The following is a 72,089-nucleotide window of genomic DNA, read 5'->3' as shown; positions in this document are numbered from 1 at the left end:
AAAGGAAATCCACAAGAAATGAAAAGCAGAAATAAACAACTTAAATTACATAAATTCAATATAAAGGAAATATCAGGGTAAATTTGCATATGAAAATAATACATGGGAAAATCAAGTATTTAACAAAATATGATTGCGAAAATTCAACTGTAATTAAAATGGTACGTAATTTAACCAGCCAAGTAAAATCTGTTGAGCATAAATAACAATTGCAGAATGAGAGTAAGAAATAAGAAATAAAAAATCTGTGATTCTACTTCAGAAATAAAAATGCAATAGCACACCATTGTTAGCACGCTCATAGTGTTTACTTCAGTCCTGTGGAGTGATAAGATATGATAGACATAAGCTTCAAATAATTGATAACAGAGTCAATACGATATTTTAGAGATAGTCAATACTATATTTTAGAGATGGCTCTTGGACATTGTTCTATATATTTTGAGTTTCCGCAACAGCATACTATTGTTTTACAATATGAATTTGGTAAGCATAGCAGAAACCCCTTTCATCATTGTACTATCTCTTTCTTACATAGTATGGCTTGGCTCAATTGACATAAAAAAAAAAAAAGGAAACACGGCCCTCAGATCTCATAGCTAAAATGAAATAAAAATACAGTATCTGACCATTGTCGTTAATAGCAATTAGCACCGTCATAGAGTGCATTTCGGTCATTATATTGGGCAAAGGGAATGATAGACTTAATCTCCAAGTAGTTGATAAAAGGGCCAATACCTGACCTATGACAGTAAGAAAAACTTGGCGTATTATTGACACCAAACATTAGGGTGTGCATTTCCTGTGCATTATTATCTCCAAGTATCAAATATTACAAGAAAATCCTACATTGCCTTTAATGTGTGAAGCTTTTAGAGGGTGCTTTTCTTGAAACAGTGCAGGCAAATGCTAACAGCTGCTGTGCTCATAGCTAAGGGCATGCATATTCATTGATGATATCCCAAAAAACGGTCTAAGAAAATAGAAAAAGAAAAAAAGTAAAACACAAAACTGAACTGTTTGGTATATGACTATAAACAGCTGTTATTCATACACAAGATAGCAACTGTGCCCTCAGATATTTAGTAGGTTAGTACTTTTTCAACATCCATAAAAGCCTCTCGCCATCCATCAGGCTGTGCACAAGAGAAAGAATCGCACAACCTCTACCGTCTCTACCCAATGTCAGTGGTAGTAATAACAACAATGAAAATGAAAAGACGAAGAAGAAAAGAAAGTAGAATATATGCAACAACAACAACAACAGAAGCAGTAGCAGCAGCAGCAGCATAGTTAGGAGTGAAGACAGTGGGAAGAAAGGCAGTGTGGATGGAAAAGCTGTGAATGATACTCAGAGTAACATGTTTGGCAGGGAATAATCATCATCGGGCAAACAGGCAAGAAATTTTATGCAAATTTATTCCAAGGAAATCGAACAAGTAAAATACATTGCCTTCAATTGTAAAGCAAATCTATGTGAAAATTGAGAATGTATTCAAAAGTTTGATTAAAATAAATAATGGCCAAATTCGATAATGACAATAAACTAATGAAAATCCAAGTAATTTTCAAAACACAACTGCCAAAATACAATCATTAGATATATGACATTTAAATTTAATTTGTCAAGAAAAATACATTAAGTGAAAATGAGAAGTGTAGATTGGCAACCAAAAATAATAGATTAAATTTGTCACCCTACCATATGCAAATTTATCCCAAAGAAATTGAACAAGTAATATTATTTATCTTTGATGGTAAAGAAATTGAACAAGTATATATGAAACGGGACTGACGACCAAAACTTAGAATTAAATTGGCCACCCTACTATGGATAACTAGATGGAGCGGAAGATGAATGAGAAACACTAAATTCAAAGAGAAAATGTATCACATCACATCCAAGTTTAACTGAAATCAACTGTTAAACATAACATCAACTCCCTAAACAATAAATATGTCAACATTGAAAGTTTGTTGGCAGATCAAGATAGGAAAGCTGAGAGTACTTTTACATTTGTTCTGCACCTTAACTAAAACTCCTTTAGCAGTGGAAATAGGTGAATGAGAGCCAATTATGGCATGTCAGCCTGCAAAAACATAGGACAGAGTAAACTAGAGAAATTAATAAGACAGGAAAGCGCACCAAAACTCTTCACCTCTCCTCAACTGAGGCATAGTCAGGCATGCAGCTAGAGTGTTGAAGATGACATAAAATAAATGAAGAAAGGAACCAACTGACAAGATTATTCGAACAAAAGATAGCAACTCAGCCCTCAGACATTGTTAGATTTGTACTTTTTCAACATCCATAAAGCCTCTCAACATCCATCAAGGGAGTGCCCACAAGGCACAACCTCCACCATCTCAACCCACTGTGACTAGGAATAATAATAATAATAATAATAACAATGATGACGATGATGGCAATGACAGAGTAGAAGAAGAAGAAGAAGAAGAAGAAGAAATAGAAGTCAATAGTGACGGCAGTGTGAAAAGGGCGGAAGGGACGGAAAGGCTTCGTATTATATTCAAAGTACACCATATCTTTATAAGCACTCGTCATCATTGGGCACATCCATAAGACACTAGGTAATTTCTCCAGAGGGAATAGAGTCAGCATAATAGGCAGTCATCAATTGAGTTTCTATGACAGCAAACTATTGTACCAAGTGTGTATTTCTTAAGTAAAGCAAAAAACCTTTTTGCAACAATAACTATCAGTTGAATAGACAGAAAATAGGAAACACAGCACCCTCAGACAAAAATGATGTAGAGCATATACAATGGATTCATTCACAACCTTCTTGCAACATAGATAGATAGATATAGTCTATAGATATCCAGACGAGAGAGACAGAGAGAGAAAGAAATATCACATTACATACACACACACATTGAGAGAAAGAGAGACAGAAAGAAAGAATGTTGCAAGGTGAGTTGTGAACAAAAACCGTGTAGCAGCTGAATAGTCTATTTTTACATCATTGGGCAGCATAGCATAGAATAAAACTTGCTACATTTCAGGATATAATTGAAACAGAATAAAATGAAGGGAATACCAAAAAGAGACCCCTAGCAATAGGTAACAGGAAAACAAATTAATTAATGGAATTGATACAACACTACCCAGATTTTCATACAAATATAATAACACTAGATGTTGAAATGAATAAATCCAGGGTTTTAATATAAGATCCACGGCCGCGAAAACGGCCACGACAAAACAGTTTTTGCAGTTGTCAATACCGATACCGCTATCATCGTTTTCTATTCTATATTAAAGAACAAATTATAGTTAATTCACATCGCGACAACTGTAATTAGTGTCGCAACACCTGTGTCGACCGAAATTGCAAAAGCTTTTAACCGACCCCGACCATTTTTTTAAACCCTGAATAAATCAAGTAACCAAAAGAAAGAAAAATGGTGACAGAGAACTAACTTCATATCTAGAAGCCTATTGTTCTGAGTTGATACATCATCAACTATGTTTAACAATGCAAAAAGATTATGCAATTTGTGTGTATGAAATAGTAGTGAAAACCCTAAATCATGGAATCGTGTAAAGCTTTTAGGGTTTGCATTTCTATAAATATTGTAAGAAAAGAGTGAAACCTGTTGAGCTAAAAGGAAAGGCCATGCATGTTCATCGATGGTATCCCCAAAATGAAACACAGCCGAAATAAATAAAAAAATAGATAAAGCGCAGAAATGAGCGAAAATGTAAGGAGAATACAAAATGTAGGAGAAGAAAACGCAACACAGGGGTCTGGCTTTGACAGAGGAATAAATAGAAAAATACACCTATTGGAGAATATAAATGGACACCCCATCAGCTGCACCGCACATCCCCTTAATTAAAAAGTGACGGTGAGGCTAAAAGTGATGTACTCCCTCCGTTTTTTATTATAAGTCAGTTTTAGACTTTTCACACAGATTAAGAAAAATAATAATTGTTGTATGAAAATGAGAAATTATAGATTTTTACAAAATTATCCTTCATTAATGACATGTGGAAGATAAATTTATATAATTAAAATGAGAGAGAATAATAAATATTTAAGGATATAATAGGAAAAGTAGCATTAACTATTCATTGGAATTGTAAAGCGACTTATATTTAAATACAATTTTTTTTTTCAAAACGACTTATAATAAAAAACGGAGGGAGTAGCTAGTAAGCATTATGTTCTTTTATGTCATTACTTAATCAATTTCTAATAAGGATTAAGTGAAAAATAATTTGCTAGTGGTGATCACTTCAGGAGGATACATTTTCTTCTTTACTATTAAAAAGTTTTAGGTTGCATTTGGCAAGACATATTTTGGACTTATAGCTTATAGCTTATAAGTTCGTATGATAATAAAAGATCTGTTTGATAACAGTTTTTTCATCACGAGCTTATAGCTTATTTTACTAGCTTATAGTTTATTTTACCGATGTTATTTCAAATAGTGTTTTATCTTATTGCTTATAACTTATTATTTTTTTCTTCCATTAATACCCTTATAAAGTTTAATTATTTTAAATGTGTGTTTGATTATTAATTAATAAATATCTTTTTATATCATTTTACATTTATCAATTAGCTAAACCGCTAATTTTATCAAACACTTTAATTAGTTTATCAGCTATCAATCATCAGATATCAATCATCAGTTATCCGCTATAAACTATCAGCCATCAACCATCACCTATAAGCTAGCTTATCACCCAACCGCTAATTTTACCAAACTGAACCTTAATATTGTTTCGTCGGGGAATCACAAATATGAGATGAAGTTTTCGTGCGGTGGAATAGGATTTTAGTGCGGCGAAGAGGAGACTGATCTTCAAGGTCAGCACTTCAACACTTAAGTCAGTCACAGAGTAAAAAGTAAAATAACAGTATGTTATGGTTAGAACATACCTCGATTCTTGTGTGGAATCCCGTATACATGAGAAGTCGTTGGAGACCCTCTTGCTTTTCGGAGTGGTATGCGGAGATTCGTTGAATGGCATCCAACGATAAAGTATAATTCATGGTATGGATCAAATACAGGCCATCAGATCGTGTGTGCATTGTGCCTCCTACGTCTTATGACTTTGAATTTACGACTGGGCCTTTTTTGTTATTGAGCCTTTGAGCGGCCTGGAATAGTTGCCCCTAAGTCTTACCATACATGGTAATGTAAAGTCTTTCAGAATATTGGGTAGGCATCGTCTTAGGTTGGATTCTTCAAGGCGGACCCCCTTTACTTACAAAAGTAGACAAGATTCAAATAATCGAGTTTAGTGACCTTGAGAATATGCACATTAAATGATCGTCTTATCATTGTGGCACTTCACATGATTGCCTCCACACATGTCACTAGGTTCCTAAAATAGAGTATGGTTATCCCTTCAAGGGTGCTCAAGTGTACTCGAGTACTGTGTTAGTTTTGAGGCAAATTGGAACGTTGTTTTTCATATGCTTATTTTCCTACTTTTGAGGTCGTTGATCTGCTTATCTCACTACACTAAAGGTTATTTCACTTTTTAAATAATGTTTCCACTCTTCTCGTAAATTACGATTTATCTCTCCTCTTGTCAAACTTCTGATTCTTCTTCCTATAGTCTCATTGAATCTTGTTTTACTTGTTCCTACCTTTTCTTTGGATTTTGCATTCTTTTGGTTCATCACGCTTTTAGAGAAACCTTTCGCCGAGCTTATCCCTTCAAACTTCTGGTTTTCCAAGAACCACTTCTATCTTTCTCATTTACAATTACTATTTTATCTTCTTTATTTTAACCATGACTAATGTAGGGGATGAACCAGAATGTCATCGAAATATCCTATGGTGATAATATAGGTGATGTTTCATCTCACTATATTAATATACCCCATTTATGGTGAATGTTGTTCTTTTTCCATTTACCCACCCCATTCCAAACCTTTTTCCTTGGTGATATTTTTGAGAATAACGGGGTTCCAACAAAGATGGCGGTGAATCCTTAAGTCCTTCCTATGGTGAAAACACGAATTCTTCTATAAAAGGAGCCAGAGGGATGAGTCAAGATCATCCATATGCCGGCGAGAATGGTACTGGTCGCTCCTCTTTTGTGTTGCCAACGGTGGGTCTTGAGTCTATCGAGATGTATCAAAATGATCTAAGGGTTCACGCTTTCATTAAATATTTTAGGTCTATAAACGACTAAGAACCAAGTGGAAATGAGATTAGGGAGCATTTTTACTTCTAGGATCATTCTCAAATTCATGACAACCACTATCATTTGTTGTTGGTAGGGAGGTAGACAAGGTTCAAAAGGACCGACAAGGTCTTAATCTGCCTGTTCATGTTGCTCAATGTTTTTGGGTGGAGACCAAATTGGTAAGGATGATTTCCAAAAGCTTGGAAGATGCTTATTCATATGTAGGATCATCTTGTGATTTGTCTGTTTCCTTCGTCGACCCCGATAATAGGGTGTGTAGTTCATTTGACGGGGGTTTAGTGCCTTTTTATGAATTTCCATATTGAAATTTAGACGACCTTTTAACGGTTTTGAGGTGGAAGTTTAAATCATTTCAGGATTGCATCGTCCCATCTGCACCCGATGGCTTGAGACTTCGTTAGGGTATCCATTACTAGTGTGAGTACTAAGAGAGATGTATCAGTCCTGAGATTATTTTTCAACCTATTCAACCAAAGATATTAGCATGTAATTTGATATCTTTGATGGGTTCTTTTTCTATAAGATGAGAACCAAGAACAAGCAATTTGCTTATTTCACTATTCGGGCATTAGAGTGAAATTTTGTTAACACCTTGATAAAATCGCCTTCGATTACCTCCAAAAAAAATCTTATATAAATTCAAAAAATGACTATGTTTGAACATTAACTTTTTTGAACTTTCGCGGTCCCAAATTACATTGCTGCTTATAAGAAATATCATATCAAATTTTCTTTTTACAAATTTTGTTATCTCATAAGCTTCTTTCGTCGCTCTTCTATTAACTTCTAAAATTAGAATTTCATAGTCCTTCCTTCTCTTTTTCTCTCGTTAATGCAATCATTGAAGAATATGTTTGCATCTCCTTCTTACAACCACATTATTCCTGATCTTTGACTTTGAATTAAGGCTCGATAATCAATGAAAATCTACTCCTTTTGCAACTTTGATCTTACCATCCAATTTATGAGATGTGCTGCTTTTTTAATTTACCCTTAATAATTTTTTTTCCTTCATCATATACATTCCCCATTCAAATTGAGCCATTGAAGTAAATTAACACGTACCCAAAAAGCACAGCAATCAACAACTATCCCGCATTATCTTACTTGACAGGATAGTGCAAAATAAATTACAATATTTTACAAGTGAAGCAAAACTTGAAGGATACGAAGAGAATAACATTATAAATCAAAAATATATTTAGTGCATTAACAAGAACTAAGAATATCCAATCTGTAAGAATATAAGTTTCTATCAGTACTGAATCAAATATAAACTAACACAAACATTTATCACTAAAACTCTATCATAGCACCTCCCAAAGTCAGTACATAGATATTCATCAATTAATGGTCAACTTGTTTACAAAAGACATTCCTCAAGTCATAAACTTAAACAGCTGAACAGCTCCAACACTATTATATTCAACAACACTCTGTTCATTACTCCATTTTCCAGCAGAATAACACTTAATTTCATTCACAAGCTCCAGCACTTTACTCTGTCCTTTCAACCAAAAGGAAAGAATCCAAAGTGTGCAGATTACTCATGTTACCTGAAAGGAAAGAATCCGAAGTGTGCTGATTAATCACATTACCTCTAAAATAGAGTATAGTAAGATGGAGTTTTCTCAAATTCGTTTTAAGAATGACAAGGATTAAAAATAACCAATCTGCTCGAACATAAGTTTCTATCACAACTGAATCAAACAATTATCCCTAACCATCTATAATATCAATTAATGGTCAACAACATGTATAAAATAGATTGCAAGTCAAAATAACTCTTTAACTGAAATAAAGTAAAACTATGTGCCATCCAAGTTTAATTGTAATCAACTGTTCAAAATAAATAATTAGTACTTGCACATTAGTTCAGGACATAACTATGGTTTCTTTCAACCTCCAAAAACCGAAGACAAAGTAAATTAATGAACAAAAGAACCGAATGAGAAGTTTATCCAAACACGAGATATCAACTCACCCCTCAGATATAGTTAGATTTATACTTTTTTAACATTCTCTCAACGTCCATCAAGCCAGAGCATACAGTGTACAACCTCCGCCAATCAATAGTCTATTTCACCATTTAATTCAGCGAGTGGAAGTTTGTTTTCATCTCCATGTAATCCCCATAAACTTCTTTAATTCACGTGTAACAAACTAAACAAAATATGGTCACTGAGAAGATCACATCTACAATCCTTACAATTCTTTTGTTCTCAGTTGAAATTATCATCTGGATTACTAACAAACATAGGACAAGCGTCTTGATTACTCATTAGTTAAGCATAAGGTGTAAAAATAACAAATATCAAATACCATACATTATGAAGTCAGAAAGACTCTAAATCCATAGTGAATGCAGAAAGACTCTAAATTCATTGTGAAGACAAAAAAAAATGCAGAGCAGTCAGATCTCATAGCTAAACATACACACAAATACACATAAGCTCAACACCTCCTTTCTCTCTAACTTGCACAGCAAACAAAGACAGACAGATACTTGACAGATAGAACACAAGAAGGATGTTTAGTCGCAATTCATGAAATTAACATGTCAAATAAAAAATTAAAACTGAAACCATCAAAAAACGTATTCAAACACAAGATAGCAACTATGCCCTCAGATATTTAGTAGGTTAGTACTTTTTCAACATCCATAAAAGCCTCTCGCCATCCATCAGGCGGTGCACAAGAAAAAGAATCAAACAACCTCCACCTTCTCTACCCACTGTCAGTAGTAGTGACAACAACAATGAAAATGAGAAGATGAAGAAGAAAAGAAAATACAACACATCAACAACAACACCATAGTTAGAAGTGATGACAGTGGGGAGAAAGGCAGAATGGATGGAAAAGCTGTGAATGATATTCAGAGTAACATGTCTAGCAGAGAAAAATCATCATCGGGCATACAGGGAAGAAATTATATGCAATTTTCTCCCAAAGAAATTGAACAAGTAAAATAAGTTATGTTTGATGGTAAGGCAAATCTACATAAGTCAAAATTGGTAAGTATTCAAAAGTTTAATCTTTAAAAAAGTAACAACCGAATTTGATTTGAAAATCCAAGTAATTTTCAATTTTCAAAACATAATTGCCAAAATACAACCATTAGTATATGATATCTTAACTTAATCTGTCAAGAAAAATACATTAAGTATACATGAAAAGTGTAGATTGTTAACAACAAAAAAATAGATATAAATTTGCCACCCTAGCATGAAAATTCACCCAAGAAAATTGAACACGTAATTAGTTCTCTTTTATGGTAAAGCAAACCTACACTTAGTGAAAATTAAGAACTGCTCAATTGTTTAAGATATAAAGGAAAAATGGCTGAATTTATTGATGACAATAAAAGAGGGAAAAACAAAGTAATTATTAAAAAACAAGAGCCAATATACAATCATAATTAATGTCTAAATTTAACATGTCAAGAAAAATCAATTAAGCATATATGAAAACGGTATAATGACAGCCATAAGAAAACAAATTTGCCACCCTACAATAGTTAACTAGAGGGAGCTGCAAATGAATAAGAAACACTAAATTCAAATCAAAACTAAGAAATATAAATTTTCCACCATACCATTGAAAGATTTTGAGCTGTTTAAGAAGATATGAATGGAGCAGTACTTGCACTTTTGTTTTGGACATTAACTAAAGTTCCTTTATAAATGAAAAAAAAATAGGTGAACAGTAGCCAACTAGAAAATGTCAACCTGCAAAAACATTGGACAGAATAAACTAGAGAAATTATTTGGCAGGAAAGAGCATCTAAACTTCTCTTCACCTGTCCTCCACCGGGGCATAGTCAGGCAGACAGCTAGATTCCTGAAGATAACAAAATAAATGAAGAAAGGAACCGACTGACAAGATTATCCAAATAAATGATAGCAACTTAGCCCTCAGATATTATGAGATTTGTACTTTTTCAACATCCATAAAAGCCTCTCAACATCCCCATCAAGGGAGTGCCTTGTGGGCACAACCTCGGCCACCTCAACCCACTGTCACTATGAATAATAATAATAATAGTAATAATAATAATGGCGGCGACAGTGTAAAAGAAGAAGAAGAAGAAGTGGAAGAAGTAGAAGAAGAAGAACAAGCCAATAGTGATGGCAGTGAGAAAAGGGCAGAAGGGACGGAAAGGCTTTGTATTATATTCAAAGTACCATATCATTATAAGCATTCATCATTGGGCATATCAATAAGACACTATGGAATTTCAATTTCTCTAGAGGGAATAGAGTCAGCATAATAGGTAGTCATCAATTGAAAAGAAAATCCACAAGAAATGAAGTAAAAAAAAAGCAGAAATAAACATGAAGTTATGAACAAAACTATGAAACAACTCATTAGTCTATTATTTCATCACTGGGGGCAGCATAGATGAAAAGCCGCTACACTTTCACTATTTTATTCGAAAAGCAAAAAATTGTTCAATAGAAGCAAATCTACACAGTGAAAATTGAGAAGTAGCAATAAACTAAAAGAACTGTTCAATAGTTTAAGAAAAAGGAAAGAGGGTTGACCATTGATGATGACAGTGAAACATTGAAAATACAACCACAAGTAATATGATACTCAAGTTAACCAGTCAAGAAAAATCTATGAAGCATAAATGAGAATTGTAGATTAACAACCACCGCCTTATATAACTAGAGAGAGCGGCATATGAATATGAAGCATTGAAATGAAACCATATCACATCCAAGTTTAACTGAAATCAAGTGATAAACATATCATTGACTACCTAAATGATAAATATGTCAAAATTGAAAGTTTTAGAGCAGTTCAAGAAGATATGAAATCGATAATACTTGCACATTGGTTCACAACATTAACTATATAGCACCTTTACAAGTGGAAATAGGCGCACGGCCAATTATGACGTTACAAAGTGCAAAGAAAAGAGGACAAGGTAAATTAGAGAAATTGGTAGAGACAGGAAAAAGCACCTAAACTTTTCATAACTTCTCCTCAACTAGGGCATAGTCAGGTAGCTAGAGTCCTGAAGATAACATTTAAAATAAATGAACAAAAGACCAGACTGATAAGATTATCCAAACAAAAGGTAGCAGCTCAGCCCCCAGATTTTGTTAGGTTTGTACTTATTTCAACATCCATAAAAGCCTCTCAACATCCATAAGGCAGTGCACACACGGCACAACCTCCACCATCTTGACCCACAGTCACTATGATTAATTAAATAATATTCATAATAATGTTGATGATGAAGAAGAAGAAAAAAAAAAAGAAGATGGTGACGACAATGTAGAAGAACGAGAACAAGAACAATAGAACATTAGTGTGAAGAAAGGTGAAGGGATGGAAAGGCTTTGAATATTATTCATCATATCTTAAGAAGCATTCGTCATTGGACATATAGAGACGTTACAATAGGGAATAGAGTAAGCATATTGGAAGTCATTGATTGAAAAACAAATCCACAAGAAATAAAAAGAGAAAAGTAGCAGTAAGCATCTTAAAGAAGAAAGAAGTGCTTGAAACTCCAAGGCAAATGAAATATAAGGGTTAATTTGCTGATGAAAATAATACATTGGAAAATCACATAATTAATAAAATATGACTGCCAAAATTTAATCATAAATAAAATGAGACCTAGCTTAGCCTGCCAATTTCGTATATATAAAAGAAATAAAAAGTTGTGATTCTACCACAGAAATAAAAATACAATATCCAACCATTAATGTTAATAGCAAATAGCACCGTCAAAGAGTTCATTTCAGTCATTATATTGGGTGAAGGGAATGATAGAGTTAATCTCCAAGTAGTTGATATTATTGTTAACAGAGGGCCAATACCTGACCTAAGTAAGAAAAACTTGGCATATTATTGACACCAAATATTAGGGTGTGCATTTCCAATGCATTATTATCTCCAGTATCAAATATTACAGAAAATCCTACATTACCTTAACATGTGAAGCTTTTGGGGTGTGCATTTCTTGAAACAGTGCAGGCAAACACTAACAGCTGCTGTGCTCATAGCTAAGGGTACGCATATTCATCGATGATATCCCAAAATAGGTCCAAGAAAAAAGCCAAAATAAAAAATAAAACACAGAACTGAACTGTTCGGTCTGTGTCTATAAAAAGCTTTTATTCAAACACAAGATAGCACCAGTGCCCTCAGATGCTTAGTAGGTTATCCTTTTTCAACATCCATAAAAGCCTCTCGCCATCCATCAGGCGGTGCACTAGAGAAAAAATCACACAACCACTACCGTCTCTACCCACTGTCAGTAGTAGTAATGACAACAACGATGAAAATGAAAAGACGAAGAAGAAAAGAAAGTAGAACAAAAACAACAACAACAGCAGAAGCAACAGCAGCAACATAGTTAGAAGTGAAGACAGTGGGAAGAAAGGCAGTATGGATGGAAAAGCTGTGAATGATATTCAGAGTAACATGTCTAGCAGGGAAATATCATCATCGGGCAAACAGGGAAGAAATTATATGCAAATTTATCCAAAGGTAATCAAAAAAATAAAATAAGTTATGTTTAACGGTACAACAACTCTACACCTAGTGAAAATTGAGAATGTATTCAATAGTTTAAGTTTAAAAAAATGGATGATTTTGAAAATGACAATAAACAAATAAAAATCGAAGAAATTTTCAAAATACAATTCCAAAAATACAACTATTAGTAATTGTCAAATAAAATCTATTAAGCACAAATGAGAAGTGTAGATTGACAACAAAAAATAAGAGATAAAAAATTGCCACCCTACCGCATGCAAATTTATCCCAAAAAGTAATATTAGTTTTCGTTTAGGGTTTAAGATAAAGGAAAAATGGTTAAATTTATTGATGACAATAAAACAGGGAAAACCCAAGTAATTATTACAACCCACGAGCCAAAATAAACCTATAAGCATATATGAGAACAGTGGGACTGACAGCCAAAACTAAAATAAATTTTCCACCCAACCATAGATAACTAGATGGAGCCACATATGAACAAGAAACACAAAATTCAAATAAGATGGAGCCACAGATGACTAAATGTTCAAGTCCGAGTTTAACTGAAATCAACTGTTAAACATACCATCAACTCCCTAGACAATAAATATGTCAATCTTGAAAGTTGGTTAACAGTTCAAGAAGATATGAAAGCAAGAGTACTTGTACATTTGTTCTGGACATTAACTAAAGCTCCGTTGGCAGTGGAAATAGGTGAATGAGAGCCAATTATGGCATGTCAGCCTGCAAAAACATACGACAGAGTAAACTAGAGAAATTAGTAAGACATGAAAGAAAGAACACATAAACTCTTCACCTCTCCTCAACTGGGGTATAGTCAGGCTGGCAGGCAGCTAGAGTGTTGTAGATGACATAAAATAAATGAAAAAAGGAACCAACCGACGAGATTATCCAAACAATAGATAGCAACTCAGCCCTCAGATATTGTGAGAATTGTACTTTTTCAACATCCATAAAAGCCTCTCGACATCCATCAACAAAGTGCCCACAAGGCACAACGTCCACCATCTCAACCCACTGTGACTAGGAATAATAATAATAATAATAATTGATAATAATAACGATGATGATGTCAATGACAGAGTAGAAGAAGAAGAAAAAGAAGTCAATAGTGATGGCAGTGTGAAAAGGGCAGAATGGACGGAAAGGCTTTGAATATAATTCAGAGTACCATATCTTTATAAGCAATCATCATCATTGGGCACATCCATAAGACACTAGGTAATTTCTCCAAGGGAATAGAGTTAGCACATTAGGCAGTCATCAATTGAGTTTCTACAACAGCAAACTATTGTAATAAGTATGTATTTCTAAAGCATAGCAAAAACCCTTTTATCAACAATAACTACCAGTTCAATAGACAGAAAATAGAAAACACGGCGCCCTCAGACAAAAATGATGAACGGAATTTACAATGGATTCATTCACAACCTTGTTGCAACATAGATAGATAGATATAGATATAGATATCCAGAGCGAGAGAGAAAGAGATAGAAAGAAATAACACAATACATACACACATACATTGAGAGAGACCGAGAAAGTATGTTGCAAGGTAAGTTATGAAGAAAAGCATGTAGCAGCTGAATAGTCTATTTTTACATCATAGGGCAGCATAGCATAGAATATAACTTGCTACGTTTTGAGTATATATTTGAAAGAGTAAACTTGTATAATATAAAATGAAGGGAAAACAAAAAAGAGTACCCTAGCAATAGATAAATCGAAAAACAAAGTAATTAATGGGTCACAGAGAAAAATGGTCACAGAGAACTCTTCATATCTAGAAGGCTATTGTTCTCAGTTGGTACACCATCGTCATTCGTCAATGTTTAACAATGTGAAAAGCTCACGCAGTGTGTGTATGAAATAGTAGTGAAAACCCTAAGTCATGGTATTGTGCAAAACTTTTAGGGTTTGCATTTCTATAAACATTGCAAGAAAAGGGTAAAACCTGATTAGTTAAAAGCCATCATTATCGAAGGTATCCCCAAAATGGGTCCAAAAATCAAACAGCCAAAATGAAATAAAAATAAATAAAACGCATAACTGAGTGTTTGTGTAAAGAAAATGCAAAAGAATGTAGGAGAAGAAAACGCAGGAATAAATAGAAGAGTGCAGCTTTTTAGAGAATTTAAACGGGCAGTGGGCACGAAACGCCCCATCAGCTGCACGCACCCCACATCCTCCTATAATTTTTTTTAAAAAAATAATCGACGAAATTAACTTCAATTTTTTCTAACTATTATAATTTATTTTTTAAAAGATATTAAAATTTTCTGCTTTTTATTTTTACTATAGTTTATTTCATGTTATCATGAAGCTATCAATTAATAAGTTTAAATAAAAATATCAGAAAAATGATTTTGAAATAATTGAACATTGAATGAAAATACAAAATAAGTAAAAAAACTTTAAGAGAAACAAAATTATTTAGTGTCATTTAAACCATAGAATCATAAAATATATTTTTCTTTATGAAATTAATTATCTTTTTAATACCATTCATTATTTATAATTTAATCACATTCATTTCATTTTCTTCGATAAATAATTAATAGTAATATTTATAAAATAATAATTGTTATAATATAGTATTTTTAATTTGTTGTACATTCCATTTATAGACACTATTACAATTTATGACATTATAGTAATAATTGTCATAAGTAAACAAATTATAAATAATGAATGGTATTATAATTTTCCTTATGACTTTAAGTATTATAAATAATGACTTAAGTATTATGATCATTATTACTATTATTTAGTGTCATTTAAACCATAGATTGTTACAAAAATTATTATTTTTACTTATGACATTATTTTTTTTTAGGATCATGCTAACATGTGTCCTTAAGGCACATGTTAAGGATACTATAAATAGAAAAAGTTAAATGTTATTAAATGCAATAAAGTCATATTTAAAATTTCGATACATTGAATACACGCGTTTTAAGAAAATATTTCTATAACTATGTCATTACACGCGTTTTCCCATTTTTTAATACCATTCATTATTTATAATTTGTTTACTTATGCCCATTATTACTTTAATATATTTTTCTATAATGTCAATAATTATAATACTTAATAGTATAATATATCACTATCATAATGACATTATGACCATAGATTGTTACAACAATTATTATTTTTACTTATGACATTATTATTTTTTTAATACCATCATTATTTATTATTTGTTTACTTATGATCATTATTACAAAATTAATTTGTTTACTTATGACCATTATTATAATTTATTTTTAATAAAAAGAGAAATTTTATTATAATAATTGTTACAAATATATGTTTTTAATTTGAATGTCATCTTGATTGATTCTCTTTTTATTAAACGAGTTAGTTTTTTTTTTACAACTTATATAAATTATTAATAAATTAGAAATGTCTAAATTATTTTATAATTTACAAATAAAACTTAGTTAAATTAACTTTTATATGTATACTGTTAATAACAATGACATTATATATATATATATATATATATATATATATATATATATATATATATATATATATATATATATATATATATATATATATATATATATATATAGCATATCAAGTGAGAGCGTTTTTTTTATGAGAGATGAGAGGAACAAATATCAACTATTTGATTCATCAAGAGAGAGAAATTAATAGCCACATTAATGCATTAACATTCTCTCCTGATGAATCCAATGGATGATACTTGTTTCTCTCATCTCTCAATCTCATGTTTTAATTTTTAAATTTTGATTCAATTTTTTATCTCTTAATATTTTTCTATAATAAAAAACTCTTTGATTAAAATCTCTATTCCCTCAATATCAAATGGACTCTCATGGTGCGATTGATTTTAGAATAAAAGTGAAATAAGAGAAATAAGTGGGAGAGAATATTGAGGGAGAGCTTTGTCGCCTATTCTGGTCCTCCCTAACTCGAATTTTTTTAGGGAGAGTTTTGCCGTCTATTGTGGTTCTCCCTAACTTGAGGGATTAGTCTCTGCAGTTGCTTGCAAAGGATATCCGATTTATATAAAAAAAGTTATTAATCTAATTTTTCGTAAAATTTATTAGAACTTGGAATCACAAGGCTGGTAAAAATAGAGTAATTGAGTGTGGAGATGGAGGGAGAATTAAAAGGAGTATAATTGAGGGTGAGAATTTTTATTAACATTGATTATGATACCCCTTGAGTATATATGCAAAATACAAGTTCATTGGGATACAATTAACAAAGTCAAAATAACATAAAAGCTAAAATTAATTGTCTATAACCGGTTATGCAAAATTTGTAATCGATTACAGATGTTTGAACAATTAAATCACATAACAATAATAACCGGTTACATCGAATGTGTAATCGGTTACACCTTCGACAAAATCACTTATTTCAGCATATTTTGACTTTTCTACATAGCTGTAACTACTTACAACACTTTTATTTTTTTCCACTTAACACACCACCTTAATTTTCAAGTGCTACAAGTCTTCCATGTCCATGTTCATCTTCAATCTCTTGAACACTTCGATTATGACTCCCTTTGTCAGCAAATCGTCTACTTCTACAATATCTCATTCTCAACCTTCCTTCACTAACAAGTTCTCTCAAGTAGTAAAACTTTGTCTCAATATGTTTGCACATCCCATGTGCAATTAGGTTCTTATCAAGGTTTATAGCGAAAAACATTATCAACTATGAGGGTTACAACATCATCGTCATCGTTACTCAGCTCCTTCAATAGATTCATTAACCACATGACGCGGCATGCACACAACAAAGCAACAATGTACTCGGCCTCATAAAAAGAAAGTGCTACTACTTGTTCCTTTTTACGAACACCGTGAGACTGGTGTTTCACTAAACATAAAGATGTATCCAACTGTAGACTTTTGATCATCTTTATCTCTATACCAATTAGAACTGGTAAAACCAAGCAAATTGCATTTTTGGCATGTGTCCGCTGTAGGAAAGAGAATTCCACAGTTAATAGATCCTTTTAAGTATCTTAAAATCCTCTTACCTACTGCCAAGTGAAACATCTTCGGTCTCTCTATGAATCTACTCACAATATCAACGCTAAACGGAAAATTCGGTGTGTATTACACAAGTAACGCAAGGATCCAATTAGTCTCCAATATTGAGTTGGATTAACATCTTGATCATCTTCATTCTTCGATAACTGTAGTCTCGGTTCAACCAAAGTAACATCAACATTACAGTGCTCCATTTCAAACTTCTTTAAAATCTCAAGTGCATACCTTATTACCTTTTTTAAGTGCTTGAGCAGTTCCTTATTGGACTTATGGAACTCAATGCCAAGGAAGTATGTCATGAAGCCAAGTTCAGTCATCTCAAACTCTTTTGTAAGCTCACTTTTGAATTTCGAAATTCACTTTTCGTCGTTTCTGTAATCAATAAATTGTCCACATATATAAAAGGATTATCACCCCTTCACTTGTATCCTTCTTCACATACACACCATGTTCATATACAATCTTCTTGAAGTCAATCTCCTTTAAAAAACAATTTATCCTTTTTTTTCTAAGCTCTTGGAGCTTGTTTCAAACCGCACAACGTTTTCCTTAACTTGTAAAACTTTGGCTCTTGGTTTTTCATAGCAAAACCAGGGGTTGTTCTACATAGATTTCCTCTTCAAGCAGTCCATTCAAAAATAAATATTCAATATCCATTTGGTAAATGGATCAATTTTTGTTATTTGCAATTCCAACAACTAGTCTAATTGTTTCAATTATAGCCACCGATGCAAATACCTCTTCAAAGTGTATGTCTTTTCTTTGCAAAAATCTCTTTGCAACTAATCGAGCCTTATGCTCTATTATTTCACCCATAGGATTTGCCTTCACCTTGTACACCCATGTTACACCAATTGACTTCTTTCCTTCCGGTAGATCAACTAACTCCCAAGTCTTGTTCTTCTCAATAGATTACAGCTTCTCCTACATGACACAAATTCATTTAGGATCACTCAAGGCCTTTTCCATTTTAAAGGGTTCATATTCTACCATAGGTGAAAAATGGACGAAATCACCATAACCATTGACTTCGTTATCTCTGAACAGCTCATAGTCTTGGAGTATTGGAGGAAAACCTTTTTGCCTTGTTGATCTTCTCACATACTCTTTGATTTCGGCTTTGACGGGGATTGATTATACACTTTCCAGCTCTGTAGAAACTGATTTTCACTGGTGTAATTGGTTACAACTTTCTGGTAACCGATTATAAGTTGTTGCAGCTCATTGATTTCGTCAACAATGATGTCTCGATGATCACACTCCTTCTATTTGCTTTCATCATACAACTTGTAACCACAGACAAAGTGATATCCTACAAGTATCATTAATTCTCTCTTATCATCCAACTTCTTTATAAGTTGCCCCCGTACATGTCGATACACTACATAACCCAAAACTCTCAAGTGATCAAATTTGGTTTGAACTTCTTAAACACTTAGAATATCTCATCTTTTCTTTTGATTATGTAATGTTAATAGCTTTCGACTATGATCATCGATGAATGTGATAAAATATTTATCGCCACCAATTGAATCAACTTGTATCGGTCAATTCATCTTGGAATACACCATCTCAAGGCAATGCTTGGTCTACATCATGCATCCTTGTTGAATTTATTCTTATGTTGCTTCGCTTGCGTACATTCTTCACGAATTTCAACTGATATGTTGATCAATTGCAATCCCATTATCACTCTGTTCTTTTGTAATGCATTGAGATCTTGAAAACTGAGATGCCTAAGACGATAGTGCAATATAAAAATGGAGAGATTTTTCTTGGACTTTTCTTCTTATTTGAGTAGAGAAATGAAAAACATTAGAATTCACCTATTTTGGATCTCTTTTTTACATATTTCTCTTATAACCAAGTAAAAGAAGTGACTCATTTTTCTTCTTTTTCTCTCTTACATAACTCTCTCTCACTTATGTCTCACTTGCTTCTTTCTCTCTTATGTAACTCTCCCTCGCTTGCTTCATAGCCATTCCATTAATTTAAATTTTTAATAAAGATAAAGTGAAAAATAATTTACTAGCGGTGACTGTTGAATTTTGAGTATGAGATTTGTGCCACTATTTTAATTTACTCTTAATTATTTTTAATTTTTCCTTCATCATATACATTCCCCATCCTTCCCATTCAAATTGAGCCATTGAAGTATATTAACACGTATCCAAAAAGCACAACAATCAACAAATTATCCCACATTTTCTATTCCTCAAAATAGTCGAAGTTATCAACAAGTTGGTGGAAATGGCTATGGAGATGGGGAGATTTCATGGATATTCATTTGATGGAAGGGAGGACCAGTTCTCTTATTTACAATATGTGGATGACACCATAATCATTGGCAAAAATTGTTGGGGATTATTCAGACAAATAAGAGTAACCTCGTGTTATTCAAAATTATGATGGACCTCAAAGTCAACTACTACAAGAGTGGCTGGTTGGGATAAACACTACACAATAATGGCTACAAGAGGCGACAAAAGTTCTAAAATTCAAATTAGTAACACTACCGTTTAACTATCTTGGTTTGTCGATTGGTGTTGACCCAAGAAGAAAAGCGACGTGGCAGCTGATTTTAGACACGGTGAAAGCAAGATTGTCGAGACGGAAGAACAAATAATTATCGATCAGAGGTCATGCGGTCATGATAAAATCATTCTTGTTAGCTCTTCGAAATTATTTTCTCTCCTTTTACAAGGCACCACTAGGTATCATCTTTAAATTCGAATCTATATTTAAAAAATTCTTATGGGGTGGGATGGGGATAATAGGAAAATGAATTGGATGGATTGGAATGGAGTGTAGACCAACAAATGAGGGGGTTTAGAAATTAAAAATTTGAGAGCTTTAATCTTGCTTTGTTGGGGAAATGGAAGTGGAAATTAAAGAAGGAAAGAACAGGGTTATGGTTCAAAGCTTTTTAAATAGATATGGCGAGGGGGAATATAAGGGAAATAGGGAGTGGATTTTCTGTTTGATGGCAAGATATTTTCTATTTAGACAAACAAGAAGAAGAGTTTCAAAATTATTGGCTAACATCAAGATTAAAGAAAATGGTAAGAGATGGGAGTAAGACTACCTTTTGGCACGATTGGTGGATTGATAGAGAGGCATTCAATAGCAGATTTAGGAAACTATTTTTGTTATCTAAAGATAAATCAAAGAGGATACGAGAGACGGGGAGTTTAGATTATAGGGTAACTAAATAGAGTCTACATTGGAATAGGGATTTAAGCGGGGAAGAAAGAGAAGACAAAATGGATTTGGTAACCTTGATATATGGTGTTAAGTTGAGCGAATGGGTGAAAGATGATTGGATGTGGGTGGAAGGGAATTCAAATAACTACACGGTTCGAGAAGCTTACAAAGCTATAATGTCCAAAGTCCCTAGCGCTCATAATAGTGTCTTAGCTAAAGCGTAGCATAGCCCAATTCCTTCAAAAGTGTCCTTATTTACATGAATAGTGTTTTAGGGCAAGATAGATCTAAAGTGAACTTAACTAGGAGAGGTGTTCTTAGAAAAAAACACACAACTTGTGTGGTGGGTTCGGAGAGAGAGAATCAATGTCTCATATCTTTGTTTGAATGTTCAGTTTTTGGAAGTATTTGGAGCAAAGTGTGCAGATAGTTTGGAGTTTCAACGACATGACACAATGACAATTTGTCTCATTTCAATCAATTTCGGGATCTAATGGGCAGGTGCAAAGTGTTGTCATATAGAGTTGTTGTGGTCTGGTTTGCGTGTGTACAAAATATTTGGAAGACAAGAAAAGGAAAATTATTCCGTAGTAAGGAAATTTGTGTAGAGTAAATGTTAGAAGAAGTAAAGGTGACCACATGGAATTGGTTGAGCATCAAAAGCAACAACTTAAGTTACAACCTAAATTAATGGTGTATGAACCCAAAGGCCTGCTTGAGTATTTGTGGTGACTAGACGGGAGTGCAATACTTTCACTGCATTTATCAGTGTAAGTGCACTATTTTTTGGGCATAGAAAAAGGGTAAATTAAGTTCATCTAGTACCTACTGTTTAATTTGATCTTCGAGCTGTTGGGAGGGGATTCCGGCGTGTGCTGCAAATGTCTATGGAACAAAGTTCCAGTATTTGTGAGAGATTATGTGATTGTGTTTTGGCCGGGAGGCTCAATTTTGTGCGTCACCGGGTGTAGCAACACCGACAGTCGACATTGATCAGTATACAAAACCGACAAATAAACATTAGTCCAATACTATATGAAAGGGATGAAAAGAGGACGGACTTCGAGACAAAGACACACAACCCATCAGTTCATAATTATTGCACGCTTGAATGAATTATGAGACAACAAAGACGCATCAAATTTAGTAAAACAATTGTCCCGTCTGTTAGAGCAAAGCTGATATCATCATAAATTTCTGTTTCTTTAGTGTGTTGCTGCAATCTTATTTCTCAGTTTGTTAGATCGTCTCAAACAATTCAGTGGTGTTAACCTGGTTGCAGCCCCGATTTAGGTACCTGTTAGACCACTTTTGTTTGGCGAATTTTTCTTGTTGATGACACTGTGAATCCTTCCAATCAATGTTTTAAAAACTAGACCGGTCATCAAACCGGTGAGGGTACTAGGTCACTGGTTCATCGGTCGAACCACTGAGTCACTGGTCGAACCGGATTAAACCTGTCATTATAATAAAACTATATAGGTATAAAACCGGATTAAACTTGTCATTACTTTGGTTGTTTTCTCCGGAGTTAAGTGGTGCATCTCCCTCAACATCAACCTCGTCCAAATTTAATTAATCTATAAAAACATCAATTTAAAGAGTTCAGAAATTGACATATTTTAAGAAATTAAAATAACATAATTGTAATCATAAAAATCAATACCATACCAATATCATTTGAAATAGGTTGGATTGTCATACTAGCAAGATCTTTGCGTAGCGCTTCCACCTCCTAAATCATCGAGAATGGTGGGGATTCCTCCAACACCCAATTAGAATGATCACCAAGTGTTTCAAAATTAATAGGATCATAATTCTGTTTCTTCTTGGTTCTACAAGTCATTAACGACAATGTCAAACATAGAACCAAATAAATTTAACAAATCTAACAATAATATACATTCTTAACAAACTAAGAAATATCACATATTCTTAAATATAGAACCATAAAATATTCTTAATAAACCAAACAAAATCATATATTCTTAACTATAGAACCAATATTCTCATGTCATCAAGAGAAGAACAAAATAGTCTTGTTTATAAACCAAACAAACCAAACAATAGCATATTTCTTAACTATAAAACGGTATCATATATTCTTAACTATAGAACCAATATTCTTATGTCATCAAGAGAAGAACAAAATAGTCTTGTTTATAAACCAAACAACCCAAACAATAGCATATTTCTTAACTATAAAACGGTATCATATATTCTTAACCATAGAACCAATATTCATGTCATCAAGTATCGAAACAATAACATATAAAGCATAATAAGTGCAATACCTATTTTGTAGCCGTAAATTGTAACGAACATAAACGAGATCGTTAAGATTTTGATGCTCCAACCTATTTCTATTTTTTTGAATGAATGTGTTCAAACACACTCCAATTTCGTTTACAACCAAATGCACTACAAGTTTGACTCAAAATCTGAATATCCAGCTTTTGCAAATTCGGGGCTTCGGTTCCATAAGTGTCCCACCATTGATCTAGAATAATGCATGTGAAATAAATTAGAAAACATTTTAAAATGCATATTGACATTGTACAAAAATGCTTAAAGTTTATCATATAATTTTACCTGGCAAAATTTCATCTCGATTTTCTACTGTTGTTGTCCTTCCAAAACTACCTTCACAATTTTTAAATGAAGTCATCTCAACAGTTAATTTAGATCGCAAGTCCTTACTATCATAAACATACTTTTCAACGACATCCAAAAGGCCTTGGGTGGTGGACTTGTTTTTTTCATATTCCGGACCAAATCTACAAGATGGATTTAACCAATAACCAGCAGCATGGAGATTTTTCCGAAGTTGTGCATCCCAACGGTTATCCAAGATGTTCAAATAAGGCTCTAGTTTCAAGCTTGTGACACTGTCTCACTTACTTTCTCTAATTTCCCCATGTCTTGCAACATCAAATTAATACAGTGTGCTGTATAAGGAGATCAAAACAACTTAGGAAACTCCCTTTCCAATAACTTTTCAGCAGCAACATAATTCACAACATTATTTGTAATGACTTGAACAACATTTTCCTGGCCAACATACAACACTACTTCTTTGAAAAGCTTAAACAATATTTCTGCAGTTTTAGAAGCACCAGAGGCATCCACAGACTTTATGAAAACAATTTCTTATACAACGATCAGTCCACCCATCTGCCATAAGAGTACAACCTGTATCCTTCAAAATAGAACGATATTGCTCTATCTATCTTCACGTCATCAACCCACTTATTTAAAAAATTACCACGAAGGGCATGCATAGTAGGAACCATATATCCAGCACCCATACAACAAAGAGCATCAACTGCAGGTTGAAAATAAGGCGAATTTGCAGCATTAAAAGGAATAGATGCATCAATAAACCACTTTGCAATAGCAAGATCAAATTTCTATACCACTTCTTTACTTTGCATCACACTTTTCAAAGTAGGTTGAGCTCCCGGAGTTGTTCTAGGTAAAAAATAAGTACCAATACGAGCATCATTCTTTTTAGATGCACTAACGTGTGGGTTTGTTTGTACTTGCAATTCATCCCCCTCGGTAGTAAATGACTCGCTTTCAGCCACATCTGAAGTTTTTCTTTTCTTACTCCGCTCATTGAAATGTTGTTTCATCTGAAAACGAATTTCTGCAGGCACTGGCTTATAAATTTCAACATTTCCTACTATTCCAGCCAAGTGTTGCTTTACCCTATGAATTCCACCTCCACCAAAAGCTTTGTGACAGTATATACAAATAAGAGATTTTCCATCAGGACTTTTAGTACAATGTGTCCAAGCTATATAAGTCTTTCCTCTAACATTAGTTTGAACTAAACTTTGAGCTGAAGAAACTTCTTGTGATGGTGGTTGTGATGATGTTGTTTCAGAAGATGCCATTTTCCTGTAAAATTATTCAAAAGTATTAACTCATAAATACACATATTTTGTATCACACTCAAATGTATTATAATATAAAGAATACTAAAGCTTTTTCGGTATACTAAAGCTTTTTAAGATGTAAAAAATAAATTGCAGTACAAGATTTCAAATTTTCTACAATTAATTGATCTAAATAGGAATTTATAATAAAACTAATACGTAAACTTTATTATTTTTTTTGGTTTCATCTTACAATTAAATTTTAATTTAATTCTATATTACTCGTGTGACATTCATTCCATAGCAGTGAGCTAATTTCTCTTGCTATCATAATACATAGGTGGTTCAATGTGTGAAAGTTTCTCACACCATACACAAATCACATGAAATAAATATATATACAGAGTTGAAAAAAAGTTGAAAGTGGCTTTATATACACTTATACATAGTTCCATCTAATTAAAATTTTTCTAAAACAAATTTGATCTAATAAATATTTATTATCTATATTAAACTCTCAAAATAAATATAGTGATTTAGTAAATTGCAACAATTCAAAATTGGCCATAATTTGATATTGTTGGAACATTATATATATATATATATATATATATATATATATATATATATATATATATATATATATATATATATATATATATATATATATATTCCAATATAGGGAGATGAATTGAAAAAATTCATTAAGTCAAGTCCCACATTGTATGTTATTTGGAAAAATTCCTTAGTCCCACATCGCTTAGATTATAAATCTAGGTTAGTTTACTTCATTATATAAGGAAGTCACTTGTTTCATTCCAAAACACACCAAAAAACTTATTTTGAGTTTTTCCTTCCTCACTCTCATAACTCTGCGTCTTTCGAATTGTCGAAGCGCCAACTTCTCTCCCTTTCTTTCTACTCGTTGAATTTTCTGAGTATTTTCTTGAATTCTCCTACGATAATAATGTTAATTTCTCCTCATTTGAGTTGAGAAATTTTCAAGTATAAAATTTTTTCTTGGATTCTCTTTAGAGAATTATTTGAATTTCTCTTTGTTTGAGAAATTATTGTGATTGGTCAAATGACCATTATTAAATTCTCTTTGGAGAAATATTGAAATTTCTCTTGGTTTGAGAAATTACTACGACTGGTTAAACCAGATACTAAGATGGTATTTGTACCATATTTGAGTGGTCTTAGTACCATCTGAAGGTGTATTTCTAGACCGATTATCTACCGTGCAAGTAGTAATTGTATAGTATAGAACTGGGCTGTTTTATCCTGGAGACGTCGTGGTTATTAAGAGCTGCGTTGCATAATTTTGGCAGTACCGCGAAACGTCTTAAAGAAAGCGTACTGATCCGCGACTCGACCCGATAATTTCTTTGGTGGCAAAATTGTTAAAATCAAGATCCAACAATTTTAAGACGTTTCGAATTGCCATGGCTACTAAAGAAATTATTGGTACTTCTGCGGATACTTTCTTTGACAAACTGTTCATGTTTGAGAGATGTCACTTCAAATGTTAGCAAAACAAATGATGATTTTCTTCTTAATTTTGAAAAAGATAGCTATCATCTTGATCAAGGACATTTTGTTGCTCCTTTTATAACACATAATAGTATTGAAGTTGAATCTGAGAATTCAAAAGGAACACATAATAGTGTTGAAGTTGAACCTGCTACACAGATTAAAAGGAACAATTTACAACTTAGAAAAGAAATCACCTTATAGAAAGAATGATTCTAACATTCTGAATGGAATCACAAATGATTTGTATGACTATTACAGTAACTGTGATACTTCAAAATATGATTAAGAGGCTCTGAAAAACAAGTATGACATTGAAGAAGCTGGAGAACAGAAGAAAATTTTTTAGCAGCTACGTGAAGTATCAGATGGTAGATGAAAGATCCGTAGAAATCTAAAGTTCCGAACATCAAAAGATTGCTCATAAGATCATCACTTAAGGTATGTATTTGTAAGCAATTCAAATTTCTTTTATTATTGACAAACTGCCCCTAGTTTGAAAGTTTTTATGAATTATGCCTTGTTAGAAAATAAAATGATTTTTATTTAGAGACTGATTATTCTCATTAAAGAAGAATATCAGAGACATGACTAAATAGAAAAGTCTTGGTTGTTTTAAACAACAAAAATAAATTCGGTGTGGTTCTGAAGTCATATGGCAAATCATTAAAGAATTAGAACCACAATATTGTGAACCGAATTAAGAATGAGAACCATTTTATGGCCTCAATTGCTCCAACTAGACAACAACCACCACCTCAAAGAAATGACAATGTTTTCCTTTTGTTTCAATTGTGGAAAACTAAGTCATATGGCTAAGAAATGTATCTTGTAATGCTTGAACTTGGTGTAGCCCGTAATGCACGAGTTAACCTGGCTAATGATCGTGTTTAAACACAGGCGTCTCTCGTCGTGTTTGTTATGATCGTGTTATGCTTAAAACATACACGAATACTAGAGATAAGAAAGTGTTAGGAGATGCCCACACCACTAATGTTGTCGATATTGGAGAAGTGGAACATGGTCCACCTATGAAAAGACCTTGATCTTGAAGAATGTCATGTATACTTCTGATATCATAAAGAATGATATTTTGTGAATGAAATTGATAAGTTTAAAAACTTTGTAAAGAATTTGAAAATGATTTAGTAAGAATTTGTAATGATAGGTAATATGTATGATTCTAGTTTGTTTAATAATTTTTATAAACAACATGGAATTGTAGATGAAACGACTGCTCCATATTCCCCTGAAATGAATGGTAAAGCAGAAACAAAGAATAGAACTTTGACTGAACTTTTTGTTGCAATTATGATGAATTCTGGTGCTTCACCTCACTAGTGGGGAAAATTTTATTGACTGTTTGTTATGTCCTGAATAGAGTTCCCAAGTCAAAGAGTAATATATCTCTCTATGATATATCAAAGAAAAGACAACCAATCTTGTCTTATTTGAGAACTTGGGGATGTCTGGCTTATGTCAGAAATTCGGATTCGAAACGAGTTAAACTCGCTAGTAAAGCATATGAATATGTATTCATTAGATATGCAGCAAACAGTAAGGCATATAAGTTTTATGACCTAAATGCAAAAGCGATCCTAGAATCAAATGATGTTGATTTCTATGAATACGAAATTCCCTTCAAATTGAGAAATAGTGGGGGCACTCAATTGAGTCACATTCTTGTGATAAGAAGCACAGAAAGCAACGAAAATGTAGAAATAGAACTTCGACGAAGTAAAAGAGTAAGAGTCTCTAAAGACTATGGGCCTAACTATACGGCTTATAATGTAGAAGAAGATCCAATAAATCTTCAAGAAGCTTTGTCATCTCTGGATACAGACTTATGGCAAGAAGCTATTAATGATGAGATAGATTCTTTGGAATCTATCAAGACCTGGTACCTAGTAGACTTGCCTCATGGATGCAAACCAATCGGTTGTAAATGGGTTTTGAAAAAGAAACTAAAACTTGATTGAACTATTGATAAATACAAGACTCGTCTTGTAGCCAATGGTTTTAGACAAAGAGAAAATGTAGATTTCTTCGACACCTACTCTTCAGTCACTAGAATTACATCCATTAGGGTACTTATCTCAATTGCTGCTATTTATAATTTGATAGTACACCAAATGGATGTAAAAACAGCTTTTCTAAACGGTGACTTAGAAGAAGAAATCTATATGGAACAACCTGAAGGTTTTGTGATCCATGGACAAGAAAACAAGGTCTGTAAGTTAGATAAGTCTCTCTATGGACTAAAACAAGCTCCTAAGTAATGGCATGAAAAGTTTGATAACTTAATGATATCGAATGGATATAAAGTGAATGAAAGTGACAAATGCGTTTATTAAAAATCTGAGAATCGCATTTGCACTATCATATGTCTATACGTAGACGATCTACTCATATTTTGATCAAATATTCACGCCGTTAATGCTATGAAGTCATTATTGTGCTACAACTTTGATATGAAAGATCTCAGAGAAGCGAGTGTGATTCTTGGAATCAAGATCACAAGATCCGAACAAGGAATTTCTTTGGATCAATCACACTATGTGGAGAAGATCTTAAAGAAATATAAATACTTTGATTGTAAACCTGTGTGCACACCTTATGATCCAAGTGTAAAACTGTTTAAGAACACTGGTGAAAGTGTGAGACAAACTGAATATGCGAGCATCATTGGCAGCCTTAGATATGCCACTGATTGTTTTAGACCCGACATTGTATATGTCGTAAGATTGTTATGCATATTTACGAGTAGACCGAGTAACAAGCACTGACAAGCTATTGAGCGAGTCATGAGGTACCTTAAAAGGGCCGTAGATCTCGGCCTACATTATCAGAAATTTCCTGTTGTACTTGAAGGATACAGTGATGCAGATTGGAATACCTTGTCAGGTGATTCCGAAGCTACTAGTGGCTATGTATTAAACATAGTTGGAGGAGCTGTATCTTGGAAATCAAAGAAGCAGACTATCCTGGCTCAGTCCACAATGGAGTCTGAAATGATCGCATTAGCAAATGCTAATGAAGAAGCAAGTTGGTTAAGATGCTTGCTAGTTGAGATTCCCTTATGGGAAAAACCTATGTCAGTTGTATTGATCCACTGCGATAGTACCGCGGCTATTGCAAAAATTGAGAACCGTTATTAAAATGGTAAAAGACGTCAAATAAGAAGAAAGCACAACGCCTTTAGAGATACAATCTCTAAAGGAGCTGTAAGAGTGGATCATGTACGCACTGATGAAAACTTAGCAGATCCTTTGACGAAAGGATTAGCTAGAGAGAAAGTCCATAATACATCCAAAAAGATGGGACTAATGCCTATAGGAATGTGAGTCGCTCATGATGGTAACCCGACCTAAATGACTGGAGATCCCAAGAAATAGGTTCAATGGGTAATAACAAGTTGTGAGTGATATGAGACGATCATGCTAAACTAAATAAAAGAAGCATGAATCATGAAGTGATAAGAGGATGAGATAATAAAAACTCTTAATGAGATCTATACTCTATATGAGGGGGTACCTAGGCTACAGGAGTACTCTTGATAGACTAACCTATGTGATTGTGGAACTGAGGCTGGTTCCTATGGAATTTCGAGGCAGAATTCCTAGAGCCTTCACTAAACCGGGATACACCTGCAGGGCCATTAAAAGCACGGGCTATTAAGAATACACCTTAAGAAAAGGTTGTGTGCAAGTTTTATGTCTGAGATAGAGTTCAAGACAATAGTGTCACTCTTGTTGAATCGGAATCCTACTTGCTACGCAAAGGTTCAAGTCGTAGACACCTCTGTTTATGCACAATCTTAGAAACGTCTAACATTATTTCTGAAACACTTTTTTAAATTCAAGTGGGGGATTGTTGGAACATTATGTATATATTCCAATATAGGGAGATGAATTGAAAAAATTCATTAAGTCAAGTCCCACATTGTATGTTATTTGGAAAAATTCCTTAGTCCCACATCGCTTAGATTATAAATCTAGGTTAGTTTACTTCATTATATAAGGAAGTCACTTGTTTCATTCCAAAACACACCAAAAAACTTATTTTGAGTTTTTCCTTCCTCACTCTCATAACTCTGCGTCTTTCGAATTATCGAAGCGCCAACTTCTCTCCCTTTCTTTCTACTCGTTGAATTTTCCGAGTATTTTCTTGAATTCTTCTACGAGAATAATGTTAATTTCTCCTCGTTTGAGTTGAGAAATTTTCAAGTATAAAATTTTTTCTTGGATTCTCTTTAGAGAATTATTTGAATTTCTCTTTGTTTGAGAAATTATTGTGATTGGTCAAATGACCATTATTAAATTCTCTTTGGAGAAATATTGAAATTTCTCTTGGTTTGAGAAATTACCACGACTGGTTAAACCAGATACTAAGATGGTATTTGTACCATATTTGAGTGGTCTTAGTACCATCTGAAGGTGTATTTCTAGACCGATTATCTACCGTGCAAGTAGTAATTGTATAGTATAAAACTGGGTTGTTTTATCCTGGAGGCGTCGTGGTTATTAAGAGCTGCGTTGCATAATTTTGGCAGTACCGCGAAACGTCTTAAAGAAAGCGTACTGATCCGCGACTCAACCCGGTAATTTCTTCGGTGGTAAAATTGTTAAAATCGTGATCCAACAGATATTGAATTTATTTACAGCAGGAGAATTGATAGCAGCATAAAAATAGGATAAAAGAACATACTAGAGTTCCATCTAATAAAACAACAAACAAGACATAAAGCCATAAAGTTGAAAAAGATAGTGGAAAGAGCCATTGAAGCTGAAAATCATTTGCTAGACCAATATAAATGCTTGCACAACTGACAACTAGAAGGGAGATTTGACGAGTTCCTGTGTAAACTACAAAGAAGATTATGCATTGTATTCTAGTATGTGTTTACATTTTCAAATACTATCAATTGTTAATGTCTCTTCTATATGATTGTGTTTGATTAAAATAGCACTTCATAGCTGGCTCATTATTATAAGATATAGACAGATGTAAAAAAACATAGGAGTGATAGGATAGAACAAAAACCTGGTAAGCTGAGGAAGCTGTTCCAAACAGGAAATCAGATGAAGAACTACTACGGTTAAGAGAAACTGCTGAAATGAAAAGGAAATCAGATGGAAAACAATTGATTTTCAACGAAAATATTTGAACCCTAATTTTTACCATAGATTAAAATAAAAATTAAAGAACATATGGTGGTGTTGCGGGATGCACGGCGTCACGACAGTGTTCGAACAACGACCGACGGTGTTCAGTTCTGGAAACGACGCGGTGGTGTTGTTGAAATCGTCGGCGGTTCGTTCGACACTGTTTCTCTTCGTCTAATTTTGTTTTTGTTCTTCTGCGTTTCAAATTTTCCTTTTAATTTTTTTCTATTTTCAATAACTCAAAACGATGTCGTTTTGGTTAAAAAAATTTAAAAAATGCACAAAAACCGCTGGTTTACGGAAACCGCCGGTTTTCCGATTTTCACCGGTCTAACCCGGTTCCCACGATTTTTCACCGGGTTGCTGACGAAGGCGATCCAGCTATCGAACCAGACTGGTCACTGGTCCGGTTCCCGGTTCAACCGGCGATTTTTACAACTTTGCTTCCAATAGTGGTGACTTGCATTTCTACTCGTGGATTTCCTAGCAGCACATTTGAATTAGAAGTGTCTATCTTGTTCTGGGATGATGTTTTTAGGTAGGGGTGTAATCGGATCGGTTTGGACTGGTTTTTGGTCAAAAAAAGGTCCGAACCAATAATATCTTCATCGGTTTGGTTTGGTTCGGTTTTTTACATTTTTCAAAAATAGAACCGAACCAAACTAATCTGTTTGGTTCGGTTTGGGTTGGTTCGGTTGAACGGTTTTTAATATTTTTTCAAACATTATATTCATCGATGTATTTTCCAATATTGTATTTTTCAGTATATTTTATGCTATTATTTTTTAAAATAATACATTTCATGTCATTATTTCATGCTCTAATTTTTCAAACAACTTACAAATTGCACTTAATTCATATATGAAACAATGACATAGTTTCATTGCATAATGAAATAAATTCACTATAAAAGTTGAATCTTGACATTGAAATGTTGGAAATAGATTTGAAAGTTTAACAAATAAAACACAGAAAAACACACATCAATTAACATATTTCCGCCTTAAATACACATAAAGACTATTTTGTAACAAGACTATAAGGAGTTTTGTTGAAGAAGAAATCAAAAAGGTAAAAACAAATATGAAAATTAACGAAGAGAATTTGAACCCGAAGAAGGATACCATAACATATCATAGTGGCGATAGGAAGAGCAACATTAGAGGTAGTTTAGTGAAAAACAAGTTTTTGTGACTTATGATTTTTACTTTATATGTTTTGGAGTTTAGTTCTAAATGCGTGTTTTGCTTAAAGGAAAAAAGTGAAAACAAAGATGGATAATGGTTGGAAAGGTACAAAATTTGAGCTTAATGAAGGGTAAAATAAAGGATTTAGAGCGTAATTATTTCCATTGGTTCGGTTCATCAGTTTGGCGGTTCCTAAAAACTAAAACCGAGAACCGAACCAAATCACATCGGTTTTTATTGGTTCGATTCGGTTTTAGAACCAAACCATAAACAATCGGATTTATTTCGGTTTGGTTTGGATTGTCGATTTAATTGATTTTTTCTAATCCACTTACACCCCTATTTTTAGGTCGTCATGTTTTTTTTTCAAGTTAGATTCTGGTATAAGTTGTTTTTATGTCTATTGTTAATTGTTTGTTTTAAATAGGATGTCATTTTGTGTTTTGCCAATCTATACCAGGTGGAACAGTTTGTTTTGTATTTCTTTTTGGGCATTGCTGACGCCTTTGTTTTATGTAATTATCCTTTTACTTTTTTTTAAAAAAAACTATCCCACATTATCTTACTTCAATGCATAGTACCAAATAAATTACAACAACACTTTACAAGTGAAGCAAAAGGTGAAGCATATGAAGAGAACAATATTATGGATCAAGAATATTTTCAGGGCATTGACTTCTGCCACACTAAATTTGATCGGTCCAACCTGCTGCTATTATTTTTCTGGCATTCACCTTACTCTGTTCTTTCAACTAAAAGGAGAGAATGCAAAGTGTGCTGAATGATGATGTTATCTCACTAGAGTATTGTAAGATGGAGTTTTATCAAATTCATTAGGATTAAAAATAACAAATTTGTCAGTAGGGGTGTCCAAAATATTCGGTTTTGATGTCCAAATTCATAAAACCTAAACCACTTTTAAATATTCAGATATAATTGAATGGTTATTAACCGATTTAGTTATTAATGGTTTGGTTATCCATTCATATAATCCGGATATAGTTAAATGATTATTAACCGGTTAAATTATTTTGGATTCGGTTATAATCCGATTATTATCCAAATCCAAATATTTTAATTTTCAAAATATTAATTTTTTTTTGAAAAAAAATAATTTTCAAAACTGGATTTTTAAAAAAAACCGGTTATATAATCATAACCAAATTTATAATCGGTTTTATAACCAGTTTTGATTAAAATGTGGTTATGGTTATAAATCCAAACCATTTAAAAGGTTTTAAAATGATTATGGTTTGGTTTTTAAAAATAACCATAGACACCCCTACGTGCTAGAACAAAATTTCTATCATAACAACTTAATCAAATAAAAACTAATTCAAACAACCTTCCAAAATCCTATTGTTTGAAAGGTTGTTTGACAGTAAAAAAAGCTATTGTTCTTAGTTGACACTATCATCAAGTTTAACAGTAAAAAAGGCTCACACATCTAAAATCCTATTGTTCTTAGTTGACACTATCATCAAGTTTAACAGTAAAAAAAGCTCACACACGTGTAAGTATCACATTGCAGAAAATCCTACATTGCGGTACCATGTGAAGCTTTTCGGGTGTGCATTTCTTTAAACAGTGCATGTAAAAGCTGACGCTAGCTCCGATCGTAGGCCGTAGCTAAGGGCATGCATATTCCATTGATGACAAGGGCCATTGATGATATCCAAAAAATCATTCCAAGAAAACAGAGCCAAAATAAAAGATAAAACACAACTAAATTGATCGGTCTGTGACTAATCCAGCTCAATCATCACCAAAGAAGGTTTCAATCTTTTGTTTAGTATTCTACAATCGCACTAATGTGCAGTTGTGCGAGCAAGCAAAGCAGGAAAAACAACAGCGTGTACGATTAAATAAAAAAAGTTGCTGTTTTGGGCCATATTCATTATAACATGTAAGCAAATATAACGCATGTAATGAAAATGTAAGCAAATTATAACATTTGTAGAGTCCTAAAAAATTGCCATAAAAAATAAATGCAGAGCCCGCAGATCTCATAGCTAAACATACAGACATATCCACATAAGCTTCCCACCTCCTTTCTCTCTAACTTGCGCAGCAAACACATATAACTAGAATTACACAGACAACAGATACTTGACGGAAGTATGTTAGTCATGATTCATGAAAATAACATGTCAAATAAAAAACTAAAACTGAAATCATTGAAAAAATTATTCAAATACAAGATAGCAACAGTGCCCTCAGATATTTAGTAGGCTAGTACTTTTTCAACATCCATAAAAGCCTCTCGCCGTCCATCAGGCTGTGCACAAGAGAAAGGATCACACAACCTCTACCATCTCTACCCACTGTCAATAGTGGAACAAAACAACGAAAATGAAAAGACGAAGAATAAAAGAAAGTGGAACAAAAACAACAACATATGAATCAGCAGCAGCATAGTTAGAAGTGAAGAAAGTGGGAAGAAAGGCAGTGTGGAGGGAAAAGCTGTGAATGATATTCAGAGTAACATGTCTAGCAAGGAAAAATCATCATTGGGCAAACAGGAAAGAGGTTATATGCAACTTTATCCCAAGGAAATCGAACAAGTAAAATAAGTTGTGTTTGTTGAAAATTGAGAATGTAATCAATAGTTTAAGATTAACAAAAAAAGGCCGAAATACAACCATTAGTAACCTGTCAGAAAAAACTATTAAGCATAAATGAGAAGTGTAGATGGACAACCAAAAATAAGAAATACTCCCTCCGTTCCTTTTCAAGTGTCGTTTTAGCAAAAAACTCTTCAACCAAGATAGTGGATTATTAGTTACTTTTCCTAATATACCCTTATTTATTTTTCTCTTTCCAAATAAATTCAATCATACACTCTCTTTTTCCAATAACTAATTGAAAAATTTGAGGTAGAGTTATTGAGAAAATAAGGGTATAAATGACAAATTATTATATTAAATTATAAAACGACACTTAAATAGGAACAAAAAAATTCTTCTAAAACGACACTTAAAAAGGAACGGAGGGAGTATAAATTTGCCATCCTTCCATATGCAAATTTATCCCAAGGAAATTGAACAAGCATATTAGTTCTCTGTGATGGTAAAGCAAATCTACACTTAGTGAAAATTGAGAATTATTCAATAGTTAAAGATAAAGGAAAAATGATTAAATTTATTGATGACAATAAAAACACAAGAGCCAAAATACAACCATAATTAATATATCTTTATATGCTTTCGTCATTGGGCATATCCATGAGACACTAGGTAGTTATCAATTGAAAAGGAAATCCACAAGAAATGAAAAGTGAAATGCAGAAATAAACAACTTAAAGTACTCAAATTAAAGATAAAGGAAATATCAGGGCAAATTTGCAGATGAAAATAATACATAGAAAAATCGAGTATTTAACAAAATATGATAGCCAAAATCCAACGGTAATTAAAATGGTGTGTAACTCAACCTGCCAAGTAAAATCTGTTAAGCATAAATGATAATTGCAGAATGAAAATAAAAAATATGAAATAAAAAATCTGCGATTCTACTTCAGAAATAAAAATGCGATAGCACAGCATTGTTAGCACACTCAAAGAGTTTATTTCAGTTCTGTGGAGTAAACTGTGAAGGGATATATGATAGACACGAGCTTCAAATAGTTGATAACAGAGAGCGGATACTATATTTTAGAGATGGTCGGGGACAATATTCTATAGATTTGGAGTTTCTGCAACTTCATACTGGTAACCAAAACAAACAAAAAAAGGTCACTGAAAGCATCTTATCAACGAGCATATTGTTCTTGGTTGACAATTATCATTAATGTTTTACAATAATTAAAAGCCTTAAACATGGTATAGTGTGAAGCTTTCAGGGTGAGCATTTAAATAAATAGTTCAGGAAAATGTGCTAAAAGTTGTTGTTCTCAAGAAAAAGCGCAAAGTAAAAAAATAAAACACTCAGCTGAACATATTGATCTATGACCATTCTAGCCCAGTCATCACCAATGTGGGTTTCAATTTTTAGTATTTTACAAAAGCAATAATGTGTAGTCATGCAATGCAATGTATGTAGTTAAATTTTATATTATTGTATTTAAAATAATTAGCAAATATTTAAATACAGAAAATACAAGGCCTGTGATGAAGACCTTACAAACAGAAAAACCATATGCAAATTTATCCCAAGAAATTTGAAGTAAAAATAATTTTGTTACAAGATAAAAAGCAAATCTATACAGTGAAAATTGAGAAGTAGCAATAAACTAAAAGAACTGTTCAATAAACTAAAAGAACCGTTCAATAGTTAAGGATAAAGGAAAGAGGGTCGAGGTCGACCCTTAGATGATGATCGATGACAGTAAAACATTGAAAATACAACCATAAGCAATATACTTAACTAGTCAAGAAAAACTTATGAAGCTTAATGAGAATTGTATATTGGGCATCAATAATAAGAACTATAAACCCGCCACCTCATAAATATTTTCAGAGATGAGCAAATGAGAATGAAATATTAAAGTGAAACCATATCCCATCAAAATTTAACTGAAATCAATTGATAATAACAGGTTAGGCTTAAACCCTAAATACTAACTCCAAAACCTTGAACAAAACTCCACTTGTTACTTTCCATTTCGTCTCCCATGTTTCATTTCTTTCCTCTTTGCAAAAGAAACTCTATGAATAACATCGAAGCTTTCTCATATGCACTCTTAAAATGACGAACCAAAACACGAGCCCTACATGATTTCTTATCCCATAACGATTCTAAAATAAGAATATGGTTTCTTGAATAGCATTTTACTTTGTTATTTTACTATTCATATCTGTCAATGCCTTTGACAAACTCGTTTTTGTCAATGATCTGTACTCCGACATTTTGTCACAATTTGCAAGAGACTTCGCTGCCGCTGTGTATTCGTGAAAAAAAAAGAGGACCACGTGCCTATAATGATCGGTGACCGCAACCACACAACTGTCTTCCAACATCTAAAATAACATTATTCTTATCATAACTTAAATTGTCCGATTCCATCCCTTTGATTTCTAAAATGGAAGATTGTTGGCCTACATATACTACACAATATTCTGTGAACGCGAGTGGAATTATCATGAGAGGTGTGCGAACCTTATTAAGATCAAATACATAAACCTTGTCATTGATAGTTATATACTCCTGTACATTTGCAGCGCATTACAGCGGGTTGGAATCGAAACGATCGACGAGAGTTTATCCGCTCAGTATCACTCCCGAGAATCTTTCATAGATGCTATAAAAAATCATCATCAGAGTGTAATTCTTTAGCCTAAATTAATTTGTCCGATAAGCGAAGAATTGCGTGAAATCCGATTTTGCAAAAGTGAGAACGGTGAAGACTAGGTTAACTGCACCATAAAAGTAGTTGCAATGATCGATTTCAACTTTTAACCTATTCCAGCAATGCATTCGGGAGTTTGTGCCGCAAGTCATGGCAGTAACAGCAGTTCTGCCGGTCGTGGCAGCAGCAGCGGTCGCAGTTCCTAAGTTATCAATGAAATGTTCAGTGTTTTGACAAAGTAACAAGATGTATGCCCACTTGGGAAACTTTTGCGCCCTTCCTTAATAACACTACTATTTCCATTACATTTAACATCACTTGTTAATTTGTCAAACACCTGAACATTTCATTGATAACTTAGGAACTGCGACCGCTGCTACTCTCACGACCAGCGGAACTGCAACTGCTATGACCAGCAACACGTACTCCCGAAACACATACTCCCGGATCAAGATTCCTTGAGGCGAAGGGGAGTATTGCTGAAATAGGTTAAAAGTTGAAATCAATAATTGCAACTACCTTTTATGGTGCAGTTAACCTAGTCTTCATCGTTCACCTTTTGCAAAATTGAATTTCACGCAATTCTTCGTTTCTCGAACAAATTAATTCAGGATAAAGAATTACACCATGATGATGAATTTTTATAGCATTTATGAAAGACTCTCGGGAGTGCTACTGAGCTGGTAAACTCTCGTGGATCGGTTCGATTCCAGCCCGATGTAATACTCAAAAAATGCCATGAATTATATAAATATGAATGACAAGGTTTATGTATCTGATATTACTAAGGTTCGCACAACTCCATGATAATTCCACCTGTATTCCCAGAATGTTGTGTCTTCCTTAGTATATGCAGACAAGCACTCTTCCATTTTCGAAAGAGGATGGATTCTAACAATATAATAATATAAATAATGATTAGAATGATGTTATTTTTGAAAATAGAGAAAGCAAAAGTCTCTTTCTGTTTTTTTTTTCTTGGAACAAATATCTTTCGACTTTAGATGTTGGAAGACAATTGTGTGGTTGCGGCCCCATCATTGTAGGGCCATAATCCATGTATAGTCATGTTGTCCTCTTTTTCTTCACGAACACACAGCGGCCGGCTAGTCTGTCGCAGATTGTGACAGAATGTCGGAGTCCAGATCATTGACAAAACGAGTTTGTAAAAGGCATTGATAGATACAGATACAAATAGTAAAATGACAAAACAAAATGCTATTGAAGAAACCATATTCTTAATTTAGAATTGCGATGGGATAAGAAATCATGTAGGGATCATGTTTTGATTCGTCATTTTAAGAGTGCAGGAAAAAGCTTCGATGTTATCCATGGAGTTTCTTTTGCAGAGAGGAAAGAAACCAAACATGGGAGACAGAATGGAAAGTAACAGGTGAGGTTTTGTTCAGAGTTTTGGAGGTAGTATTTAATTTTAGGGTTTAAGCCTAACCCGTTCAAAATTAAACAACCTCACCATTGAGTCCTTAAACAACAAATACAGTCTAATTATTTTGATCTTTTTGTTTTATCAGAGTTATAGCTGTAGCTTGAGAGAGTGATGCTTCATTGTGAAATTCAAATTCAATCTCTAGACTATGAGCATTGATATGGTAAGCCATCAAAAATAACTACATCATCACTGCTTGAATCAAACTTGTGTTTTTGTTGGATTGTGTTATTCATTGTTTTTGCTACGATAAATTAATACATTGGAATGACTTATCAATATATATATATATATATATATATATATAAGTTATGTTGAGCTTTTGTCGTTGAGTGTAAATAACATTAACACATCATTATGGTGATATTTTGTCATTGAACCACATGTTGATAATGGATTAGTTACCGATTCATCTCAAAGATGCGGTAAGAACAATGATTGGAGTGAGTGTCATTTTAGAGAATGTCAGACCCTAAATTTTACCGAGTTTTTTTTACCTGCATTAGCATAGCATGATCATTCCATTTGATCATACATTTCATCAATAAAAAACATTCATCTGGGTTTAGATGAAAAGTCAGGAGTTTGGCACATCATCTAATTTTGATGTCCTAGGGTACTATTTTGTTGCATCAAGTCTTAGAGATCCAGATGGATGAATAGTCAAGAGTACTAATTTCATCTGTTTCTTTATAAATTTTGACTGTCATTTATGTTTGAGAATTAGAAGTAAAGAGTCCAAGAGTTTGACTACTTTGCATTTGGTTCCCTATTCATAATTCATTTGGTTCCCTATTCATAATTCATCTGCATAATTGTCAATCATCAACATATTTTTGGAATGAAAGTCAGAAGTCAAAGATTGACTATGTTAACTTTGTTGCTAGTTCATTTGCATTGTTTTTTATTTGCATCACTTTTAGCCTCTCATTAATATATATTGGAGAATAAGTCAAAAGTCTCAGAGTTAACTTTTGACTTTGATCTTTTATTTATTAATGAACTCTACTTTATAGTTATTAATTTCAATTTGTTTTGTGGTTTTTGTTTTATTTAAGTACTTTAAGTATATTTAAGTAAGACAAAGCTAGAATCAATCTGAAATAAAAAATGAAATTTATTAAATAAATGTTTTGTTACATTATATCTCATTCTCCATACAGATATTCCATTTTAATTCATTAGTATTCGGTACACGTTTTTTACTCATTTACACTACATCATACCCTACCTATCACCTATATACATACATATTACATTTACTCAATTTCAGAAAAGCCAAAAACAAAATAGAAGGATTACCTCATCATGCTTCAGCTCCAAGCCTTTGTGCAAGCTAAGCCAAACCATCTCATTTCAACCTTCGGGTCTCATCAACAATATCTTCCAACTATCCTCATGCTTCAGCTTTCCATCATGCTAAGCCATCATCTCCAAGTTGCCCTTAAGCCAAGACACTTGAGTCAATTCCATGTCAAAACCGAGCCAAGCCTCCTCATCATTATGCTTGTCATCCCTTCACCACATGCACATATACATACTACAAGACAAAAAGAGAATTAAACCGTTAGAATAATCAGCCATCATCACCAAATCTTCACACATACATCCATAAGAATCATCAGTGGGATCATACAACAAACACACACACGCACAACGCATTAACAAACTTCGGGTCTTCAAAATTAACAGCAAATTGAAACCAAATTTAATTTTAAGAAACACATTTCACCATATTTCACAGAAAATTCACTCAACAAACACACTTTGAATTGATTCTCACCATCCAATTCATTGATCCTTCACACGGATCACCACCCCCTTTAATCCCAACCTTCCAATCCTCAAATGCCATCTAAAGACATCCCAAACTAACCATAATTCATCTCTGATTCCTTCCAACAACTTCCTCATTCATACACTTTGTAACAATATTTTCCACGTACCATTTCACTATATAACAAGACCTACTGTTGACTACTCTTCATCTGCAACTTCCATATCAAACCCCAACCAAAATTACCCCCTAACCTCACTAAATCTCTCTATTCTCTAAACCTAACATAGTTTCACACTAAAACTCTGATCAAGGTAAGCTAAACCTAACCCTAACAGCAACAGTACATAGCAACAGCAACACAAAATAAAGAGGCAGAGAGAAGTAGAAGAAGCATAAATTAGAAGGCAGAAAAGTGAGGGTTTAGAGACATTTACTTGTGTGGATCGATCCTCCAGGAACATCTAGAGTGGTAACATTTTTCTCCCTTTGCGCTTATTTGTTGGAAATACTTGATGTCGGAGCTAGGTTTTGAAAATGGTGTTTAGGCCGGAGAATATGATCGGAATTAGGATTAGAAGGAGGCTCAAGGTGGTTTTGTGGTGTCTTAGGGTTGGGACGGTGGTCAGAAAGTTAGGGATGGAGGGGAGTTTGAGAGAGCGTTTTAAAGAGAGATAAGAAGAGAGAGAAATGAGGATGTCAAATGAACCTTTTATGAAGCTTCCACTTTTTTTTCTCCCTCATCTCATATGATCGATTGGTTCCATATGGCACGCATTTGAGCTTGGCCCATAGCCTTTGAATCTTACATGACTCCTAGGCTATGATTGGGAGTTTGGAGGGGAAGAGAGAGGAGGGCTTTGAAAAATAGAAAGAATGAGGTGAAAAGGATAAAAAGATTTTGGGTAAGAGGGTTTTGGAGGGTTTGAGTTTATTTATAACTAGTAAAGGACCCGTGCGTGCGCACGGGTCGCGCAAAATCGATATATATGAATTAAGAGAAAAATAAATGTCTTAAATGATAATTGTCATATAAATATTAATTTAATTTTTCAGGTTGTAGTTGTCATTATATACATAGAATTTACGTTGAAGAATGTATGAGAATAATTGTATCAACAATTGACTTTTTTCATTCATAAAATGCCCGCGTGTCCTCCACGTCTCACCTATGTGGTTTTGCAGGGCATATTTGAAATTTATTTTCATTTATATAAAAAAAATTGTATCAACAATTGACTTTTTTCCGTTTATAAAAATATTTGTAACTTACTCTCATTTATAAAAATAATCGTATCAATCGTTGACTTTTTCATGTATATAAAAATATTTGTAACTTAGTCCCGTTTTTAAAAATAATTGTATTAAGGTAGACTTTCCCCGTTTATAAAAATATTTGTAACTTATTCTCATTTATAAAAATAAGTGTATCAACAGTTGAATTTTTCCCGTTTAGAAAAATATTCGTAACTTATTTCTGTTTATAAAAATAATTGTATCAACAATTGACTTTTCTCGTCTATAAAAATATCTATAACATATTGCCGTTTATAAAAATAATTGTATCAACAATAAAATTTTTCCTGTTTATAAAAATATTTGTAACTTATTCCGATATAATTATTCTCTTTTATATAATTGAATTAATTAATTAATATTTTAAATGTATCCCTTAAATTAAACATGAGGATTATTGATTAATTAATAATGAAAACTATAGCAAAATTTATAAATTATATATAAATATAAGTAATTTTTTATGAAATAACAATTAAAAAGAGTTTAATAAATATTTATTGATACCGAAAGATAGTTTTAATTGTGAAATTATCAATCTATCTTTTTAAAATAATTTTGTAATTTCGCATAATCCAATTAATTATTAGTTGTCAACGTAAATTATTTTTATTTTTCTTAAAAGTAAAAGAAAAAATAATTATTTTTTATTTAGCTTTTTAAGTTGATTTTCCATTAAAGAAATCTAATATTCACGTTTTCAATTAACCCACTTTTAAATTAACTCTCATTATCATAAAAATGATTTAACCTACAATCATGTTTCCAAAAAGTTATTTTTAATTGATTTATAATAAATAATAAAAATTAAATTTTTAATATTTTTTATTACAAAAAATCTAATACCCTAACAGATTTGATTTGCTGTTGAAAAATAATATTTTATCAATAATTGACTTTAATATAATTCACTTATCTCTATTATTTTAGTATAATTTGATTTAAAAATTAAATTAATTTTTTTTATTTGTTAATAGAAAGAATAAAACATTTGGAGTTTCTAACCTTAGATAAATCAATCTCGATTTTGTGTGAAATGGAAGTGATTCATAGAATCGAAATATATAAACTCTTCATTCATTTATGAATTTTGTGTGAAAATAGCGGTTGACTGATAAGCTAGCTGATAGCTTATAGCTTATGACTGATGGCTGATGACTGATGGCTTATAGCTTATAGCAGATGGTTGAGACTGATAGCTTATAAACTAATTGAAGTGTTTGGTAAAATTAGCGGTTCAATTAAGTTATAAATGTAAAATGACATAAAAGATATTTAATATATAATTATTTTATTTTAAATTAAAATAAATTATAAAGGTTAACAATGGATTTTAATTAAAATAATAAGGATAAAAAAGGAAGAAAAAATAATAAGCTATAAGACATAAGCTAAAACGCTATTTGAAATAGCGTCTGGAAAATAAGCTATAAGCTAGTAAAATAAGCTATAAGCTCGTGATGAAAAGACCGTTACCAAACGGGTCTAAATTATCATATGAGCTTATAAGACATAAGACATAAGACATAAGCTATAAGCTCGAAAACATGTCTTACCAAACAAACCCAATACTTAGCACCTCTATTGCCTAATTTTTTTCCCATCCCCCTAAGAAGAGATATTCTTACATTTTCCTTATTTATCTCAATCACTTATTTGAATTTATTTGTACCATTAATTAGTCTGTCATTAATAATAATTATTATAGAATTAATTTTTAATTAATAAATTTTTAACGCAAAATCACATTTAGGTACTAAAAAAGATTATTAAATTGTTTTAATTATGATAATTAAGTAAAATTGATAGTATACTTACTTTATTGTATTAAAAGTAGATTGCATTAAATATATTTATTTAAAAAATGGTTAATATATTTAATAGATTTATTTTATTTATTAATCTTTAAATAGTATCATAGTATCATACTATCATTTTGATTAATCTTTTTCACAATAAGACTTGTGAAAATAAGAAAAAAATGAAATCTGTTAACAATATTTTCAAAACTGTAATAATAATTATATTCGATTAGAAACTTTAATGATTAAAATTATCATTTGAAAAATTATTCATATTGTTTAATTTTATTCCTCTATTTTCTATGTTATGGAAGATATAAAGACAATGAAAACCGAAGAAAAAAATATAATATACGACTAAAAATAAAAATAAAATAAATGAAAGTAATTATGAAAATAGTTAAGATAAAAATTACAATTAAGGTGTGGAAAATAGTTTAATTAGTATTAATTAGTATAAGAATATAATTATGGTGATAATTGATTCCTTATTAGTTTAATATAGCTATTAATTGTTTTTATTATGAAAATACAATTAATTAGTTTGATTGCTATAAGAAATAATTTCATAATTATTATTAGACATCTCATATGTTTCTTTACGGCGTGTGTATCTTTAGTAGAATACATATAAAAGAAGATTAATAATGTAGACAAATAAGTGATCAAATATATTTATTGGTTAGAAATCAAATGATTATATTAACTGGTATTCAATAACACTCATGTGAAATAAATTTTAAAATTAAATATGTTTTACATTTTATTCCTATACATTTTGTTCTAAGTCAAAAACAAATTTGAAAAACTAAAATAAAATTGAATTAATTAATTAATATTTTAAATGTATCCCGTAAAATTAAATGACAGTGTTATAATATATTGAATAAGATTTATAATTGATATATTAAATTATTGTTTTAAATATAAAGCAGAAGAATAAATTTGTGTGTTTCATAACATTTTTTTGTCACTCGTTTTTTTTTTTGTATTAACAAATATTTGTATCATATTTTAGTATAAATGCTAACATTTTAATAAAAAAAAATACTAATATTTTAATATAAAAATACTAACATTTTTTCAAGTCAATTTTATTTTTCATTGTATCATGTCATAATATCATATATTATTTTTATCAAATATATGATATTTTTGTTTTAAAAAATTACATATAATTGATTGAATTAATTTTTATAGAAAAAAAGGGTCAATACCAACTTTCTGTTTGTACGAAATATTTGATATTTTTATGAATATTAAAGGAATAAATTAAAATTAAAATTAATATCAACTATTTTTTCATGGATATTAAAATTAATGTCAACCTTATAATAGTGCATGTTTAGGTGCATGTTTAGGTAATGAAGGCATTGAAAATATGAGAATATGTTTGGATGCATTTAATTTTTAATTCTATATAAAATCTTTTTTGTACGTTTATTTTTAATTATTTCATACTTTTCTGATTCCTCCATTTGAGTTTGAATTATGTCAAGATATTATTTATTTTATTTGTATTGTATGGAAGGTAGAGAGTTATATTTATTGATATTATGTTTGAATTCTACTTTTTTTTTTATGATTAATTAAGCATAATGATTGCTTTTAGATATTGAAAAACTTTATACCTATAAAATGAATTATTATCACCTAAATTCAATTATTATCACCTACAGCTAATACCTACCTCTATTGGGTCATTTAATTTTTCAGCATGTGGATGAATGTATATAAAATCAATCTATTCTTTTGTTTAACACATTCAATTTAATCAGTATAACTTCAAATAAAAAATATTAAAAGACAACATTGATTATGACAAAAAATAAATAAAATAATTAAATGATTATATTAGACAATAAAACTTTCCTTATAAAATTGATATGATTTCAGATGAATTGTTCCATATATTATCAAGGGTTGAGTCGTGCGTGATTAGAATAAAAGTTAATAATGATGGTAATTAATTGAGTCTTGATGTATAATATATGTGAGAAATCATATAGGGCATGAATTGATTTATTACAGCAATCAATTAATAGATTTATTATAAATGCTCTCATTTTTTGTGAGTATCATAGGTTATTATAATAGTAAATGTCATAGTTAAAAATAAATATATTTTCTTTCCTTAAATAAATATTATAATTACAATTATTAAAAGTTTAGATTTTAATTTGCATATATATAGTATTAAGTTTTTATGTCAAATTACAAATATTGTTTTATAATTTATTAGTTATTATTATTATTATCGATGATGATCGATTTGATTATACCATGGTCTCAAATTTTTGTTGTTTTGTAATTAAGAGAGTTGTGTTGAAAACATATTAACTTAAATATATTTAGCCTTCCTATCACAATATAGCCATAATAAATAAAAATAAAAATAAAAATAATTTGAAGGGTTGTGAATGTTTCCAAGAGAATGATTGCAAAATGACGTTGAAATTGGTTTATGCACATAAAACGTGATGGAGAGCCGCCAAAAATGCATTGAAAGTGGAATAGTTCAACATAATTTTTTTTACTAATAATTGTATAATTGTAATTGACCTCATTAAATGTGATATTTCAAACTTCCCAATTATCAATAGTTATTATTTTATTATTTTGATTATTTTAATTTAATTATTTAAAACTATTAATGACTATCATAACCTCAAAATCTAGTTAATATATTGATTTGATCTTTTATTAAAATGTAATAAGATGACATTCGTTTTCTTATATTGATTGTAGAAGTATAAATCTCTCCCGTCCAATATTTTATAATTATTTTATATTTTTATTTTTATTAGGTTATAAATCTGTTATACATATTTTATATTTAAATTTCTATTAGAATTTATTATTTTGATTATTTTAATTTAATTATTTAAAACTATTAATGACTATCATAACCTCAAAATCTAGTTAATATATTGATTTGATCTTTATTAAAATGTAATAAGATGACATTCGTTTTCTTATATTGATTGTAGAAGTATAAATCTCTCCCGTCCAATATTTTATAATTATTTTATATTTTTATTTTTATTAGGTTATAAATCTGTTATACATATTTTATATTTAAATTTCTATTAGAATTTTGAATCTGTATAGATTGTTATTGCTGCAAATTTCAAATCCAGCTCTATACATTTTTTATTGTCGTCAGAATCAATTATAATTTATTGCTATCTTAACTCAATTTTCCGTTAGAAAATAATGAAACAGAAACTTAACTTTTTGTTATTATATTTTAAATAACTTTAGTAATTTAAGTCAATCTTAACTCAATTTTAAAATAATGAAATAAAAATTAAACTTTTTGTTACTATATTTTAAACAATTTTAGTGACACCGTTTCATAGAAATACACCTTTGTCAACATGAAAAGAATGCTATCAGAGAATCACATACACATGGCAACGCAGTTGATATATTTTGTCAATAACATTAATAATTTAAAGAAATTAATTCAACAATCACTCAAAAAGTTTTTATCCTTCATATACATGAAACTAAATTGGAGCAGCTCCTCCTGTAATTTTTAGATAAAAGTTCAGAGGTGACCATCAATTTTACCTCATGAAATTGAATGTATATGTATTCTAAGACATTAGCAGGTAGAAAAATAAAGTCATATATCCAAACTAATGTATTATAAGAGGTTAACATCTTGTTTTTGATGCAACAAATGCAGTCAATATTTTATCAAAGATTAAAATAAATCAACATTAAATTTAAAATTTAGGAAGTGACACAATAGAGACCAAATCATAAATCTCTTATAAAACTTTGGTGAATTAATAAGCTGGAGAAAAACCTAATTAGTTTTTGCTCTTACATTACCACTTATAATGATGTTATGAACCCAACCGAAATAAAACAACCACCAGTTTCAATCTTTGGAACGGTATTGAAGCCACAATTTTGACAACATCCAGACCAACGCTTCCTCTGTACAGATCAGAAAAAAAAGACAACGAATCAGCCATCACCATCCAATTAAAGCATATGAAAAAATACCTAAAAGTTAAGAAACAGTTTACATTAGGTTAATAAACACAAATCCTCTAAAACCTAAATGGTTCAATCGTACCCATAAATGATGGGTGGTGATTAAAGGGGAATTTTGTTATGCAACCATGCTGCGAATTTAAGAAGACCAAGATCCATTGGTATGAATTGCAGATAGAAAGGAAAACATGGAAAAAAATTCGAGGGAAAACAGTGAAGACGAACAACAACATTACTGTAATGAAGGAATGGTTGAAAAAAAATCTGGAAGTGGGACGAAATCAGATGCCATAATATATAGATTAATGAGAGTATAATTTGAAGAGTTTTGTAGAATTCTAAGAGGGGGATGAATGGAAATAGTTTTGTACAGTTCCAAGGAGGTTTGTGATAAAGCATGCTGCAAATTCATATTTTCCAAACGGTAGTAATGATGGTAGATTAAGGAGAGAAAATTGAAGGGTTTCTCAGAAATCTAAGAGGAGAAACATGGAGGTTGTTTTGCTGTATTCCAAGGAATTTTGCACAGTTCCAAGGAAATTTTACACGTTAGTAATGATGGAAAAATATAAAAGGGTTACTGAAAGGTTACCCAATGATTAAGGAATATAATTTATTAATTAAAATAATAAAGGAGATGCAATTACCGTTATGTCCCCGATTATCACCCTCAAATTGGTGATTAGAGGGATAATGATAGGATTTCATATGTATTCTACTTTATTATATTAAAAGTAGACACCAAAAATCCCATAAAATGGAGAACTAAAAAATTGTATTGAAGGAGAGTTTTGGAGGGTTTTGAAGGACTTACATAAATTTTCTAAATATCTTTTAGATTGTTATAGTATTTTAAAAATTAAAAATTTATTAATGATAATGACTCTTATCAATTTAAACAAAATCATTTTTTCAAAAAATATCAAATATTTTCCTAAATTTGTTTAAAATTTTGTTTTTGGAAATCTTTCCCTCTCCTCCCCTCTAAACTCCCAAACATAGCCCTAAAGTCAGCAAATCGAGCCCAAAACTTTTATAGCACCACCTATTACTGCTGCTATTCAGTGCCTTCTTTTGGGTTTCCCTTTTTTAATGTTCTTGGCCATTTTGTTTTATTCTAAGTTGTTTTTATTTTCAATTTTATTTTTGTATAGTTTCTTTATTACTTTTTGCATTAGTCTTTTGGTTTTCGTTTTATGTTTATGAGTTAACAATTGTTGAATTTTTTTTTTAAATATCCAGTTTTTTTAAAAAAATTACAAAAATAACAAGATTTTCAAATTATTTACCAAAATGTTTTTTTTTTACTTTTAACACGTTGTCGTCAGGGGGGGTGGCGACAACGTTTTGGGCCTAGGAGCTGTCGCCAGTGGGCCTGGCGCCTCCTCTTTGTTGTTTTGGTGTTGTCGCCACCCCCTGGCGACAACACCCCCCCTATTTTTTTTTTCATTTTTTTTTGTTATTTTTTTTTCTGGGCTATTTTTTTTCCTAATTTTTTTTATATAATTTTTCCCCCTCTTTTTTCAACATTATTTGTTTATATAATTTTTTTTGTTAATTTATTATCCAACCGTATTTTTTTAACTAATAATTTGATTTCATTTCATTGAAAAAATAAATTACAAAGACACATAACACCTAAATACTATGTTGTGGAGCTAGCACCACGATTAGGACATTTGTTCCTATTATGTCCTACCTCACGACATATACTACACTTCCTCTGCATTTTTTCAGTTACATCCATCTCGGTTCTAATACGCCTGCTGTTTGGTCGACCGCTTTTATTCCGACGCATTAAATCGTTATGCCAAACTGTTTCCCCCTCGTACACAGGCCAATATGCTTCCATTGCTACCACCGGAAAGTAATTGTCGTATACGTTGAGCAACGTTGATACCTTGTAAATTTCGGATACCAAAGATAATGCATCAAAGTGAGTATGTGAACATGCTGCAAGGACATGGGAGCAAGGCATGCGATATGCTTGAAATTGGCCACAGTCGCACCAACGATCTGGGATATTGACGCGATATTGTTGTCGTGGAAGTCCCTGGTTGTGGTCAATTGTTTCCTTTACACTAAAGGTGTGGCCATGACAGTCGAACTCGGTCACTCGGTGAGTGTTACCCTTGGCAGATTCCTGTTGTATATATTTCATACACACATCGCTGTAGACCTGTTGTGTTTGTAACACTGAATTCCACCGCTTACCTCTTGTGGCGAACAGAGTTGCCATCCGAAAATACGTAGCACTAACCAAGGCAGTTACAGGTAGGTTTCGAATGCCTTTGAAAACCCCGTTCATTGATTCCACAAGATTTGTAGTCATGTGACCCCACCTAGCCCCATCGTCGTATGACCTAGTCCATCTCGCTCTGTCAATGCCGTCAATCCACCTACCTCCCTGCATCTGGATTTGTCAACGCTATTTCTCGGCGGTAGCATTGAAATCCAGGTTGGTTTAAGGCATACTCCGCGTTCACCAAGTGGTTCTTCAAAAATTTATCTTTAATCTCTCTCATAAAATTTTGTGCTATATGCCTAATACAGTAGACATGCTTAGAGGCAACCATGCCTCGCCGGACAACCATTAGGCCAGACGGATGTCACAGGACAACAGAGTTGCCGCCCCGGAGATCAACATGGCGTGCCGAACCTGAACCGGAGTATCGCAGAAGGAACGGTCATGTCATATTCTCACCCGTCAAACCTCACATGCCGGTTATGTTTTAGAATATCTCTTCCGTTGAGCAACTCAAGAGGAGTCTCATGTCTTTTTTGGAGGGGGAGTACGAAGCCGGCGAACAGATAAGAAGCATCAAGAGGCTTAAAACAAGGGCCGATGTTGTGACTGGAGCAACGATAAGTGTCTGGGATAAGGTGGAATACGACATTGATGCCATTCAAATGATGCATGGACCCAATGACATTGTTTTAACCGTAGTAATTTCTTAGATGTTTTATTTTTTTTGGAATTATTTAATGTTTTCCATGTATTAATGTTTTGCATGACCTTTTATTGTATCTTTTAATTAATGAATGAATTAATGTTTTCCATGACATCTGCGTTATTTTAATATATATATATATATATATATATATATATATATATATATATATATATATATATATATATATGTAGTTTAAATATGTTAAAATAAAAACAATTAAAAAAAACAAAAATACATGCATGCAAGAGTACACACAATACAAAGTCTGAAAAGCAAATAACCATGACAAGAATACATGCATGCCACAATGGAATCTCTTACACACCTATGCTATTAAGGAATCTCGTCCCCACAATGGAGTACACCAAGAATACATGCATGCCACAATGGAATCTCTTACACACCTAGTGCATGCAAGAATACACGTTATACATAGTCTGAAACATTTAAATGTGACAAGACTAATGCATGCAGGCTAGGGAATCTCTTACACACCTATGCAATAAATGCATCTCGTCCCCACATTTTACACCAGCATGCATGCAACAATATACAAAGTCTGAAACATTTAAATGTGACAAGACTAATGCACGCAGGCAGTCGCCAGAGGGGGTGGCAGCGACATTGATTTTTTATAGTTGTCGCCAACGGGGGTGGCGACAACATTGATTTTTAAGAGTTGTCGCCAAAGGGGGTGGCGACAACATTGATTTTTAAGAGTTGTCGTCACCGGGGGTGGCGACTTGCTTCGTGTTAAGTGTTCAACCGTTGCATGCACTTGTCTTCTCACAATTAATTGTGGTAGACTTTTATTGCACCAAACACATTTAATTGTGTTTTGTTTTGGCTATAAATAGGTCCCCATACTTGTTCATTTTCTTCATCACCAAAGAACTATCATCAAACTTACTTTCATCAGAACAACTAGTTTTCATCATCAACAAAAATGTCTCTCCTAACAATGGGTGAAGAGCATCGAGGAACCATTGCAAACATCGCCGATTATGTAAGTTTGAGTAAATTCAATTTATTTATGTTCTAAACACTTAAATTTTCTAATAATATTTACTAATTTCAAACATTCAAATACTTATGGTTCATCATTTTTTTTATAGGATTTCACGAGATTTAGAACCCGTGCGGGATCGATAAGTCCACCTGACCCTTGGATTGTGCCTAATCTTGAGCGTGCGGGGTTTGGGAAGGTAATTAATTTAATAAGCACCTCAATCGATATGAAATTTATATTAGCATTGTGTGAGCGTTGGAGGCCTGAGACCCATACTTTTCACCTTCCAATCGGTGAATGTACCGTCACTCTAGAGGACGTCTACATGTTATTGGGTCTCAACACAAATGGAAAAGCTGTGTTTGGAAATGTCCAACAACCAAACGCTCTATGTGTAGAATTGTTGGGTGTTGATTTAATAGAGGGTGAGGGGCGACAAAGAGGTAGGGGCCAAGGTATAAAGCTTTCTGGCCTTCAACTAGCTTATCAAGGCCTTGAGTTGAATGAAGGCTCTAGCGAGGAAAGTATACTACAAAAAACTAGAATGTATATTATGTTGTTATTTGGTAGGTTTCTATTTCCCGAAGGCACGGGGAATAGTGTTAATTTTATGTACTTGTGTCTACTTGAGGACATCGATGCAATTAAGACGTATAGTTGGGGTTCGGCGGTGTTGGCGTACCTATATAGCTCTTTGTGCAAATGTGCAAAAAAGGATAGCTGCACATTTAGTGGATGTGCATTATTGCTACAAACATGGGGATGGTGGAGAATGCCGGTATTAACCCTAGCAAATCCGCACATTTACGTCTTCCCTTATGCGTCAAGGTAACTTAATGATCTTATTTTAATTACTTCATTTTTTCCATTATTAATTGTAACTATATTGATTTTTATTTTTGAATGTGTTTAGGTTTAATGCCCTAGGGATGGACTACACCAAAACGCCAGTAAACAAAATCATTTTTTACCGCCAACTATTGGATCGATTAAGACCCCAAGATGTAACACCACTAAATATTTCCATCTTCTAAATATATTTGTAAAATTAACTATTTTATATAATTTGAAATTAATATTTTTTTTGTTGCAGTTTCTTTGGAGACCTTACTTGGGTTTGGACCACGTACCCGACCGTAAAGAGGCAACTGTTTGGACGGCAAAAACACCCATCATAAGGTTCACCACTGTGGAGATGCACCCAAGTGACCGCGTGAAGCTCCAATTCGGCATGCATCAAGGTATCCCTGACCCCCCTGAGCCTGACTCTTTGGGACGTTGGCATCTGGCGAAGGTTAGCGAACAGTGGTACGTAGAACATTGGCAGACGTTTGCTAGAGATCAACGTAAAATATGGGCTAAACGTTCCAACACTGTTTTACAATTTCCTGTGGCGCCAGAAGAAATGAAACCAACGCCTGAATATGTAAACTGGTACAGATCGGTCACAAATCCCGAAATGTTTGTGTCTGCCCTTTTCTATTTAGCTGACCCGCGAGAACAACAACCATATTTTGGAGGCCAACAACAACAACCACCTATTTACCAACAACAACAACGACAACAAAATTACCATCAAGAACAACCACCACCGTCTTTCCAACATCATCAACCACCACCAAATTACCAACAACAACATTACCCACCACAACAACAACCACAACAACAACAACAAAATTACCACCACCAACTAATCCACCAACAAACGCCTTTTTACCAACAAGAACAACAACAATCCCAACAATACCATGTCGGTAGCTCTTCCAGATCACAATTCCTAGACCTCAATATGGGGGGTTCTTCCACATCACCACCACTAACCCCCGACATGGGCATAGAAGAAGAATACCCGCCTTACAACACATTCGACCAACCAACATCACAATACCCCAGCCAACCATCTAACTTCAATACACCACCACAACCAATCTATTTTAACCAAACCGAATCTACCACCAACTTCCAAAATCCAAACCTCCAGGCCGCACCCACTAGGAGAAATTTCAACCCACCTAGACAAAGCTTTGACGGGCATGCGGGCACCCGCCTTTCCTATAGCGGGAATACTAGAGGTCAAGGACGGCTCACAGATTTTGTAGACCCGGAATACATTGAGGGGCCGTCGACTCAAACACAAGAGGAACCAAATAGAGGGGGGCGTCGCAGGAATAGGGGAGCACTACCGACTCGTGACCCTTCTACACGACCTACTAGACAACCTGAATGCGGATCGTACCATGGTCCACGTGGCGCTCAATAATTAGGAATTTAATGTATTTTGTGTTGTTTTTCATTTTAATGTATTGTGTGTTGTTTTCCATTTTAATGTATTTTGTATTTTGGTAATATTTAATTTATTGCTATTATTTTTCCAACTTAAAAAAAATAAAAAAAACAACTAAAAAAATAGTATAGAAAAATTGGAAAAAAAAAGAAAAAAAAATAGCCCAGAAAAAAAATAACAAAAAAAAATGAAAAAAAAAATAGGGGGGGTGTTGTCGCCGGGGGGGTGGCGACAACACCAAAACAACACATAGGAGGCGCCAGGCCCACTGGCGACAACTCCTGGGCCCAAAATGTTGTCGCCACCCCCCCTGGCGACAACGTGTTAAAAGTAAAAAAAAAAAACATTTTGGTAATTATTTTGAAAATCTTGTTATTTTTGATTTTTTTTTTAAAAAACTGGATATTTTAAAAAAAAAATTCACAATTGTTTGTTTTTTTTCTCTTTTTTTTAGTTTTGATAATTATTTGTTTTTTTATGATTAATTTAAATTAATCAATAATATAAATTAAAACAATTTAATTTTTAAAAAAGAACTAAAAAGCTTGACTCAACGTCAAGGATTCTTCCGCATTAAATTTAATTGAATGTGACGCAAATGCTTGATTCAACGTCAAGTGCTTTTTCCCAATTAATTCAAATATGTTTATAATAAATTAAACACTTGATCCAACGTCAAGTTGTTTTTACGTGTACAAAAATTTTTCTCAATAAAATTGAAAGACAGAGGACAATTGGATGCACATCCTTTTGAAACCTTAATAGTCGGGCACAAGATGCACACTTTGTTAAAAACGGCTATTAGTCTTTCAACCGAAAACACATTAATTAAATTTGAAATAAAGGGACAATTGGATGCACATTCTTTTGAAACTCGAGGAAACGAGGCTTGGTGCACACCTTGTTCAAACACTTACTCATATTCCGCAAAAAAGAATTTTCATAAAAAGGGACGACAAAGGACAATTGGATGCACATCCTTTTGAAACTTTGGGTAAACGAGCGCTTGGTGCACACCTTGCTCAAACGGTTACCCGAATCCATATAAAATCAACTCAACTCATTAAAAAAAATCTGCCTTGGCACGACTTGGATAAACTTTTCATAAACAAGTAAGCTTAATTCTTTTCGACACGAACTAAACTAACACTTCACCCTCCTAGAGCGAGCAACAAGTAATGTCTAACCGCTCAATACTATTCAAGCATCACTCCTTAAAAGCAATCAATAAAGTTCGATGGTTACTCTATTATATTTCGAGCGTTTCTTACGCTCGGATATTTTTTGCATCGCAACAAAGAAATCTAAGGGATTTAACTGAGCAAAGAATTGAAAAAGTCACTGAGAAAATTCTTGATGAAATAAGATGTATTTTAAACCTACATTATTTTTTATTTGCTAGATATATAGTTCCGCAATTGTTTTTTAGCCGCAACAATGTTTATATTCAATAACTTACTTGGATTTCTTACCATCATCTTACAATGGCTAGTGAGATCTTTGGATTAAAAAGAATACCTGCATACTGCGTTTAATTTCTAAACATAAGGCTCACCACCTTTGATATATTGATAGCAGGTGTCAAACCATCTTCAGCTCATCAGAGATAGGGCCAGTTTGTTTCAGCTTTAAAAAAATGGATTTTTTCTTTGTATTTTTGAAAATAGATTTTCTAAAACCATTTTTCAAAATATTACAAGTTTTTTTATATTCGTTTTTTCTAAAATGAAACACTTAATTTGATATCCTATAACATAAACGTACATAATTGAAGACGAAAACTTAGTCAAAATCATAATTTTTTCAAAAAGTTATATTTCAAAAATGATTTTTATGAAAATCTATTTGAAATAGCTTCAAAATTAAGTGATTTCTTGAAATTTTGATATCCAATTTTTTTTCCATAAATAGATGAAATACCTAAAATCACATTTTAAGAATACCTATTCAAACAAAATTTTCATTTGAAGTTTTTAAAAAAAGTTTCTTTGCAAAAAAATTTTTCACAAAATTTGCGAATACTATAAAAATCATTTAAAAAAAAAAACCAAAACAAACGGACCCTGCTTTCACTCAAATCTATTGTACTTTCCTCTTCATGTTGTGTGAAAAGTTGCATAATTGTTAACCTTTAGCAAAATTCTATTGCATTTAATGATACATTCCTCTGTATTATTTTCAATTCAATTTTCTAATTTTGAATATCCAAATATCATTTGCTTTAACATTGTCATACGAACATGACTTAGGTTATTGGGCCATAGAATTTATTATGTTCCAAGCAAAATTCTAAATAGCATTTGTAAGAAAATAAATAAATACTAGAGGTTTGTCTATTGAAATACTTAGGTGAAAATTCATGAGGGTTAAAAAATTTCAATTTTTTCAATTTTTGATATATCATCACTTTTTCAAATTAAAAAATTGTTTAACGTGGTTTTAAAATGGTTAATTTTTTATGACAATTTTAATATACTATTTATTTGAGAGGATCATTCTGTGTTACACAATTAAAACCATCTTGTCCCCTCATTTTAAAAACCAGATTTCTGGTCCCTAAACTTTATCTTACTCGGAATTTTATTGATCCCCTCCAAATTTGCATAGCTGGCACTGATGATTGGGATTGAAAATTTCTTTTTAATTACGTGGCAATATATTAATTAAGATTTTCTAAATTTTAGATACAAATTTATTTGAAAATTATTGCAGACAAATTTCAAAACCATAAATTGGGGCCTTTAGCCCATTCCTTTGTTAAGTCCTTTCAATCCAACCCATTTCTATTCTAATTGCTAGGTTTTCTAAATCAATATATACACTAAATGTTTCTATACACAAAACGATGTGGGACAATATCAGACACAAAATAGTATCAAAGCCACATGAAAATCAAAAATTTCTTCTTCACCATAACCACTTCATACACAATCCAACTTTATAACACCATGAACAACCATCAATTGAATCTTCTTCCAAAAACAACTTTATTGTTTTTCATCACCATCATCTAAACCACCATGAAATCTCCACAAACCAACATTCATCCCTAACCTTCTTCACAACAATAATACCAAACACCATCCTTAACCTTCTTCACATAAACAACAAAAACCATTACCCCTAACTTGCAAAAAAACTTCATCAATTAACCAACACACGCAAACATCACAATAACAAAATTTTATCAACACAACATAAACCAAAGAAACAGAGAAGAAAAAAGAGAGAAGGAAAATTTAAAATGGAGAAGAAAAAGAAGAAATATATTGAAGTTTTCGTTAGAAACTGAATCCTTTGTTGCCGTTAGAAACCGTGAACCTAACCAACAGATCTGGTGACGCCTCAAACACTAACAACCATAACCTCCTCATCCTTAATGCCATTGTTTGCCTCTGTTTCATTGGATTTCATCTTGCAACCATCATCTCCGAGCCGGATTCATGTAACACTGTTGTTCGGTTCCGCCACCATTACATCGCCAAAGGTTTTTTTTGTTGCTATTAATTTCTGTTTATGTGGTTATTGTAGCTTGTTGAGAGATCTTTGAATTAGAGAAAGAAAGACTGAGTGATTGGGTTAAGAAGAAGAGAAAAGAGGAGAGGAAAACGATGTTGGTTTGTGGTTGAAGAAGAATGGTAAAGTAGTGTTTTTATTATGTCCCACATCGGTTTTTTAAGAACAACATTGTGTGTTTATAAAGCCTAATCCATACCATAGTTTCAAATTGAAAAATAAATGAGTGGGCCAAAAGGGTTAGGCCTATAATTTATCTTTTAAGAATTAATTATTAACTAATTTATAAAATAACAATTAAAATAATTAATAATTAATTAATTTAATTTTTAATAAATAATATTAAATACTAAAATAACCTAATCATCAATGCCACGTAATTAAAAAGAAATTTTTAATCCCAGTCATCAGTGCCAGCTATGCAAATTTGGAGGAGGACCAATAAAATTTCGAGTAAGATAAAGTTTAGGGACCAGAAACCTGGATTTTAAAAGGGGGGCCTGAAACTTAAGAAACTTGAAAATAGGGGGACCAAAAGTGTATTTAAGCCTTATATTTATAAGTGCATTTAAATAAATTATATACCAATTAAAATTAACGAGTCTTCGCGGACGCAAAAGTATTTTACTAGTTTCACTAGATAAATGAATTAAAACATTGGGATCCAGTATTTTGGATCTCTTTTACCTATTTCTCTTATGACCAAATAATGGATGTAATTTATTTTTCTTCTCTTTCTCTCTTATGTAACTCTCCCTCACTTGCTTCTCTTAAACTAATCAGAATCGTAAAATGAGTGAGTAAAAAGAGTGTGTATTGTGTATTTAAGTGATGAAAAAAATACTTTTTTTCTAACTTTTACCTTACCTTTACCTTTTATTTTTAATTAAATTAACCACATTGAAAGAATATTTCACCTTTGTTTTTTACATTTGATCTTTTTCACTACAATCATTTAGCTTCTCTCAACCCATAGTTATAAAAAGTTTATGGGTTGAGAGTATGAGTCTTCAGGTTCTCATCCTTCAAAGGTTGACTTTTATCAGACTTTGTTCTTTAGAAGTTAAACTCTTACAAAACTATTAAGGATTCTCTTTGAATGTTTAATGTAGTATCAGAACTGACTCAGACTTTTGATCTATGTTCCTACACACTTGAACAAACATTAGTATACTCAATTATTCTTTAAATACTTTGTTATCATCAAACCTCAATGGATAATGATACATACCAATTTTGTTCCAACAGTCTAGTATCATGTACAAAATTTATGGCGAACTCAACTTCTCTATATGAAGGTAGATCACTGATGTCATATAGAAATACATATGGAAATTCATACACAATAGGCATATCTGTAATCAGAACTCCGACTTCCACTCTTGATGAAGAAAACAAGCATTCTCTCTTAAGACCGTCTCTACCTGTCCGAAGGATATAATCTCGAATCCGTACTCTCTTCGGGTTCAGGAAACAACATTGTCTTATCGAAACAATTAATTTGGAAATGGTTGAAGTTAGTACCCTGATTTTAGGATTTGCACAATTTTGCTAAAATATGGTTTACTTCAAAGATGTTATGGAAGATGTTCTAACATGTTGCTCGAGTTCTTTGAAGAAAGATGTTTTGACAGATGTTGTAACATGTTGTACCAGAACATCATCGCAGGCTGTTTTAAATCTTGACTGATTTGATTTGATTTGATTTTGTGATATTCCTTTTGGATATATCTCAGTCATTTTCACATGTCAAGAAGATTTAATCTGGAACAAGTTTTATATCTCCAGCTGTATACAAGTTTCCAAAATTAGATGATAAGACAATTTAGGAAACTTGATATTGTTGTTCCAAGATTTAAGGAGATTTATCTACACAATTGGTGCATTACTCAACTTGTGGATCAAGAAAATCTGAATGCATATTTCGAAGCCCATGGACTGTAGAGGTTTATTTAAAGAGTAGATTTTACCTAATGTAATATGAACTTTTCATATTTTTGTAAATTAGGGGAAACTTAGAGTTGTAGGATTGGTAGTCTATTGTGTAGTTTTAAGTCACCCTTGTATCTTCTGATACTTGTGGTAGACATAATGTTCTCACTCAGAAGCTTTTGGGTAATGAGTTGAGTGTTGTTCTCACTTTTGAAGCTTTTAAGCAAAAGAGAGTTGAGTTTTGTTTTGGAAGAATAATCTTCTTGTTGGGTTGGTCTTGATACAATCACTAGAATTGAGACTGTTAGATATCACTGAGGTGATTTCGGAAGTGAGATGGTGATTTCTCATATTTAGTTGTCAATTTCTAGGTAGAAGTTGCACTAGGTAATGATTAAGTGAGAAGTTGTAAAGTGGGATTGTTTAACTTTGAATTGATATTACTACTAATAGTGGATTTTCTTTCTGGCTTGGTAGCCTCCAGAGTAGGTGATGTTGCACCGAACTGGGTTAACAAATCTCTATGTTGTTTATCGTTCTGCAATTTTTATTTCAGTATCAATCACAGCTTGATGAATCTATTCAGTTTGAAGACAGATGTTGTAACATCTGTCTCGACATTGTTCTGATATTAGGACACCAATATTAACATATTTTTCCTGTACCATAAATTTCAATTGGTATCAGAGCAGACACTCTGGTCCATTGGGTGAGCTTCAGGGAGTATTTTTCGGATACTAGTGTTCTTGTTGGAAGGATGAAGTGTTGTTATTCCTGTTAGATGATGGCAACGTATCTAGAGAGGGGTGAATAGATCACCACTATAAAAATACACCAATTAAATTCTAGTTTTTGAAAATTAGTACGCGCGAAAGGTATCCCTATAGATAAATTAAACCGTCTATACGAACCAAACTATTGGAAGTCCGATATACACTAAGCTAATGGAATGGTTAAACACAATAAGGTGAAATTGATACGCTCAAACAAGTGTCAATCAATTACTCGTTTAAACTAAGTTGCAGCAATGTTATTTCCAATACTTAACAAATGAAAAATGATAGGATGCACAATTTATCGAACATTTGGTGTGCGAACGAGTTTTCAGAATTTTTCATTTGATTTGTGTTGATATTAAAGCCACTTATAATCAATGTGATTACAAAGCTGATCAACACACTTCCTTGACAAAAAGTTGTAGAAAATTTCTTACGATTCGATCATTTAAACAATGTTACTCGATAAATTGCATAATTGAATTAAAGCAAGTAAAAAGATGAGAGAGAGAGAGAGAGAGACGAGGATATGTTTAGGCAGTTCCCCATGCTTCCTCATGTGTGGGTATGTCTGCCCCTAATTCCAAATATCAAAATTATGATAGATTCTTACTATGCAAAAAGTTGATTACAAGAGAAATGTTCCAAGAGCAACCTACAAACACAACTGTCTGATGGTGGTTCAACCCTTTCTCTTCTTTTGATCTTGATCAAGACCAAGACACGACAACTACCAATTGACTAGTCGAATATTGCTACTCCTTTGAGTGATTTATCTCCAAAGATTTTGCGCATGATCGATTGTACCTGTTGCAACACAAGGCTCCCAATTCAATATGCCGTTATCGAGCTATTCCTTTGCGTTATTTATATCTAAAGCTTTCACTATGCTGCGATTCCTCCTTGGACCATCTTGCACGAAAACTGTAACACCCTTCTAAACCCCGCGACAATTAAATAAATATTTCAGAGTACATGAAACAAGGGTGCCACAATTCAATTTAAAAATAAACATCATACGTCATTGCCATGCATTCACTGAGGAAATTCAACATAATTCGTCATAACTCATAAAATAATCTCATGTCAACACAGCGAAAATCCAACATTCGAATGAGTATAACATCTTTAATACTACATCCCAAAATAAAACCAAGATCATTAAAATATAGTTATTAAAACATGAACCCTAAGCTAACGTTCCTTAGTGTTACAATTATCAGAGCATGACACTTGACGCTAAACTAACACACTGACTCATGAGTTAATCCTCACCGAGTCGAAAGTCGCTATCTTCGATATGAAAATGACAACATGTAAGGGTGAGTCTCATTCTCAATTAGAAAATGTTATAAGTTATAAATAATAAGACATCATTCGCGTATTATTCATCCAATTGCAATTATGATCAGATCCACAACAACATTCATCAATCGCAACAGTCTATCAATCACAACATATTATAACATTGGACAATCTTCCATTCATGTTATAATAATGAAAATATACTAATGCAATGCAAACTACATGCATGTGGTACCAACATCATCAATGGGATTAACCCACCGACCGATCCAACATCATCAAGATACGACCCTGCCAGCACAAATTCCACACAATGGAAATCATGCCCTTCACTGATCAAACACATCATCATGGATACAGCCTCAACAAATGATTATGAATGCATGCAAACATATATGAAACATACTTATACCATCTTCAAGTCTATGAGTAACATCATCCAATACTCAAACCATCATCATTATCAAGCATGTTTATATATATTAACATCATTCACTACAAATCAATCATCATCATCATGATTAAGAACATACATGTAACCACATCAATCCTCATCATCATCATCCATAAAGAATATACATGGATTCCTATCATCCAAAACAAATCAATCATCATTATACAATTCTCAACAATCATCACATAATCATGTTTTCAAACACATCTTATATTGTCACATTTCATCATATATGTCAACAATACATCATCCATCAAACTAACAAAATATTCACATCATACTCATATCCTTGCATAGAATGTCTCATAAGCTTCATCATACAATCAAATAAATCATCATACAACTCATGCTTTAAACATAGCATGTATTGTCATATCTCATCTTATATATACACAATACATCATTCAATAAGAAAATAAATAATGACCTAAAATAATCAAATTTACACATCATTTCATCATCTAAGCGCATAGGTTATTTCATAAGGTTCATCATGCTCGAAACGGCACTAAAAACAGACATACAGTTTGAAAGTTATGGCTTTTATAAAATATTTTATTTTTAAAAAACAAACAGCGGTAACCGATTACCCAAACCCCAGTAACCGGTTACTGTATCTCACGTAACCCAGAGTTCTATTTTTAATAGGGGTAATCGGTTACTGCCATTTCAGTAACCGGTTACTGCCTCCCAGACTTCAGTGGTAACTGATTACCCAAACCCCAATAACCGGTTACTTCGTACCTGTAACCCCAAAATTGCCATTTTACAGCACCCGTACCATTCCACATTCCATTCAATGCGTACCATGACATGTTAAATCACCAAACAGTACAAGAATACACCTTTTAACACAACTTTAGCACGTTTTAATGGTAATCTAACATCATACATAACATTATTCAGTCAATTCATCAAATCTCCCAAAATCCCAAGTATTCCAAAACCTAACACATATCACAATCGACATAAACAACATACTCATTCAATCCCACCATATATAATCTCATAATAGATGCTAAATGGAAGAGTCCCCCTTACCTTAAGGTTGATCTTGAGTCTTCCTCTCTTTGCGCTTCTTCACGTTCTCTGCTCTTCTCACGTTCTGAACTTTTCTTCTCATTTGCTTCTATTCTCTCTTTTTCCCAATTATCTTATTTTATGAAAATAAAGCAAAATAACTTTAGTAATAGGGCCTACCAATCACACCCCTTCCATTACTAACCACAACTTGGCCCAATAACCTTATTTATTGACAATTGTCTAATAAATTCAATAAAATGCCAAATAATTCTTATAATTCAATTTAAAAATTAATTAAATTAAATTAAGAAAATATGGAGTGTTACAAAAAACCCCAAATCTATCAAAGATATTGAGGAAAAACTCACGGTTTTTCCAGATGAAGCCTCCTTGATTCTCAACCTTAATAGTTAGATTCCCATAAAACTAACACGAGTCTTATCACCAAGTCTAGATGGCACCCCAACAAAAGACGATTATGTGTGATTTGTTAGTGTGTATGCACAGGGTCAAGGTTGAAAATGAAGAGCAATCAAAAAAATCAGTTATGGTTTCATCAAGTTGAAATGATGCATGAATGATGTATTTATAGTTGTGGAAGTTTGGTGACAAAAGGAAAAAACTCGAAGTTAAGAAAATTAAAAGAAATTGGCCCAACTAACAGCATGTGCTGACATGTTTGATACATGTGCGGACACATGATATAAAAAGTATCAGTATATGTCGGCATGAAGATGTATATGTTTCGACCAATACAAAGCAGAAACTACAACCTTATTTAGGCAGGTACATGTGTAGGCCTATTTGGCGTATGTGCTGACACATACAATAATCTATTTTAGTATGTGTCAGGCTGTAATATGCATGTGTCGACCCAAATGAAACAGAGACTACACACTTCATTTCTAAGTTGTATGTGCCGACTTGAAAATTGCATGTGTCGTCACATGATACTGAGGTTTCAACATGTGTCGACCTGAAGAACATTACGTGTCGGCCTGACCTTGACAGAAGCCACATGCTTCAATATTGAGTTACATGTGTCGGCCTGAAAAGCGAATGTGCCGATACATGCAATGCATTTGTGCAGAAACTGTTTTTGATGATGTTGGACCTGTTCTTCTTTAATGATTCCTAATACCTCTAATGCAAGAGTGCCACACAAACTCAGAGATACCATCCAACATACTATGTTTTCATTTAGTTTCGACATCATTTAAAATTTCTAATGGTGAAGTTGCACTCACAATTCCAACTATCAATAGACAATAGATCTTGAAGAATTGATAGGATAGGAGACTCTGAGGTTGCTCTTTGTCACTCTGAAATCATCAACTTTATTATCTATGAAATTGGTGAACATTATGCGTCACTTGTATTGTGGCCAAAGATACTTGGGAATTTCTCAAGTCCACTCATAAAGTTCGATTCACCTATGCTTATAATAAGTTATGCGATTCGTCTTTTAAATCAAGTCTAATGAGCTATTGTGCAACTTGATCTTACCATGAAATTTTGAGTTTGAGATTTGTGGCACTCTTTTAGTTGCTCTTAATCATTTTGAATTTTTCCTTCATCGTATACATTCCCCATCCTTCCCCATTCAAATTGAGCCATTGAAGTAAATTAACAACACGTATCCAAATCCAAAAAGCATAGCAATCAACAACCATCCCACATTATAACAATATTTTACAAGTGAAGCAAAAGGTGAAGCATATGAAGTGAAAAACATTATGGATCAAGAATATATTCAGGATATTGGCTTCTGCCGCACTAAATTTGGTTGGTGGGTCTGATCTGCTGCTTCTATTATTTTTCTTGCATTCACCTTATTCTATTCTTTCAACCAAAAGGAAAGATTGCAAAGTGCCGATTGATCATTTTACCTCTCTAGAGTATTGTAAGATGGAGTTTTATCAAATTCGTTTCAAGAAAGACAGGGATTAAAAATAACAAATCTGCCAGAACAAAAATTTCTATCATAAATAACAACTGAATCAAATAAAAACTAATTCAAACAACCTTCCAATGTCACTACATAGTCACTATACAAAAGATTCCAAGTCAAAATAGGTCTTCACCCAACTTGCTTGCAAAATACATCAACTTATTAATTGAAATAAAATAAAGTAAAACTATTTGGCATCCAAGTTTAATTGAAATAAACTGTTAAAGAAGATATGAAAAGCTTTAGTACTTGCACATTAGTTCTGGACATAACTACGGTTCCTTTCAACCGTAGTTAGAGAAACTCGTAGGCAGCTAGAGTCATGAAGTTGAGTTTTGAACAAAACTAACTAAGCCTATGCTTGGAAATGTAAAAGAATCACGGCAATAGCAATACGGTGCGTTGTGCAAAAGCTACCAATAGTAGCTTTTCAAAATCACGTTGGAGGGGCTTGAAACGTACGGTGGCGGTGGTCCACCAGCATTCCAAACACACGCTTCAATTCCTTTCAACCTGCTATATTGTTTTCACTTTTCCTAGAAGTTAATAACTTAAAAAGTTTGTAAGAGATAGAATGCATGTAATGAGAATGTAAACATATTTTAACATTTGTAGAGTCCTAAACAATTGCCATAAAAATAAATGCAGAGCCCGCAGATCTCATAGCTAAACATACAGACATATCCACAAAAGCTCCCCACCTCCTTTCTCTCTAACTTGCACAACAAACATATGTAACTAGAATTACACAGACAACAGATACTTGACGGAAGTATGTTAGTCATGATTCATGAAAATAACAAGTCAAATAAATAAATTAAAAGTGAAACCATTGAAAAAATTATTCAAACACAAGATAGCAACTGTGCCCTCAGATATTTAGTAGGTTAGTAATTTTTCAACATCCAGAAAAGCCTCTCGCCATCCATCAGGTTGTGCACAAGAGAAAGAATCGCACAACCTCCACCATCTCTACCCACTGTCAGTAGTAGTGATAACAACGACAATGAAAATGAGAAGACGAAGAAGAAAAGGAAGTAGAACAACAACAGCACCAACAACAACACCATAGTTAGAAGTGATGACAGTGAGAAGAAAGGCAGAATGGATGGAAAAGCTGTGAATCATATTCAGAGTAACATGTCTAATAGGGAAAAATCATCATCGGGCATATACGGAAGAAATTATACGCAAATTTATCCCAAGGAAATCGAACAATTAAAATAAGTTATGTTTGATGGTAAAGCAAATCTACACCAAGTGCTAATTGGGAAGTATTCAATAGTATAAGCTTAAAAAAAATAATAACAACCGAATTTGATGATGACAATTAAATAGTGAAACTCCAAGTAATTTTCAAAACACAATTGCCAAAATACAACCATTAAGTATAAATGAGCAAGTAATTTAGTTCTCTTTGATGGTAAAGCAAATCTACACTTAGTGAAAATTGAGAACTATTCAATAGTTTAAGATAAAGGAAAAATGATCAAATTTATTGATGACAATAAAACAGGGAAAAGTCAAGTAATAATTAAAACACAAGAGCCAAAATACAACCTTAATTAATATCTAAATTTAACCTGCCAACAAAAATCACTTAAGCATATATAAGAACGATTTATTGACAGCCAAAACTAGAAGGAGCTGCAGATGAATAAGAAACACTAAACTCAAATGGAAACTAAGAAATATAAATTTGCCACCCTACCAATGAAAGTTTCTGTGCAGTTTAAGAAGACATGAAAGCGGGAGTACTTACACGTTTATTCTGGACATCAACTAAAGTTCATTCACAAGTGAAAGAAGTAGGTGAACGATAACGAATTATAAAACGTCAACCTGCAAAAACGTAGGACAGAGAAAACTAGAGAAATTAGTAGACAGGAAGAGCATCTACATTTCTCTTCACCTGTTAGGCAGGACTGAGGCATAGTTAGGCAGACCAATAAATTCCTGACCTGAAGATAACATAAAAAATGAAGAAAGGAACCAACTAACAAGATTATCCAAATAAGAGATAGAAACTCAGCCCTCGGATATTGTCAGATTTGTACTTTTTCAACATCCATAAAAGCCTCTCAACATCCCCATCAAGGGAGTGCCCAAGGGCACAACCTCCGCCACTTCAACCCACTGTCACTATGAATAATAATAATAATAGTAATAATAATGATGATGATTATGGCGACGACAGTGTAGAAGAAGAAAAAGAAGAAGTGGAAGAAGTAGAAGAAGAAGAAGAACAAGTCAATAGTGATGGCAGTGTTAAAAGGGCAAAAGGGACGGAAAGGCTTTGGATTATATTCAAAGTACCATATCTTTATAAGCTTTCGTTATTGGGCATATCCAAAAAACACTAAGGAATTTCTCCAGAGGGAACAGAGTCAGCACAATAGGTATTTATCATTTGAAAAGGAAATCCACAAGATACATCCATTAGTAATATGATGTCTAAACTTAACCTAATAACCTGTCAAGAAAAATCTATTAAGCATAAATGAGAAGTGTTGATGGACAACCAAAAATAATATAAATTTGCCACCCTACCATGTGCAAATTTATCCCAAGGAAATTGAAAGTATATTAGTTCTCTTTAATGGTAAAGCAAATCTACACTTCGTGAAAATTGAGAACTATTCAACAGTTCACTATAAAGGGAAAATGGTTGAATTAAGTAACGACAATAAAACAGGAAAAACCCAAGTAATTATTACAATACAAGAGCCAAAACACAACCATAAGCATATATGAGAACGGTGGGATTGACAGCCGAAACTTAGAAATAAATTTTCCACCCTACGGTAGATAACTAGATGGAGCCACAGATGAATAAGAAATACTAAATTAAAAGAGAAACTATATTACTTCACATCCAAGTTTAAACATAACATTGGCTCCCTAAACAATAAATATGTCAACGTTGAAAGTTTGTTAGCAGTTTAAGAAGAGATGACAGCGAGAGTACTTACACATTTGTTCTGGACATTAACTACAGAGCTCCTTTACAAATGTAAATGAGTGAAAGAAAAAGAAGACACCAGTGACATTAGTATGAAGAAACATATCTTAACAAGCATTCCTCATTGGACATATAGACATGACACAATAGGGAATTGACTAATCATATTGGAAGGTCATCAATTGAAAAACTTAGCATATTATCCACACCAAATGTAACCTCTTGGAATCCTTATGAGATGCATTGAAACTAAATATACTTTATTATAATTTATACTTGAGATGTGTCTCTGGGATAATGTACTAGAGATGTTGAGTTTCTGCAACAGCATACTATAGTAATACAGTATGTATTCATTAAGCCTAGCATAAAACTCTCTTGCAATGAGAGCATAGCAAAAACTCCTTTTGCAATAATAACAATAACTTCAATTGACAGAAAAAAAGGACACAGTGCCCTCAGATCTCATACCTAAATAAAAATGATGTAGAGCATTTACAATGGATTCATTCACAACCTTTTTGCATCTTAGATAGATAGATATAGATATCCAGAGCGAGAGAGAAAGAAAGATCATGATTCACATACACACATTGAGAGAGACTGAGAGAGAATGTTGCAATGCAAGTTATGAAGAAAACCATGTAGCAGCTGAATAGTCTATTTATACATCATTGGGCAGGATAGCATAGCAAATCATGATTAGTGATTTTATGTCATTCCTTCAAAGTGAAGGTAGAAAATGGTTGTCATTTGTGATTAGGGTTTGCATTGATTGAGATTGAGAGATAATAGAGAATCACAAATACCTGTAAGAAATACACCACAAACAAGTTTGGGTTTGGTTGGGTTAGGATTTTGGACCAATCTTTGAAAACCCGATTTAAAATTCACCGGTTTTTCAATACCAAATAAGGTTATGGGTAAACCATGAAACCGGTTTAAATCAACATTCTTAGCACTAAGCCATGAAACTTGTACATACCAAGATAACTGAGTTGGATCGTGTTAAAAAAAATCAAAAGAGAAATATTATACAGAGTGGTTATATATAATTTAAGTAAAAACCAAAAGACATATTGGAGCACATTCATTAAATAAAACATATCATTCCTACAGATGAAATATAAATACAATCAGTTTGCAAATCACAAAAGCCTAAACCTTCAAAATTAAATTGATAAAACAAGATGATATCACCAACAAGAAGAATTAAAAAAACTATTTACTTGATCCTCTGATCGAAAGAAGGCTTTTCTTGTAAAGACCGACCGTAAATAAACATGCGCTTCTAGTAGTGATATCAACTTCCTCAATTTTTTGGGTGCTCAGATCAACATAGGCTAGTTCACCATCTGTTTTTTCAAAGAACATATATCCCATCTTCCCAAATCCATATGGGGGCCATTCGAGGGAAGGTAAGGGGCCACAAATATATAGTTTGGTCCATGATTCAGTCACACCAAGTTGACCCAGAATAGATATGTGAAAAACAATATTATCGTCATAATTTGAGAGTAAAGCAACTGAGCCATTTAACACGGCCAAGCGTCTATTATAAGTGTGTGGAGTGATAGATTCTTCCCCGATGGGTGTTGTAATGAACGCCTCATTACTCAGGTCAAATGACAATAGAGTTACTACAGTATGTTGTTCTTTGCTGTCATCCTTAGTAAACAACCAATGACAGGTTCCATCCACATAAACTTCATGACCATCAAATGCTGTCATCCTTAGTAAACAACCAATGACAGGTTCCATCCACATAAACTTGATGACCATCAAATGACCCAGTATACATCCAATGATCCAGATCAATCCTCCCGTTCATGCTGATCCATCTCCAAGAATTAGTTTTTAAACAAAAAATGCCGTTAACACTTGTGGAGCCGAGAATAGAAACAAAGGAGCAAGGGCGTTGAAATGGAGATGGCAAATTGAGTTTGAGTGGGTTGCCGAGCAAATAGAATTCACAGTTGTAAAGAGCAGGTGCAGGTGTGAGAGTGAGAAGAAATGTACGATAATGATCATCAGAACCGTGACGAGATATGAAATGGTTGCTGTGCAAGGTCATGAAGTCAGGGTTTTCAAATAAAGTGGACCATGTTTTGCCTAGACATTCAAAGCGCTTCAATGACTTTATGGAGAGTTTTGAAAGAATAGAGAAAGCAACTTTATTAGGAATAGAGTTTATGCTAACCTTTGATTTGGAGGAATCTTTGATTGACGACGGCGGTCGGCGGTGGAACCGTAGGTGAAGAGCGAGAGTGGAATATAGTTTTTGTTGAGCAGCTTTAATTGTAAGGACTTGTTTACCTTGATCGGATCAGGGGTGTAGAACGATAATGGATTATAGCTTTTTCTCCCCTGCTCCTCGTCAGCGGTATCCATCTCTGATTCAGAGGACGTCTGCTGACTTCGCTTAATTTTCTCATACCATTTTTGAACTGATTATATATGTTTTTGGCTAAAACTCTATCTATTTGTTTTCTCATACCATTTGAAAATGTCATCCCGTGTCATTTATACATTTTCACCCAAATACTCATATATAAATGGTTTATCTACTTAATATAAATGCAAAGAAGTCATGATGAAAACCCTAACCACATGTCATCTTGGTAACAATCCTCGCCACATGTCATCTGATAATAATTTTAAATAAAACCCTAATTATACAAACTCTATATATTAAAATTAATAATAATAATAATAATATAATACTAAACTAAACCATCATTAATAATAATAATAATAATAATAATAAAAATAATAATAATATAATATCTAACTAATAAAAATATTAAAATAATAATATGTAGATAATTGTCATTTGATAATAATTTTAAATACGAATCGTAATTATACAAACTCTATAATAAAATAAATAACAATATAATACTAAACTAAATCATCGCTATTAATAATAATAATAATAATTAATATCTAACTAATAAAAATATTAAATTAATTATAATAATAATAATAACAATAATATAATATAATGACTAAATACCACAATTAATAACAACAACAATAATAATAATAATAATAATAATAATAAAATAATATATTCAACTAATACTATTATATCTCATATCCTAATTCTCATTTTTTTATACAAAAACAATTTTTAATTATCAAATAATAATAATAATAATAATAATAATATAATTTTTTTTAATTAACACTATTATATTCAACTAACATTATTATATCTTATAATCCAAATTATCTTTTAATTATTATTTTTAATTATTCTCTTTTAATTATTCTGTTTAATATTAAGATTATATTTTTTTACATTTCTTTATACTTAGTATTTATTACAGATAAAAAAAATATTAAAAAATAATTACAATTTAATAAATGTTATTTTATAGCAAAAATTTATTCAAAAATAAAAATAATAATAATAATAATATTTAATTCTTCAAAATAAATCATATTAATTTTTACATATTGTTTTAATTTAATTATAAAATATAAATATATTAAATTATTATAATAAAGTAGTTAAAGATTTTAACTATTCAAAAGTATAAATATAATTATTTCTTCAAAGTAAAGGAT

At 32.5% G+C, this 72,089-nt stretch overlaps 1 long non-coding RNA gene across 1 annotated transcript; it reads right to left on the bottom strand.

The window, feature by feature from the left end:
- Positions 1–34,571: 34,571 nt before the first annotated feature.
- On the bottom strand, positions 34,572–42,058 carry LOC131643633 (uncharacterized). Its single transcript, XR_009296254.1, has 2 exons — positions 41,679–42,058; positions 34,572–41,004 (listed from the first exon to the last, which is right to left on the bottom strand). It is a non-coding gene; the product is annotated as an uncharacterized LOC131643633 (long non-coding RNA).
- Between the last annotated feature and the right edge of the window lie 30,031 nt (positions 42,059–72,089).

This window comes from Vicia villosa, linkage group LG1, assembly GCF_029867415.1.
Source record: "Vicia villosa cultivar HV-30 ecotype Madison, WI linkage group LG1, Vvil1.0, whole genome shotgun sequence".
NCBI lineage: Eukaryota > Viridiplantae > Streptophyta > Magnoliopsida > Fabales > Fabaceae > Vicia > Vicia villosa.
This window is presented reverse-complemented; position numbering and strand designations above follow the sequence as displayed.